Genomic DNA, 70,946 nt, shown 5'->3' with positions numbered 1-70,946 from the left:
TAAGGATTAGAATGCACAAGGAACTTCAATGCACTGGATGATGCTGTATCTCAAGAGCCACCTGGAAAATGGAAATCACTACTGACTTTAGCTGCTGGAGGCAGAGAAGAGCAAACAGGAAAATAGAATCACTTCAACTTTGAAATAGACCAGAACTTCCTGTAAATAAAATTCTTCATGATTAGCTCAGACTTCCTCCCACCCAGGATAGCCCAAATTCAGTTAAGAGACATGAGACCTTTATAACATTAGGAAATAGGAACCATTATTATAATAGAATTGGAACACTGAAACTCAGTGATGTCCACACCCTCAATCTACAAAAGTCCCTGAAGGTTTGTTGAGAGATGCCCATTCCTGTGATGAATCATTTGGAAAAGGGAAGGATCTATCAACAGGAAAACAAGGAGAGGAACAAAAATGGGAGGCCTATACACCCCTAGCACAGCTAAGAACCTGTACTTTCTGAATTATACAGCAGAATCGTTTAAATTATTGGCTTCATTTGTAAACTTGGTTTAGTGGTATCCAAAATAATTTAGGATCTGTCTTGTTTTTCACTGCTTCCTCACTTTTTTTTCCTCAGTGTAAAATTTAGCAATTTTTAAAAAAGTTTATTGCTAACTTGACATGATCTACATACACAAGCTATGCTTCTCTCTCATGGCTGCTGATCTCAACTAGTTGTTTGTAAAATGCCACATCAGATGCCAGTGTTGATTTATAATTGAGGTTCAAGGTCCTTTTAATGGAAAACCCAGTGTATGGTTGACAAAGTAATAAGGCATACCATGTTAAGACATGTGTATGCTCTTTTATACATAATGAAAAAAGCCTCTTAAAATGCTTTGAATGTGCATCATAAGATCAAAGGCATATAAGCAATAAAAACAATTAAAGTAAAAGCAGTTCCAACAATTGTCTGGACTCTATGGGTAATTTATCTGAATTTTCTACTGAAGATACAGTATATTAGGTAAATGCCACATCACACAGGATACATTTCATTAATGTTCATGGATGACTTGTATGATCAATGCACCATTTTGTAAATATTTGTTTTCATTTAGCTTTTTACCATTCTCATGATATTAGACTTGCCAGATTAGATTAGACAAGAATCAGAAGAGGTCCCTGACCTGGACTGGAATGCTCTGAGCTATGGCTAGGGAGCAAGAGATGCAAATAAAATTCAGTTTACAGAACTATCTAGTTTTCCTATGAAAGTTTTCTATTTGGATGGGAGAACATTAGGAAGCAAGCTAAAGCTTTTAACAAAAGAGACACAGTAATGGTACTTCTTTCTTGATAGGTTATATAGGAGATAAATATTCTTCAATGCTATTGAAGATAGAGTACCAAAGTGGGCCTCAAATCGGGCCTCAAATCTGTTTCCTGCTTGATGGGAGCAACAGAAAGAAAGCCCTTCTGACCACATTTCTGGAGGAAATGGAGCAATTCTAATCAGTGAAATTTCATCTTGACGTCCCCATTGCTTGTAGCAGAGAAGCCATCTTCTCAGGCCAATGTTGCACCAGCCCCGGTGAAATTTTGAGAAGCATGAAGGTTGCTCTCAACTCCACCTGCTCAAAGGATTGTCCGCCAGGTGATTATAGCCAGAGTGTGCTGTGCTCTGGCTATACTACTAATATACCTCTATTTGCCCCTTACATGGCTCCACAGGTAGGAAGGGAAGGAGGTGCAGATGTCAGCTATAGTGGAGCTACATCTACTGAGGACTCCCTTTTGCACTGCTTGAGTGGCGCACAGGGTGTGGGGCTGGGGGTTCAGAGAGCATCTGGACCATAAACTGACCAGTGTCTAGAAACAAAATATTTCTCACTCCATTTCTGAAAATGTTATTGAAGTGAGTAACTAGTTTCTGGAAGTCTGCATGGCCTAAGAGAAGAACATCACAGACTTCCAGAAGGTTTTAAAATAAAAGTTTTTGGGGGTAGCACAAGAAAGCGTAAGACACAATGACATTTTATTTGAGGGGGAGGAATGTCACCCACATTTGCCCAATGCTTAAGAACATAAGAATGGCCATACGGGGTCAGACCAAACGTCCATCCACCCAGTATCCTGTCTTCTGACAGTGGCCAATGCCAGGTGCCCCAGAGGGAATGAACCTAACAGGTAACGATCAAGGGATCTCTCTCCTGCCATCCATCTCCACCCTCTGACAAACAGAGGCTAGGAACACCATTCCTTACCCTTCCTGGCTAATAGCCGTTAATGGACTTAACTAGATAAATTCATGGAGGTTCTCTTTTAAACCCTGTTATAGGCCTAGCCTTCACAACCTCCTCAGGCAAGGAGTTCCACAGGTTGACTGTGATTTGTTTTAAACCTGCTGCCCATTAATTTCATTTGGTGGCCCCTAGTTCTTATATTATGGGAACAAGTAAATAACTTTTCTTTATTCACTTTCTCCACACCACTCCATGATTTTATATAGCAGGATCATATCCCCCCTTAGTCTCATCTTTTCCAAGATGAAAAGAGCTAGTCTCTTTAATCTCTCCTCATACGAGACCCATTCCAAACCCCTAATCATTTTAGTTGCCCTTCTCTTAACCTTTTCTAATGCCAGTATATCTTTTTTTGAGATGAGACCACAACTGTACACAGTATTCAAGATGTGGGCATACCATGGATTTGTATCAGGGCAATAAGATATTCTCCATCTTATTCTCTATCCTTTTTTTAAATGATTCCTAACATCCTGGTCACTTTTTTGACTGCCGCTGCATACTGCGTGGATGTCTTCAGAGAACTATCCACGATGATTAGTTGTAGCTAATGTCTATATAGTCAGTGTCCAGACCTTATTTCTCCATTTCACAGTAAGCAGAAATATTTAGAACAATCTCAGAGATGCATGATCTTTAGTCCCACAAGCTGCACAGTGCAATACTGGGGTGAGTCTGCTGCTCTGTTGGAGGTGCCCTTAAATAAGGTATTAACAAGGTCTCTTCTTTTGATCTGTAGAGGTTTTGCTATCTGGGAGTTAAAGGCTATGATGGCACTTATCACAAAGAGTAAGAAATGACTAATCCAGTGGTAAACATTCACTTTCTCAGAAATTCATCTTCTAATGTGCACAGTGATACGTAAGCAATTGCAGACTACATAATAGCTGTTCCTGCTGCTTATAAAATCATTGCAATATATTTGTACTTTAACTCAACACTTTTTATGTAATGTTTGAGATTATGAAGGTAAATCCTCACAGCACTTTAAACATTTAGATGCAAGAGTCCTTAATCCTTTTGTCTACTGGATAGTGTGAACAGATGTTTTAAGGTGTAAAAAATAGGAGATATATAAGACTACTGTGACAAAGTACATTTGCTTCAACTGGAAGCAGCTGCTTTGTTAGCCATTCTCAAGTCCCAGCATGGGTTTCTTCCTGTAAAATAACATCCTAATTACACTACAAGTGGCTGATTTTAAGAAGGCATGTGGAGGCCTCTAGTGATGAATGTGTATATATATATATATATATATATATATATATATATATATATAAAAAAATGTGGGTTAGTGATTTGGACAAGTCCCCAAAGGGTTTTGATACCCATACCTCATGTGGCATGCAGAAACCAATAGATGTTAAAAGAAACAACAAAACTAATTAAAATGTTTGTGAACCTCCTTCATTCCAAGGGTCCTTTCCCTTTAGCTTCATAGTCTTTTACAGAGAAAAAACACTGCTTGACAATCTTTTAGATGGTATTAAAAATGGTATTTACTGTCCTTTTTTGGAAGACAAAGAGAAAAGGTTAATTAAGATGGCCTAAGCTGTTACTGTTGTCACTGAAGTCCGATCCTGTCTCAAAAGAGCAGCAAAGGTAGAAGAGGCAGCCTCTTCTGTCTGTGGTGCAGACTTTCACTTGCAGCACTGCATTTGGTGATTTCAACCACAAATATTTCCTCCCATTTCTAGAATCTTTCAGCTCATTATTATGCCATCCCATGACTTTGCCAGAGGCTCTGAAGACCTCTCTCACAGTTCTTTTAACTTAAATGTTCAATTTATACAGATCTTTGTCTCTAACTTCTGCTTAGTTTTACAAACAAGCAATTTTATGCAACTGATTTGGACTTTTATCCTGGATAATTCAGAGTACAGAACTCTGAACACATCTAGTCTATATGTTCAGAAGAACAGCTGCCCCTATAAACTACATCGATTATTGCTTCCTGCAGTTGTCACAGAGCAGGGGACTTGCTTTGTTTTTAATTTACTTCAGTATACTGTACTTCTTGGTCACACCTGGCATGAGTAGTAATCATTCTGAGCATTAGATAGAGACGGGCATTTTGAGGATGCAGTATTTAGAGTAATGTAGGATGTGGGAAATAATTTGCTTACAGGGTGGAGAAGTGTCCAAAGTTCTCCTTCTCACAGTGAAAATATTTAATTTAAAGCAGATGAAAACTATATTACTTGGTGAAGATTAGAACTGATCATTATCTTTGTATTACATCCTAGCTTGCTATAAAATGTATAGGAAATTGCTACAGAGCTGGTATTGTTACATATCTCAACTGCCCCACTCCATGCCACATCAGTGTATGAAGTGTCATTGTTATTGTAAGAATAATTTTTTAGGGTTTCAGGTGACTGGGCACCATGGTATGTCAGATATAGTGTTACAGCAAAGAGCAGATAAAGAAGGATAAAACATAGCACAATAAAATAGCCATTTTCTTGTTGCATGTCAGCTACACTCCATATGTGACATTAATCGATATGAAACACATAGTGCTGGATTCTCAATTCAGAGGAAAAACAAATAATCACCATGTTTGCTGTTTCTGCTCAAAGGGTTCCCTATCCATATTTGTGATTTGGTCTTAACTACACTATAAATAGCTTCTTATTTCCCCTGAAGCTCTGTCCTGCACCATTTCTCATTGTGCAAGAACCACCTTAGCATATATTTAGAGAGGAAAAAAACCTGAGATTTAGAAAGGTGGAAGGGGAACTGCCAAGAGATATGTTGCAATATTGAACAAGGAACCCCTTCTCCCCTGAATGCATATTTACATAGGGAGTCTATTCAAGACTGCATCAGTGAAGTTCTGCAGTATACAAAAGTCCAACCTAAGAACTGGACTGAGATCAGCAACTCATTTCACACAGGCCACTACAGGCAGCAGAGAGCCATGACTTTTGTACACTATCAACCTGGGCAACTATCAACGGCTGAGATGAAAGGTTCTATACCCCATTATCAATTCCGGAAGTCAGCCAGTTTTTGTTTTCTCTCTTTACAATAAAAGAAAAGCCTACTTTACACACACAGATTTGCAAGAATACAGGACTGAGGAGAGGTGTGGCCCCTTTCTTGAACTTCAGCGGGTCGGTTAGTAAATAGATGAGTAATACTAATGACATGCACATATTAGCACGCTCCTGCATGAGTCATCCTCATTGCCTCCTAAAATATATTTAACTTCAGTCACACAGGTAAAACTTCAGGAAATTAAATAATCTCTGAATGTTTCTGTGAACACCTTATTTCACTAGACACAAACCACTCAGCCCGTGCAGCTCCTTTCTTTGAAAGTAGTTGTTGTATATGACTCTGTAGCCTGTTTTAACAGAATATTCAGCAATGAAACTTACTGGGAGGGAAGGAAGGTAACAGCCAGTGGGTGGGAAAGAAAGAGAGGGAAGACATGTAGCATATTAACACCCACAAAAGGTTTAATTGTAACCTTTCAGAAGTTGCTAGGAAACAATGTTCCACCTTCAGGATCACCAATCACCCAAGGAGAGTTATTCTGATGAAGTAATACATTGGTTGATTTATCCTCAATCCCTTTTGGTGGTTGAACTGTAGTTCGCCTGCTTCTGCAGTTAAATTTCTCCTAATAAACACTATTGTTAATGTTTCCATTTGCCTTTAGACTCAGAAATAACTTACTACAAATGCACCAGGATGAGAGAGAAGTACTGTTAGGCTGTAAGGTGTTAATGACTGCCGTCAGTCACAACCTGGTTCGAGCTGATGGGTGTACTAAGTCCCCTTCATTCAGGCTAAATGGAAGGAGCAATTAAATGCCCCTTTGTATAGTGTAGTGGTTTCCACTTGGGGGCCAGCAGGCCTACTGCACAGACCCTGCCTAGGTAGCCCTTCCACCATTTGTAGCAGGGTCCATTTAGAGGCCTGCAGGCAGGCCATGGCTTGACAGTCTTCCCACCCCCCCAGAGTCCTGGGATAGGCTTCCCTGATGGTCAGTGGGCTAGCAGCAGGAGTGAAAGTAAAATGCAGATCTTACCGGTACGGGGCCGCTCTGCCTGCCCCCCCGGCCCCCCCCAGCCAGTCCACCTATGCTCCCTAGCCCGCGCCACCTGGGGCTCCAATGGTGATTTAAAGGGCCCAGGGTTCTGGCTGGCGCTGCCGTGGTAGCAGTGGCTGGAACCCCAGGCCCTTTAAATCGTGGCCCCAGGGCAGCTACTTCTTTTGGCCCCCCCACTGTCAGCGGCTTGGGAGTCCAAAAGGGGCAGTGATATTAGAGCGCTGCCATGCTTTAACATCGCTGCCCCTTTTGCGCCCCCCCATTGGTGGCCCTGCTGGTAGGGGCCTGGCAGGGCCGCCAACTGGGGGTGCAAAAGGGGCAGCAACGTTAAAGCTCTGCCCTGGCAGCCCTTTAAAGTCAGCAGCACAGGCCAGTATTGGTACTGCTGACTTTAAAGGGCTGCTGGGGCAGCGCTTTAAGCATTGGTACTTTTACCGGTACGCCATACCGGCCCATACCCCCTTACTTTCACCCCTGGCTAGCAGTCAAGCTGTGGTCCATCACTCCCCTGACAGGAAGGCCAGGAGGGAAGAAAGTAGGGGGATCCAGGCTCTTCATCTCTACTGGGTCCCAGCCCAGGGCCCAAGGGAGAGAGGCGCAGAAACCTCTTCCTCGTGCACCTGATCAGCCTTCCCTGGGCTGCTTCCTACCTCCCCGCTCTCTTTTCAGTTTGGGGCATAGTGACAGCCCCCACCTCCACCCTAGCAGGGAATTCCTAATCAATTTCAGCAGCTCAGTTGGTCAAATAAGTATTCCCCAGTTCTCTTCCCAAAGTTCAGCAGGAAGTGACAGGGGAAGGGTCAAGGCCTACCCTCTGAGCTGGGCTGTTACCAACAGTGAGAGACCCCTCTCCTGTGAATCACTGTCCCCAGAAGCAGCAAACTGGCTTTCCCCCTTCAGGCAGGTTTTCCTTCACTCTCCTCATTGCTAGACTGTCAGAATCCCCTTTTGACTTTGAGTAGATCCTCCAACTGGAGCATGCTCTGCAGCTGCTGATGGGCAGGGCCTTCTTGGTCTAGTGCTGCTCTTTCACTTCCTTAGCCCTGGTCTACAATGGGGCGGGCGGGGGGAATCGACCTAAGATACACAACTTCAGCTATGAGAATAGCGTAGCTGAAGTCAACGTATCTTAGGTTGACTTCCCGCGCTGTGAGGACACGAGGTGTCGACTGCCACCGCTCCCCCATCAACTCCGCTTCTGCCTCTCGCCACGGTGGAATACAGGAGTCAACGGCAGAACGATCAGGGATCGGTTTTATTGCATCTACACTAGACGCAATAAATCGATCCCCAATAGATCGATCACTACCTGCTGATCTGGTGGGTAGTGTAGACGTACCCTTAGTCTCTACGTGGGGTCTGTAAATCCTATCACATGTAGTAAGAGATGAAACAATAGAAGCCAAAGCCCAAGGCCTTGGAAACACAGCAAGGCCTGAGCAGAAGCTAAGCCATGTGGGCCAAGGGTTTCCCTGGGGTCAGACTGTAAATGCGGGGGCTGGAAGACTGATTGGTTGCAGCTGTGTGTGTGAGTGTGAGGGCTTGTTTACATGAACATTTAGTTTGAAGCAAGCAGAGGTGTAAATCTACCCTGTAGTAGCCTGCCATGAACTAAGTGTCTGTGTGGACCCTGCTGCTGGGGACTAACAGTTCCCTAGTGTGCTTTGAACTACTCTCGTTTCAAAGCAAGAGAAGCAGTGGAGAACACGGTCTTGAAAGGAAGCAGAGAAAGAGTTCTTTAGGGCACAGGACTCGCTGGAAAGGCAGGCTGGGAAATTGTGAACAAGGAAACTATCTCCTGTTGATTATAACTGTGTTCATGGAAACAGGACTTTATGAACATTCTCTGCAAATAAATAAAATTGCAACCAAAAAAATTCCAGACTCATAATCAGTTTCTCCTCCTAATGGAAACAACATGGCAAGGTCCCACATATTGGCTAACCACTCTGGCCAAAAAGAAGCTACAGTATCTTTTCAGAATTTGTCATTTAGTGGTAAAATTGGCTGAGGTTGGCTTTTAGAAAGAAAACAGCAACAATCTTGGGGAGGGTTGGGGTTAATCACGCCATTTAGTTTAAAGCCTGTTGTGCTGATGAAAGATCTTCAACAAAATGTGGAATAGGGAAATACACAATCTTAAGTAATTTTCAATCAATAGATGATTATGATACTTTGCTTTTATCATCACCATCTAAGAGAAACTTCATTCACAGCAATGCAAACAGGAAAATGGTATAAGAACTTTCCAGGCTTCTGCAACTAACTAATTAATTTCTCTCTCCGAGACAATCAACATCTGCTGAGTTTCTGACTAGAGAAATTTAGTTCCAGTGTTGTATCACAGGGAGCTCTGTAAACTGGTTTTGCAAAGGCCCAGTCAGTGCTGCCAAATCAATAACATCTTGGATAAATAGTTTGGCCAATCCACTTCACCGCCTTTTGTGGGTCATCAGGAAAATAGCTCACACAGCTACTTAAGCCCATTACTTCTTATCCTGTCCTCAGTGGATAAGGGGAACAATTTATCACCATTATTGAAAATTTGCATAATCAATTGTTTGACCACATTTTGGTTATTAACTATACTTAAGAGACCAATTAACCAATGTCCAGTTTAGTGCTATAAGCCAATAATATACAGGGAAAAGGTTCTATACAATACCAGCTTCCAGGAAACTGTCTTGTCCAGCTTTATTACGTTCACCGTAGAAGGTGTGCTCCCAAACATATCCATTGCAGCTGGTAGTATTTATAGGATGATTTTACAAGTTACACATCTCTTTACAGGTCACTAAAATTCAAACCATCAGTTTGTCACAGTTCCTTAACTTATTGTTCTGTTACTTTCCTTATCTTTATTTCGGATACGACCATTCCAGGTACTGGTCTGTGAAGGCAACTTCCAGGTTTGTACGAGGGTAGAACAATCATATATCTTGTCATCTTCTTTTGCAATATTCCAGTATTGGCTTGTGATAATAGCTTCTTGCTGTGGTAAAATACTCATATGTCCTGATCCTGACAGCTTTCCTATCTACTGAAATCAAAGCTTATTTCTGCTAATGCAAGGTGCTGTGGAATATTTAGCGTAAGTGAACAGGATGATAGTAAAGGTATAGGCCAATTTAGGCTATATAACTGCTACAATGTGCTTAATGCTATTTGTGCTTCATGCCTGCTAATATGCATACGGTACAGATAATACATATTATTGACTATATAAATATATGCTAGCCAGCATATACTGCTGAACTCTTCTTTATAACAACCTTTTATGTACTTGAAGACTGTCATCATATCCCATTCAGTCTTCTGTTCTCTAAACTGAACAAACCCAATTTTTTCAGCCTTTCCTCAGGGATCATGTTTTCTAGACTTTTAATCATTTTAGTTGCTCTCCTCTGGATTTTCTCAAAGCTTGGTGCCCAGAACTAGACACAGTACTCTAGTTGAGGCCTCATTAGTATTGAGTAGAATGGAAGAATTACTTCTAGTATCTTGCTTTCAACACTCCCACTAATAAAACCTGCTGCAGGAGTTCAACCTGGGTTGTAATGTAAGAAGCAAAATAAGGTTACTATGTTGTGCTCTATGACCTTGCAGGACTGGAATAAGAGTTGATGCCCTAAGAAAGATTTTATGTTGGGATCTGTAGAAAAGTTATCTTTCTTGAACACACTGAGAACATTATACTACAGAGACTTGACTTTTTTGGTTGGACACTCCCACTCAAATAAAATCCTCCTGAAGGAACTCAGTTCTGTGTTTCACTTGTTTAACATGGTACTTAAACTCTGGACTTTGCACCAGCTATTAGAACAAGTGTTTGTTGACTTATTTTGGGGGGAGGAGTGGTGGGAAGTGTCTATTAAAGCAATAATCATTTCATCCAGCTATTTATTTTAAACCTGTCTGGTCTGAGATGAAGGATTGATCTTGCAGTAGCAGACTTCTTCTGTGAAACAGAGACATCCAAAGATCCTACACTAGGTTAATCCTCAGAGCCATAGCCTCTTCAGCCCGCAAAGATGAAAAGTATCTCTGCCACTCTCTCCTTCTCATCTTTTGCACTGTCCTGAGGAGAAGTGGAAAAGATGGAAAGACATATACTAGAGACTTTGCCCAGCTTGGCAAAAGGCCCTTCACAATCTCACATCCCAGGTCCCAACACACAGAAGGGCTGCAGGTCACTTGTTTTTTTGTTTGTTTGGGTTTTTTTTTTTTTACTCTTTCCAGATGCAAAGAGGTCAATCATTAGACCACCAAATAAATTCTCAATGAGTAAAGGTATTTCTGGATGTAGGAGCTACTCTGCTTATCCAACTTTTGCAATACAAACATAAGAATGGCCCTACTGGGTCAGACCAAAGGTCCATCTAGCCCAGTATCCTGTCTTCCAACAGTGGCCAGTGCCAGGTGCCCCAGAAGGAAAGAACAGAACAGGTAATCATCATGTGATTCATCCCCTGTCACTCATTCCCAGCTTCTGGCAAACAAGAGGCTTGGGACACCATTCCTGCCCATCCTGGCTAATAGCCATTGATGGACCTATCCTCCATGAATTTATCTAGTTCTTTTTTGAACCCTGTTATGGTCTTGGCCTTCACAACATCCTCTGGCAAGGAGTTCCACAGGTTGACTGTGCGTTGTGTGAAGAAATATTTCCTTTTATTTGTTTTAAACCTGCTGCATATTAATTTCATTTGGTGACCCCTAGTTCTTCTGTTATAAGTAGTAAACAACACTTCCTTATCTACTTTCTCTACACCAGTCATGATTTTATAGACTTCAATCACATCTTCCCTTAACCATCTCTTTTCCAAGCTGAAAAGTCCCAGTCTTATTAATCTCTCCTCATATGCAAGCCGTTCCATAACCCTAATAATTTTTGTTGCCCTTTTCTGAACCTTTTCCGATTCCAATATATCTTTTCTGAGATGGGGCGACCACATCTGCACACAGTATTCAAGATGTGGGCATACCATGGATTTATATAGAGGCAACATGATATTTTCTGTCCTATTATCTATCCCTTTCTTAATTTTTCCCAGCTTTCTGTTCGTGTTTTTGACTGCCACTGCACGTTGAGTGGATGTTTTCAGAGAAGTATCCACAATGACTCCAAGATCTCTTTCTTGAGTAGTAACAGCTAATTTAGACCCCATCATTTTACATGTATAGTTGGGATTATGCTTTCCGACGTGTATTACTTTGCATTTATAACATTAAATTTCATCTGCCATTTTGTTGCCCAGTCACCCAGTTTGAGAGATTCTTTTGTAGCTCTTTGCAGTCTGCCTGGGTCTTAACTATCTTTAGTAATTTTATATCATCTGCAAATTTTGCCACCTCACTGTTTATCCTTGGTGTTCATTTCCTCCTTGGTAAGGAGAGCACAGAGACAGAAAATTTTGCTCTGACCAGGACAGGAAAATTTCTCACTGGGGTAGGTCTGATTGTGTTCTTCCTAAAACCCCTAACAACTCTGTTATCCATGGAAGGAGCAGTGCTCTGGCACCTCAATGAATCATTGTGTCCAGACGGTGGATGCTGTACTCTGTTAGTGGAACAACTGCATGAGGAGAGACTCTGAAAGACCCACATCAGAATATCTTATAGCCCAGTGGTTAGGGCTCTCTCCTGAGAGGTGTGGGAGACCTCTCTTCAAATCTGTTCTTCTCTCAGGAAGAGGGGGAAATTAATCCTGGGTCTCCCATAACACAGGTAAATGTTTAGGGCACATCTCTTCCCTCGGCATCTCCAATTGGCTAGCTTTTGTGACTCCCTGCTTAGTGTGCAGGCTTTTGTGGATAACATTCTGCGATACCAATCTCTCCCTATTCATTGTACAGGGAGCCTTGGCACCATGGACCATAGTATCGTTCCAGTGATTTTCTAGGTGCCTAAGTCCCTTTGTGGATCTGGGCCTGTGTAACTTGCAAAGTTAGTTATTGCTATAAATATGCAGGAACACTTGATGCATTCTGTTTCACTAACCAAGCAAACCTAAGAACCAGCCTTCATTTTTAAGACCTTTTTTACAGTTTTATTCTTGCTTCTCGATACAGGATCATAGTCCTATAATTTGCAGATTCACCACACTGCTACCTAGTTTTATAGTCTATGCATGGTATTTGCTCTTTGAATACAGGGAACATCTAGCCATAGACTGATCTGGATAGAGGATGTTTATGGATTTCCAGGCTGAGAATTTGGCCTATGAAAGCTGGTCTTAAAAATATGCTGACATCATCAGTGATGTTTTTAGTTTAACACAGAAGTTACAAACTTGAATGCTGGCTTTTGCTCAATGTTGAATAGAGAGGGAAAATGCAGTGTTTGACAAATGAGTAATTACAAAAAAATAAAATTAAAGAGCAAGAAAGATACCTTTAATTTGGATATTACAAGCCACTGCCAGACAATCAGGTAGTGGAATAATTAGCCAAGTTAAGTTATTATGACTCAAACACCTACTGCACTCAAAATAAGGTCTCGTAAGTATGAACTCTATTCTAGTAGCTTCTCCACTCCTCTCAGATTTAATGTTTTTAATAAACAGATAAAGACCTATTGCAGGTTTCCATAGTTACTGCCTAAGAGATTTGGTTAGTGTACCTTGACTTCAACTCATAAATATTCTTCAGTCATTTACAGATACCAGTCACACGCACAGAGGGCTGAAGTCCAAAGACAATTCACATTGACGAGGGCAGGGCATCCTTGTATAAAAAGTTAACATGAGATATTTTAAAGGTTGTTCATATTGGTCTGGAAAACTTTCATACTTTGAAAATTGCACTTTATATAATGATCAAAAAGTATGAGGGAAGTGCAGATTCTCAAAATTTACTTAAAATGTTTAAATTTAGGGACAATCTGCATTGCACGAAACTGGAAAGAGGCCATCAGAGAGCTACCTATTACTTCCTGATTCTCTGCCTGGTCCCAGGTGCAGGTTAGAGTAACCTAGGAGCTGCCAGAGCACAACAGTCCATTAAGGACAGTCTGCCAGCTAAACATAGCTAGAACACAGGGCACTCTGGCCACACCACCTCCCTCTTGTTCTCTATCTAATATTTGTCCTCTACTATGAAATTGACTTATTATTACTTGGGCTTTAGACGTCCCCAGGTCACCTCCTCCCCACCCAGGGGAATAAAGAGTGGAGCAGGTGCATCCATCCCTCATTTCCTTCACCAATTGTGATAAAGTCCCGAGCCTGTATTGGTGGGTCATAGAATCATAGAATATCAGAGTTGGAAGGGACCACTGGAGGTCATCTAGTCCAACCCCCTGCCCAGAGCAGGACCAATCCCAACTAAATCATCCCAGCCAGGGCTTTGTCAAGCCTGACCTTAAAAACTTCCAAGGAAGGGGATTCCACCACCTCCCTAGGTAACGCATTCCAGTGTTTCACCACCCTCCTAGTGAAAAAGTTTTTCCTAACATCCAACCTAAATCTCCCCCACTGCAACTTGAGACCATTACTCCTTGTCCTGTCATCTGCTATCACTGAGAATAGTCTAGATCCATCCTCTTTGGATCCACCTTTCAGGTAGTTAAAAGCAGCTATCAAATCCCCCCTCACTCTTCTTTTCCGTAGACTAAGCAATCCCAGTTCCCTCAGCCTCTCCTCATAAGTCATGTGTTCCAGACCCCTAATCATTTTTGTTGCCCTTCGCTGGACTCTCTCCAATTTATCCACATCCTTCTTGTAGTGTGGGGCCAAAACTGCACACAGTACTCCAGATGAGGCCTCACCAATGTCGAATAGAGGGGAATGATCACGTCCCTCGATCTGCTGGCAATACCCCTACTTATACATCCCAAAATGCCATTGGCCTTCTTGGCAACAAGGGCACACTGTTGACTCATATCCAGCTTCTCGTCCACTGTCACCCTTAGGTCCTTTTCCGCAGAACTGCTGCCTAGCCATTCGGTCCATAGTCTGTAGCGGTGCATTGGATTCTTCCGTCCTAAGTGCAGGACTCTGCACTTGTCCTTGTTGAACCTAATCAGATTTCTTTTGGCCCAATCCTCCAATTTGTCTAGGTCCCTCTGTATCCTATCCCTACCCTCCAGCGTATCTACCACTCTTCCCAGTTTAGTGTCATCTGCAAACTTGCTGAGAGTGCAATCCACACCATCCTCCAGATCATTTATGAAGATATTGAACAAAACCGGCCCCAGGACCGACCCTTGGGGCACTCCGCTAGATACCGGCTCCCAACTAGACATGGAGCCATTGATCACTACCCGTTGGGCCCGACAATCTAGCCAACTTTCTACCCACCTTGTAGTGCATCCATCCAGCCCATACTTCTTTGACTTGCTGACAAGAATACTGTGGCAGACCGTGTCAAAAGCTTTGCTAAAGTCGAGGAATAACATGTCCACTGCTTTCCCTTCATCCACAGAACCAGTTATCTCATCATAGAAGGCAATTAGATTAGTCAGGCATGACTTGCCCTTGGTGAATCCATGCTAACTGTTCCTGATCACTTTCCTCTCGTATAAGTGCTTCAGAATTGATTCCTTGAGGACATGCTCCATGATTTTTCCGGGGACTGAGGTGAGGCTGACCGTCCTGTAGTTCCCAGGATCCTCCTTCTTCCCTTTTTTAAAGATTGGCACTGCATTAGCCTTTTTCCAGTCTTCCGGGACTTCCCCCGATCACCATGAGTTTTCAAAGATAATGGCCAATGGCTCTGCAATCACATCCGCCAATTCCTTTAGCACTCTCGGATGCAGCACATCTGGCCCCATGGACTTGTGCACGTCCAGTTTTTCTAAATAGTCCCGAACCACTTCTTCCTTCACAGAGGGCTGGCCACCTCCTCCCCATGCTGTGCTGCCCAGTGCAGTAGTCTGGGAGCTGACCTTGTTCGTGAAGACAGAGGCAAAAAAAGCATTGAGTACATTAGCTTTTTCCACATCCTCTGTCACTAGGTTGCCTCCCTCATTCAGTAAGGGGCCCACACTTTCCTTGGCCTTCTTGTTGCCAACATACCTGAAGAAACCCTTCTTGTTACTCGTAACATCCCTCGCTAGTTGCAACTCCAGGTGTGATTTAGCCTTCCTGATTTCATTCCTACATGCCCGAGCAATATTTATATACTTATCCCTGATCATTTGTCCAATCTTCCACTTCTTGTAAGCCTCTTTTTTTGTGTTGAAGATCAGCAAGGATTTCACAGTTAAGCCAAGCTGGTCGCCTGCCATATTTACTATTCTTTTTTACACATCAGGATGGTTTGTCCCTGTAACCACAATAAGGATTCTTTAAAATACAGCCAACTCTCCTGGACTCCTTTCCCCCTCATGTTATTCTCCCAGGGGATCCTGCCCATCAGTTCCCGGAGGGAGTCAAAGTCTGCTTTTCTGAAGTCCAGGGTCTGTATTCTGCTGCTTTCCTTTCTCCCTTGTGTCAGCTGAGCAGCGGGGAACAGCAGAGCAGCAAACAGCAGGAGTTTGCCTGGGAGTTCGCCTGGGGTGAGCCCACTGAGGCTTACATCTTGCCGGCTTCTCTGAGTAATTACTGCATACTGCGCTTCTGGGAAGTTTCAGTGGCCTCAGAAACTTGATAAGGCCCCAGTGTGACCTCCCTTTCTCAGTGTAGCGGCAAGAGTCACAGCCTATTGAGTAGGGGTAGCTGTGTTAGTCTGGATCTGTAAAAGCAGCAAGGAGTCCAGTGGCACCTTATAGACTAACAGACATATTGGAGCACAAGCTTTCGTGGCTTACTTTCATCACCGACCAGTATGGGAAATGGGAAGGGGGATTACCCCCCAGTCTCTGTAGCTCCATCGTGCTCAGTAAGCACAGTTCGGCATCCTGCCTGGACCAAGTCCTGCTTTCCTTCTCCAGGGGATCTCTGTAGAGTATGGGAGGGATGGGGACTCAGAACCGCCCTCTACTCCAGGTTCCAGCCCAGGGACCCTAATTGTAGCAGCTATTGGTGGCTTTCCCTTCACCACTGATACCGCTTTGATTCCCTGGGCCACTTCCCCCATGGTCCCCTTTTCCTAGCTTCACCCTCACCTCAGGATTCAGCAATGCTTCCTCTCCTCCAGCTTCTTTCACCTCAGCCCCCTGGAGGGTACTGGAAGGAGAGCTTTTAAACAGTATAAGTGGGACCTTGATTGGTTTCAGCTGTCTCCATTAGCCTAAAGGCCTTAACTGGTTAATTGGCATCAGGTGTCTTAATTGGCCTAGAGTAGCCTTTGTTTGGCTATCCAGGCTGATATACCTGCCTTCCAGCACTCCCTTATATTCTTCTGTTCTGAATCGTCACACAATACAGAATCCCAGAGGAGTAGGTCTCTGTAGTAGAAGGGAAGGAGGGCAGGTTGTGGAATCCATGTGGACAACACATCTCAAAGAACTACAGTTACTGTACTGTAAGTAACTGTTCTTTCCTCTTCTAGTGATTGTCCACATGGATTCCATTCTTTGTGACTAACAACCAGTTATCTGTTTGCTTGGAGGTGGACAGTAGGAGACCTACTTAAACAATGATTGCCAGGTAGTCCTACAAAAGCAGGCATCTGATCTGAGAATCTCTGCAAAACAGAAGTGTCCTGTAACGGTGTGGACTGAGCTTCCCATAGCTAACTTACAGTTTCATAAAGAGCAATATTCTTCAAACAGGCAGCAGCAAAGGGTGCCTGAGCTCTAGAGGAATGAACCCTAATACGGCTAGGTGGATCTAACCTGGCTAATTTATAACATGTTCTTAAAAATGAGGAGACCCATTCTGAAATTGTCTGTGAAGATATGGCCTGACCCTCAACCCTTTCAACAAAGGCCACAAACTGGGGGTAGATGTGTTCCTGAATGATTGATTTTTTTTTCCTGTTGGTGGTATAATAATTCCCTTACTGTATCAAGTGTCTGAAATTTAGCTTCTGCCAAGGCTGATTGAGGTTTGGGGAAGAAAACTGTCAGATGAATGAACTGGTTCATATGGAACTCTGAAACAACCCTGGCCAGAAACTTAAGATAAGGCCTAACAGTAACACTGTCCTTATGAAGCACTGTAGAAGAGGGACCTCCCTTGAAGACCTGAATCTCCCCTACCCTTCCAGCTTATGTAATAGCTATAAAAAGCTATTTCTTCACTGACAGAAACCTGCTCCCTATGCCACCTAAGGGCTCAAATTAGGGACCCATCAACCCAGTTATTACAATGTTGAGGTCCCAAGGGGAAGGGAACTCCCGAACTGGGGGAAAACATGAATAAAGAGGGTGAGAAAATACAGTATGGCCCTGGATAGCAGAGCAATGTGCAGATATTGCTGCTAAATGGCCCCTTATAGAACTGATAAGAAAGTCCCAATTGTTTCTGGGCTAGCACATGGTCCAATATTGGTGAAATGGGTCATCTCAAAGGAGAGAGATGCTGCTGAGATAGACAAATAGAAAACCTCTTCCACCTAGGTTTATAAGTCTGGTTGAGGCTTTCCTGCTTTGGAGTAGAATGTTTCAAACTTCATCTGAACTTCTTCTTTCAGTGGATGTCATCCAGCCAGCATCCTGGCTGCCAGATGTAATAATATTGGGTCTGGATGTATGATGTGACCATGGTTTTGTGAGACTATGTCAGACAGAGCAGGCAAAGTAATCGGGGATTGCACTGAGAGAGTCACCAAATCCAAACACCAGAACTGCTTTGCCTATGCAGGGACAGTCATAATAATCAATCCTAGATCTTGCCTCAGTTTCCTCAGGACTGTCAGTATCACAGGGACCAAGGGGAAGGCCTACAGCAGTCCCAGTGCCCAAAGGATAAGAAAGACATCTGACAGGTAACCCTGACTGGACCCCCGTCTGAGGCAGAACACTTCACACTTCTTGTTGTGGTCTACAGCAAATAGGTTTTTGGTTGTAGTTATTGTTTTACTTTCCAACTAGTTTATCAAAGTTAATTTAAAAAGACAGAAAATGGTGAATCCTTTGCTTTTTTCTTTTTTGATGCTAAATTTGCCATTTGACAGAAGAAAAGTTTCTCTTCCTTCCTCAAACAAATTAATGATGACTTCATCCATCTTAGGCTTCACTCTTGTGGTTTATGTTGTCACCAGAACAAATTGATAGAATAATGTCCTTGTAACTCACTAAAACCTATATAGCATTCTCTAGGTATTAGCTAATTTTTCACATGCCACTTTCTTGATATATGCACAACTGCACAAAGGTGTGGTGTTAACCCTTGTCATCCTGAACTGTTAGTCACGATTAATGCATGACCATGTAATTATTGCAAAATTAATTCCACCACAATTTATTGCATGATTATTTCAATTTCCTAAACCTTTCTACAAACTCCAAGAAGCTGCCATACCCATTTTCCTCCACAGCAGGGAACCAAAGGAAAACAAGGAGACTGCTTTTGAATAACAAGCTCCAACAATTTCTCTGATCCAAGCTTTGAACACCAGCATCTGGTATAGCTACTTTAAACTATGAAAGCCCTGTGTGCTTTTTTGACTGTTCTGCTGTTCTACTTAATAAGGTAAATTAACTGCAATGCCCTGAGGTTCTAGAGCTATTGTCTGTTCTGTGAACACCTATGCCATTCATGTTCTGAAAAATTCATTCAATAACCCATTTCTTCCCTAGCTTTATCTCCCTGTATTTGGCACATAAACACCTGTGCCCAATGTTCAGCTTACAGAATAGTTTACCTAGTAAGATCATTGAGCCCCACTGATTTTGGTAATTGGTTAATCATGGGATGTAAAAGACAGTCAGTCTCCTGCTACAGAAACCTGATAGTTCTGTGTGTACATTGCAGAGAAAGTAGAAAACAGACCTGTGATAAAGTTCCTGCTCTACCTTGGTGGGTCTTGCGCTTATTGGCGGATTTGCTCGCCTTGGAGCTTCACGGCAGCCCTCAGATTGGCCGTTTTTCTGAACCCAGAGTCCAGGTTGATTCCTCCTGTGTCTGACCAGGAGTTGGGAGGATCTGGGGGGAACCCGGCCCGCCCTCTACTCTGGGTGCCAGCCCAGGGCCCTGGGGAATGCAGCTGTCTAGAGTGCCTCCTGGAACAGCTGTGCGACAGCTACAACTCCCTGGGCTACTTCCCCATGGCCTCCTCCCAACACCTTCTTTATCCTCACCACAGGACCTTCCTCCTGGTGTCTGATAATGCTTGTACACCTCAGTCCTCCAACAGTCCGCGTTTTCACTCTCAGCTCCTCACACGCACACCACAAACTGAAGTGAGCTCCTTTTTAAAACCCAGGTGCCCTGATTAGCCTTCCTTAATTGATTCTAGCAGCTTCTTGATTGGCTGCAGGTGTTCTAATCAGCCTGCCTTAATTGTGTCCAGAAGCTTTCTGATTTTTCTGGAACCTTACCTGTTACCTTACCCAGGGAAAAGGGACCTACTTAGCCTGGGGTTAATATATCTGCCTTCTATTACTCTCCTCTAGCCATCTGGCCCGACCCTGTCACAGACCCTATAACCTCATTGCTGAATCACTCACCTATGAGTGTAAGTGGGACACTTAAGCAGAAATCCTGGTGTGAAATCCTGGCCTCACTGAAGTCCATGAGAGTTTTGCCATTAACTTCAATGAGCCAGCATTTCATCCCTGTTCCTAGCACAGCACCAGAGAAAACAAAGGGGAACTCCATCAGGACTGGGGCAAAAGAATCTTTCTTCCCTCCTAAGCTATGACCACAGCAGCAACTTCTACACAGCTTCTACTACAGCATTGCTACTGTCTCCATACTTGCCCTAAATGAGGTTGTCAGTGGATCCGAATAATCCTGAACCTACTAGCCACATTCCTTTCTTCCCCGCCTTCCTTTATCAACAGCAACAGCATTAGTAGGTCTTCTAGTTCAAATAAACGAAAATGGAACTGTGCAAGTAAAAATACATTTTTCAAATTAGCAAATATTTGTCACTGGCACACAACCCTTTTGTTTCTATCATATATCTATAACAAAGAAAGTAAAAGTGTGCATATGATGCCAGATACCTAAGTAATTTGCGAACTCTAACCTACCTTTTTATTGGTCCTGAATGATACAAAGATATATTATCTTTCTTTAAGGGTTAATTGTTTCTTTGAGATATAACAATTCTGTGTAGAGGAGAACTGTAGTATCACCAACATTTGGAAACTAAACCATTCTGTCAGATGACAGGGAACAGTCTAAAATCTTCAAATTTCTTTAGAAAATAGCCAAGTGGACACAGTGTGTGTGTACGTGTGTATGGGTGGGTTGGGGGAAAGAAATGTTGTGTTTTTTAAGCAAAATATTTTTTTTTAATAAAGGAAACAAGTGTACTGGAAAAGTAGAATGGTTTTTTACTAACATGCCAACATAATCAGTTAATGTTAATCATTAATACACAGAGTGCAACCTATTGTAGTTGCCAAAATACAGCTCAAATTAATACATATACTTTTACCTGTTGAGCATATAAAACAAGAAAAGAATATATAATGAAAGCTTATTCGTTTCACTTTAACTTCAGCCACACGAGAGTGCAAAAAGTGTTTGAGACCAGCTACACTGGGCAGGTAAGTATGTCTACGATAAATTAATTTGGCTAAACTTAATCCCTGGTATAGCTCCATTGATGCAGTTGCTGCTATGGAAATGAAGGTGAGCAATGAGATTTCAAATGCTCTTGTCCTGTTGTTTAAGTTGCATTTACTTACATCATATGACAAAGTAATATTCTTTTTATTTTCAAGTGTATTGAAAGTCTGTTCATTTTAAATTATAGTAAGGATTTCTTGTTTAAAACCCATATTATATTTATATGTAACATACCTTACCTTTGCTAAATCACAAATGCTTAATGTCTGTTTTAAATGTTAATGCTGTTTTCCATTTACTATAAAATAAATGACCATGGTAAATACAAAAGTAATCTTTCTAATCATCTGCCTAATTAGATTATACAAACATACTACTATTATTCTAAATCGTTTCTCGGGCAGTGACTATTGTCTTGTCAGTAGAAATATATTATTGACTCTAACCAAGTTTTATGCCCCTCGTTACCTACACACACCTCTGCTTTTTTTATACCATAATCTACAAATAGGGAGTAAAATATTTCCTTTGTTTTTTTCAAAAGGGATATCGAGACTGTGGCCTCAGGTAAAATGCAATACATTTTTCAATAGTGTTTTACCTTTTCTCTAAAAAAATCACAAAGATGCCCCCACTACCTGGGGACTTTTCCTGGCGCACACATGAACAAATTAAAGTTCTGTTACATTACTCTGAGCAAGATGCTAAGAGTTGGTGGTGTTGACCCCAATTAAACTATGTGTCAGCAGAGGTGGAGTTTACAACTGTCATGCCTCTTTTTCAGATAAAGTATAAAAGATCAAGAAGCATACAGTGCTCTCCACTCTAGCTGCTCTCAATCTTGTGGTGCTTTAGCTATTTTTTAAAAACAAAAACACCACCAATGTCACTCTCCAGCCGAAGCTACCTTACTGGTACAAGCTCCACTTTCCAGCCTATTGCACCCAGTCTAAGTGGTTCAACCTACAGGAAAACAGCTATCCGAAAGTATCAGGCACCGAGTGTCTATGGGGGAGCTGGTGGCTATGGCACCCGCATTTCCACCAGCACTAACTATGGAGGAGGCTTTGGTAGTGGCTTTGGCAGTGGATTTCAACTCAACACCAGCAGTAGTGACATCCTGCTTGGTGGAAATGAGAAACTGACCATGCAAAATCTGAATGACCGTTTGGCTTCCTATCTGGAGAAAGTGCATTTTCTAGAAAAAGCCAACTCCCAGCTTGAAAAGCAGATCAGGGAGTACTATGGGAATAGATCCTCAACTACAACGCATGACCACAGTCAATATTTTAAAACCATTGAAGACCTCCAAAACAAGGTAAGAAATCATAAAAGTATCCATTATTTTGTAACTTTATATGCTTCTGTACTCCAATTATTAGAGAATGAAGAGAGTCAGCTAGCTGTGAATATTTTTTTTTCAATTCACTGTGGCCTCACTGTATGTACACTAACCATTTAACTTTGGCAAGATGCAGGTTAAATTGTGCAAAGTCAGTTTATCACATCTCATTTTATATTGCTATAAAAATGTCTATGGATATGTGTAACCTAACAGTTCAAAATCTATCATAAAGGCTGAATTAATTCTTCTATAATTACATAATATAGGGTTTTTCAACTGTAGATTTCAAAGTGGGGCTTTCTAGAGAAGATATAATTATCCCTATTTTACAGCTGAGGAAACTGAGGCACAAAGAAGTGAAGTCACTTGCCCAAGATAATACACCAAATCAAGAGCAGGGGTGAGGACAGAACTAATGTTTCCTGCCTCTCATTACATTGCACTATCCAATTAACCACACTCACAACTGGAGTGTGAGAATATAAAACTTTAATTCTTTCCTCAATGTTGTAGAAGGTCACACACTCTAAGTTTAGACACTTACCTTCATATTAATGTAAATTATTTCAGACGTTCTAAGTTCATAGAAGGCTTTAAAGGCTTTGAAAGTGCTGTTACAGTTTGTCATAATCAACGTATGAATGGATCACCAAACACTCAATGACAAGTAACATATTTCTTAATATCACGGAATAAAAAAAACCCAAGATAAAGCGACGTTAAGGATCAGATTTATACCTACAAAAGACAGGAAATTTAGAGTAAATGGTAAAATTCCTTTCTTAGCTCATCTTAAATTGTTTATTAAAAAGGTCTCCCAGCATCCATTAATTTTATTTATCTATGTATAATAGTGAGTATTTTTTTAAAGACAGCATTTTGGTTATCTCTGTGGATTGCTATGTATTTGTGGGCTTCACATCAGACTTTTAGACTTTGTTTTTCTTCTTGTGTGTGTGTGTGTGTGTGTGTGTTTAATCTCTTACACCTGGACAACAGTAAATAAACAGATTGTTATGTGGGAGGTGCTGTTTATTGAGGAAATCTAAAAATCCAAAGTTCTCTTTGCAGTTTCATAATTAACTGATTTCCCCAAGTAATTTCAGTTGTCATTTTTTATTATTTATTTAAACATTCTGTTGACTATTTACACAAAAACATTAATACTTAATCTTTTTTCAACTGTTCAAGTAGCAGTGAAGGAAAATGTCTCATCATTTTACATATCGGACCCCATGTTGCCAGTGTCACAAATATTACATTCCAAAGAGAAGGTCTCTAACAGCAAGATATTCAGCAATGTGGATTAAGGTTTTAAACTTTATTTTAAAATCCAGTTCATTGTAGATCTAGAGGGAAGTCACTTTCTGACTACTATGCTGAGCAAACTAGGTGCAGCTTTCATTTACAGGAAACCAGTGTCTTTCCAATGTCTGACCTATAGGCATTATTCATGAGCGTCTATCTTTATACCTGCAAAAAAATCTCCCTTGTCAAAATATCACGACTGACAGAATGCGTGGCTCCTAAGATTATGACATGATGAGGGAGGAAACTGTGGAAAGAATCAATTCACACATATGACACCATACTTAATGTAACATTTACATCATGGTTTTTGATGTTCCTGAAGGTTTTTTCAAAAGCTTCTTCAAAAAGTGGTCTCCCCTGTTAAACACTCTTCTTAATTTTAATAAAAATGGTCTCCCCAGCCCATTTCATTTTTTTTTTCCTGCTGGAGATGTGAGCCTTGAGATTTTGATAGGCCTCTCTTCAACGTTGCCCATAGTTTGTGTTTTAATTTTTCTATGGTCTTGAGATTTTTTCTTGTTTACAGCATCAAGTGGTCTGGACCATACCTTTTGGCCAGCCTACAAGATATATTTTACAAATTACCCTAAATTCTTTGTGACAGTCCAAGCATATTCTGCTCCAGGAATTTTTACAAAAAACACCCTCTCTGTGGTGCAATCTGGTGCATTCCAAAGGCAAAAAAAATTAATTGGTCTTCAGACATAGCTAAGATCTAGCATAATAATAAACCATGGCAGGAACACTGTAGTGGTATCTAGAGATGGGAATGAAATCCACCAGAAGCAGGGAAATATGCATGCATGCGCGTGCACACACACACAAACTGAAACATAATGTATGTGTGGGTACATGCACTAACATTATTGACATTTTTCCTTCTATTTTATGTCTCATATCTCTTCCCTAGTTTTTCAAAGTCTGTAGTTTTCTTTCCTTCTTCCTCCAGTTCTGGAAATGAGAAGCTTGAAACAATGGCAAAATGTCAACAATATCACTTACCATTCTTTGTAGAGACAGGGTTATAGTTTGTAATAACACAAATCAATCTTTAAGTTAAGATGGGGTCACAAATCACAAACAACTAGAAGTTCAATGTATAAGACATCTCTTTTTCCATAACTTAATCTGTGCTTCAATGTTTTATTTAATCTTCATTTGCTTTGTCCCTAAGGGACTATGCTGACAGCATATAGTGTAGTCTCTGAAGAGTACAGGTAACCTTAGATTTGCCTTCCCTTAACACTATAAATTAGAGAGGAATGTATCTGCCTATATATCAAGATTTTCTGAAAACAGAACAATCTGATTGCTGGCACAGATTCCATATTTCAAAATGTCATCCAAAGTTATTTTTATAACATTTAAATATTGGTTTGGTTTGCTAACTCTAGATTACTTTACCATCTATCATCTTCTTTTCCAGATTGGTGCTGCACATCTGGAAAATGCCCGGCTCGTTCTGCAGATCGACAATGCCAAGCTGGCTTCTGATGACTTTAGAATGAAGTAAGTTTCTATGATGAATTAATGTGATGTCCTCCCCAAATGTCAGTCAAGTGATCTCTTTAAAAGTCAGCGGGGTCTTCTGGCAAATGTGTGTTTTTTAGGAGAGAACTGAATGCCTTCAGATCACTGAAATTGAATAGTAATACAAAATGGATACATTACATAAATCCCACCTGCCCTATTCCCACAGAGAAACCCTACATATACACGTGTATATCTTGTCTTGGTAATAAAGTTATTGGAGTTAAAATTGAGAATTAAACTGTTTGTCCCTAAAGAGTCAGTAAAAAGGCAATTTGCAGAGTGAGATAGTAATAGTTCGTGATTCTCTGAGACAGAACTACAGTCCTAGCTTATCACGGTAAAGCATATCAGTAATTAATTACATATTAATTGCACATTAGTAATTATATATTAATGATGCTGGAATGAACATTTATTTTCCAGGTATGAGAATGAGCTAGCAATCAAACAGAATGTGGAAAATGATCTTGCTGGACTACTCAGAGTCCTTGATGACTTGACCTTGTCAAAGGCAGACTTAGAGCTACAGATTGAAGGTCTGAATGAAGAGCTGACTTTCCTCAAGAAAAACCATGAAGAGGTGAGAGCAGCAGAGAAACTCATTCAGAATTCACATATTTTCTCAATGACACACAGAAAACATTTGACACATGCAAATCTTGTTAAGAATACTGAAAATTCCATGGTTAATCTGAAAAAACATAAACTTTATAATTTGAGACATAAAGTGAAAAGATAAAACTAAGAATGTTAACCAATCTTGGTTTCTTCCGTTCTTTTCAAGAAGTAGGGTCACATAACTGAAATCTGGAATTAACCTGCTACTCTATTAGTTACTAACAGAAAGCCTGAATTGTGTCATACGTTAGGCTTCCTTTGTTACAATCCATAACACAAAATGATTCCTCTTAGCAATCATAAGTCATAGTATTAACTTTTTCATACCTACTTTCTTTCTAACTGTGTAGAAAAATATGACATTTTAGAGGCTCTGAAAATTAAGGTGTGATGGTCTTCCTTTAGTTTAAAGAATATCCTTTGGTTCTATGGGCCACCACTAAATGCAAAACCAGATAACTGGGAGCCAAGACTCCTGCACTCTAGTCACAGTTCTGACACTGCTCACTATGACCTTGGGGAAATCAGAACACTTCAGTCTCTTTGGTCACTCGATTACAGACCTAAAAGTTGCAATTCTTCAACAAAAAAACTTCAAAACAGACTCCAACAATGCTGAATTGGAATTAATTTGCAAACTGGATACAATTAATTTAGGCTTGAATAGAGACTGGGAGTGGATGTGTCATTACACAAAGTAAAACTATTTCCCCATGTTTATTCCCCCCACGCCACCCCGCACTGTTCCTCAGACGTTCTTGGCAACTGCTGGAAATGGCCCACCTTGATTATCACTACAAAAGTCCCCCCCCACCCACCCGCCCTCTCCTGCTGGTAATAGCTCACCTTAAGTGATCACTCTTGTTACAGTGTGTATGGTAACACCCATTGTTTCATGTTCTCTATGTATATAAATCTTCCTCACTGTATTTTCCACTGCATGCAGCTGATGAAGAGAGCTGTAGCTCACAAAAGCTTATGCTTAAATAAATTGGTTAGTCTCTACGGTGCCACAAGTACTCCTTTTCTTTTTGCGAATACAGACTAACACAGCTGCTACTCTGAAACATTTCACCTCAGTATCTTAGTTTTCTCTGCCATAAAATGGGGAAAACAGTACATCAGAGGGGGTGGGTTGTAAGGTTTTAATTAATATTTGTAAAGTGACTGAGAGTCTCTGAAGAAAGGTGCTAACGCAGGCCTAGGAATTACTTTTTATAGCCCTATTTCTATGCATTTTGAATTTGTTTCTGTCTTAAGATGACTGCACGTTTCTCTTCCTATTTAAAAGGTTAACTGATGTTCATAAATATAGAATTATCTATAATCATTATTGTTTGTAGGAAGTTGGTGAACTGCGTAAACAGCTAGGGGGCACAGTTAATGTAGAGGTGGATGCTGCTCCGAGCACTGATCTTGCCAAGATTATGGAAAACATGAGACAGCAATATGATAGCATGGCAGAAAAGAATCGTCAAGAAGCCAAAGACCACTTTGATAAACAGGTAAAGTCTCACTGATCATATAGCAGCAGCACCTCACAAGGAGTTCAGTCAAGATTTAAAATTGAACTTCACTGCCTTTACACCTTCTTTTCCATTCTTTGTATTTCAGACAGAAGAAGTGAACCAGGAAGTCGCTATTAACATTGAACAACTGCAAACCAAAAAAACTGAGATCACAGATCTGAGACGCACTTTCCAGGGTCTGGAGATAGAGCTGCAGTCCCAGCTTATTACGGTAAAGCATATCTAAAATTTAACATAGGGAATATCTTTAACAGATAGTTGTTTGGATAAACAAGGAACTACAAGGTTTTTCAATGTAAACATAATTTAAAAATACAAATAAGTAAGTCCTCTATTTCACCTTCTGTAGAAAAAGGCTTTAGAAGACACACTGGCTGAGACTGAAGCACTTTATGGTTCACGACTTGCCCAAATACAGGCTGCAATTGGCAATGTAGAGGCACAGCTGATGCAGCTTCGAGCTGACATGGAGAGCCAGAGTTCTGAGTACAGTTCTCTGCTGAACATAAAGACACGGTTGGAAATGGAGATTGCCACTTACCGACGCCTACTGGAGGGAGAGGATAGTAGGTAAGGAACTGAGTATCAGTGAAGTCTGCTGTTTAGTTCAGTTTTCTATCATAGAATATCAGGGTTGGAAGGGACCTCAGGAGGTCATCTAATCCAACCCCCTGCTCAAAGCAGGACCAATCCCCAGTTTTTGCCCCAGATCCCGAAATGGCCCCCTCAAGGATTGAACTCACAACCCCGGGTTTAGCATGCCAATGCTCAAACCACTGAGCTATCCCCCCCCCCCCCCCAGTCAGCAATTATTCTAAATACTCTTTATAAAGGCTGCCTAGGGGTAAAAAGAGGACAGATGTTGAATTACACTTGCATTCAATAAAATGAATGGATAAAGGATACTTCTGCATATTAAAATTTGTTCCTGCCAACACTGGTTACTCTACTGGTGGTGTCCAGTCTGGCTGAAACTAAAGAGAATGAAAGTCAAAGACAAACAAGCAAAGTGAGAAGGTAATTATGCTCTAAAATAGAAAAATATTTGTATTTTAAAAAATGAGTACAAATGCTTCCCCCACAAAAAGTAACAGTGAAATGACCAATTACAAGTACCCTTGTTGTATATGGTAACGTCTTTTCTAAACTATGGCACTGAACTGTTCAGCTTCTGGGGCAACCTGATTGGTAGCACAAGGGCGCTCTTCATTATCCTTTGCACCATGGATATCTCTGCAAAGCAGCATGGGGAGAGAAGATGTGGACAATCTGGGACTTGGCCAGTGGGTCTGAAAACAATGTGGCACTCTTTAGTAAAGCAGGCTACAGGCATTACTGCATTGTCACACCTCCTTGCAGAAACTATTGCTGATCAGTGATTGAAAGACAGAGAGAGTGTGTGTTCCGGAATGTACAGGTTAAAAATACGCTCCCCTTCCCCCTGGTGCACATGGTGGGTCAGTGCCCCCAACTGGTCTTGTTACTTCCTGTTGACTCGTTGGCTACTCTCAGGTAAGTCTGTCCTCCTTTCCCATTCCATATAACCCAAATGTGGTAGCGACTTTTCAAGGAGCTCCGCTCTCCTTTTCCTGCTGACAGTCAGTCAGTTAGTCACCACATTCAGCTGCAGAGAGGACATTCTAGAGGCTGCTAAAGAAGTTGGTTGGTTCAGTATCCACCAAGCCTCCTCACAGTACCTGACACAAAGTTCATTTACTTAGGCTTTGTTCCATTCCCCCCAGAGATAACTGTTTGTTTTTCTTGTTAAATTCCTTGGATTAATCTCACTCAGTTCTACAATGTTTAGCACATGTTTAAGTACCTTGCTGTATTGGGGTTTAAGTGAACAAATTAAATGTACAAAGATCAGTGATCTCAACATTTCTTAAATTTAATAAGCACCTTTATTTACAAAGTATGTTTTATTCATATATTTAACAGACCTTTACAGTCAGAAATATCTACTATTGAAGAGTCTGAGAGAGGTATGTCACTTAAATTTTTGTTTTCATATTTTTATATTTGGTTGCTACTAATTTGGCTGCATTAAAATTAATTAAGCTGATATAAAACAAATTGAGGTACTATAAGTCTTTCATATGCAAATATTAAATCAGTGAAATCTTATGGCAAAATTGCCAATTCAATTGCCTGACTATATAACTCTCAATGTAATGTTTCCGTTAAAAGCACCTTAGAACTATTCAGTTTGTACAAAACCTAACCACCAAAATATGCTCAGGAGGAATAAAAGATTCACTCAAAACAATGTTCTGTAAAAAGTTCAGGGTGATGTACAGGATGTTCAGTAATTGGAGAAACCATATTCTGTACACCAAGAAAGTAAGTTTACTTACTATCACAAAACAGCTACTAGTGTCACCTTTGCATATTCACACTTACGGGACTGGCGCCTCCTTGTGTTCAGCTGTATATTCTTCAAGAGATGACATGCATTGTCCTTGATGCTTCCCTTTTACATAGGTATTCCCCCACCTCCACCCTAGAACTGGCCTCAGCCCACACATGAATTGGACAGTACTATTTTGTTTATTCTTTTCCATAATGAGGGATTTTTTCCAAACAAGTGAAAGTGAACACTTCCATTTGCCCCAGCTATGACCAGCAGGCACTCTACTAATATGACAGCTGAAAACCCAGAATTTTGACTTCAGACTGAAATAAGCATATCATTTACACTTAAGAAGAAGCTCAATATCTATTTTACAATAAATGGCACTTTCATTCTTAAACCCACTGTTAAACTGAAGAGCAAAATTATACATGATCAGTAATTTAACTTTTCTTTTTCATGTGTGTTTCAAATTTTCTGATGTTCCACTCGATTATGCCAATGTGGGATTAAGGCAGTGCTTCCAAATATGACAGGTTTCAGGAAAGCTTATGTTCAAATAAACTGGTTAGTCTCTAAGGTGCCACAAGTACTCCTTTTCTTCCAAATATGTTTGCTCAACAGGCTGGAAAACTAAAAGTATAGAGCTAGTTACTGAAGTAAACATTAAAATATATTAATATAAATGTTTTAATTAACACTCTGTGCAATTTTATTTCCAGAAATAAATAAAATTAGGAAGATCAAGACAGTTGTTGAGGAGCTGATTGATGGCAAAGTTGTCTCCTCCCAGACCAAAGAGATTGAAGAGACAATATAAGCAGCATCAGCAGGGAGATGCCTCTGAACTTCTTAGAGTTAATGGCAAAAATTACTTGATTAAACTTCAATGGGAGTTGGATTGGACTGTTTTGTCGCCAAAAGTTTTATGCTGCTTTAATTAAAGTGCTTTGATTAAACTGCTGTTGCATTTCCACAGTATGCTCCTTGTGTCTGCAGAGTGAATCCACATTAGCAGCTCTTGCATCGACACAGAGAGCAGTGCACTGTGCAACTGGCCATAGGGTGCTTTGGGAAGGGTTTGCAATGCCTCATGGGGCAGATACAGCGTCATATGTTGCAGGTTTCTCAATCCCATCGTTCCGTGGGCCCGTGGACATCCTACTAGACTGCCAGCTGCTTTTCAACTAAAGTGTGTGAGGGGAGGGGGGAGTATGTGTGACAGGGAGCGTGTTGGGGGGGGGAGACAGAGACAATGTGTGTTGCGGGAGTGTGTGCATTGGGGAGAGTGAACAAAACTCCCCCAACTTCTAAATTCAGACAGCCACCAGAAGGAACCAGTCCTGAGGCAGGGGGAGGGGGACATCCCTGACATCAGCCCCCCACCCTGGCGCTGCACAGCACAGCAGTCTCTCTCTCACACAGACATACACACACATGCCTCTGCCTGCCTGCCTCTGTATTCGTGAAAAGAAAAGGAGTACTTGTGGCACCTTAGAGACTAACCAATTTATTTGAGCATGAGCTTTCGTGAGCTACAGCTCACTTCATCGGATGCAGTATGCATCTCTAAGTATGTTAGTCTCTAAGGTGCCACAAGTACTCCTTTTCTTTTTGCAAATACAGCTGTTTTACACAGCTGTTACTCTGAAATCTGTATTCGTGGTGCTGTCAGAACTTCCCAGAGCTTTGAAAGGGGAGAGGGTGCATGCCTGCAGGGCAGCTGAGTTCAAAACGGTGAGCAGAGTGGTCACAGCGGGCATTGTGGGATACTGGGAGAGGCCAGTAAGGCAATATAACAAATGGCAGCAGCTGCACTGACGCTTTGTCGCTTTAAGTTTGCCACAAAAAGCTTTATGCCTCTCGTTGAAGTGGTTTCATTTTGTTGTCGAAACTGAAGAGTTTTGCTGAAAAAAGTGGCACTGCAGTGCGTACACCTCCACTGTTTCGTCACCAAAAGCTGCTTTTTGGCAATAAAATTCTGCAGTGTAGACACAGCCACATAAGTACGGTGGGAGGCTATTTACTTCAATGGTACTTGGATCAAGCTGAAAGAAAACTGCCATGTTATCTACTGAGAAACAACATGCTATATCCTCATTTTTTGTCCATTAACCAAAAATTGCTTTGCATCACTAAGTTACAAGGCACAAATATCCTTTAAAAGCTCTTTACTTACATGATGACTGGCAAGTTGATTACAAAATGAGGGCCATTCAGTGCGAGAATATTGTGTATAGACACAGTGAATGCCGTGCTGTTATAAATCCATTATTATTTCAGTTTATCTTAACCATGGTACATATGATTATAGCAATTACTATGGATCTTCTCAGAGTAATTAACAACCAATTTTCAGCAATATGCAATTACTATGTAGCTATATATTTATGAAAAAGCTTAATAAAACTGTAGTGATCATACAAGTACAAAAGCCTGAGCATGATGCATGCGCCATGTAGTTTAATGTTATTGAATCTTTCTTAAACTATCAAAATTGTTTCCTCTGTACTTCTGGTAATAAACTTTACATGTAACGTATGGTATCTGTGTATCTGGTGTTACACTACACAGCACATCAGTGCCTGCTTTTGTTGAGTGTGAAGATTAATGTGGTTCTTGTACTTCCAACAATTCACCATACTCTAGTCAAAATATGTTAAGCCAAGTTTAAAAGAACATCTCTTTTCACCTCTAATTAACCTTCCCTGCATCAAATTTATGCTACTTATGTTTATCCCTCAAATATACTCAACAATACTCAAATGTATATGTAAACAAATAGATGTATAGACAGTTCAAACATTCTGTCAAAATCTGGACTGGTCAGGACAGGATTTTCTTTATCTCACTGAAATCTTTCTGACAGGCTGCCATCTATATTACTTTGTTGAGTCTTGTCTTTTTGCACAACTCTGTGATAAGCAGACACAATGTCACTGAAACCATTTTCAAATCAGCAGTAGTAGTTAGCCAAGCCTATGAAAGATTGGTCTTGTTTTTTAGTCTTGGCTATAGGCCAGTTAACTATGGATTCTGCTTTCAAAGGATCTGGGGAAACTTAGCCACCTCCTTCCCAGTGTCCTAAATAAGGGTCTTTGATTGCTCCTATTTTGCATTTTGACACTTTCAAAGTGGGACGTACATCTCTGAATTTTGTCAGCACAATTCCCAAGATATTTTTATAATCTGACAAAGAATTGCTAAATATTGCAATGTCATCCATATAAACTTATGCAAATTTTAAGCAGGTCTAGAGTGCTTAGTGTCATTGACCAGGACATAGGCGGTCTGACCTAGTGGTCAAAGCAGCAGTTGGGGGCCAGGAGGCAGGCCAGCTCTGGATACCTGTGGACCAGAATCTGCGATAGGCCCAAGGACAGACCGAGAGTCAAGTTGACAGGAGATCAGAGTCCAAGACAAGCCAGAGGGCAGACGAAGCCATGTGTCAGGAAGCAGGCAGACTCAGGTTATCAGAGTCTGAGACAGGTCATGGGGCAGATCAGGGGCAAGATGAGGGGCAAAGTCAGGATACCAGGAAGTCAGAGTCAGGCAGCAGGCGCAGGGTCACAAATCACTCTAGTATTTGAATGCAGGAGTAATGAAATGTTATCCTTATTGTACAAGTAAAGGGCAGCAGAACTATGCTTAACATGCCCTGATTGAGGGGGTCACCCTAAACTGAACCTTGCTTGCTAAGTAGGGGGTAGAGATGCCAAATCCCAGTGAAGATGAGACTGAGTGGGAACAGTTGTTCCTAGTGGTGGTGTGGCTGCTGCCTAGAAAGTCCTAGATACCATTTGGCCTATCCTTCTGTAGCATTTAATGACAGAGCTGATTAGACTCAATTAAGAGCCCTTGTTTCCAGCTGGTGATTCCTAGAGTTGCCCTGATTGCTGAGCAAGTCTAAGCCTTAGACTTCGTGTAGGGACAGAGAAAGGCAACCCAGAAACTGCACTGGCATTGAGATTCCCCACTATCTGCTGAAATCACTGAGAGCTGGGTTAGTGGTAGAACCTCAGAATATGATGTCACAGCAGAAAGAGGCAGCGGGATGGCAGCCAGTGGCAGCAGAGGGACAGCAGCAGCAGAGGCATTCTCCAAGGCCCCTCCCCCTGCCCACGAACAGACCTCTGAACTCTGGGTCTTCACTAACCAAGGACTACCAACTGTGAGTGTGGTGCCATGGCGGGAAAGGGGAGTGGTGTGTTAAGGGACACTCGTTTGTTGGACTTTCATGCTGCAAGATGAAAAACTGAGGCAAAGGACACTGCCCAACCTACTGTGGGGGGTGGGTGTTTGCCTATGGTCATGTGCTTTTGATTATGGTTGTAGTGTTTTTCCAAATTAATGTTCTGTCCTCTTTTCCCTTTTAATGAAAGTTTGATTTTGTTTTACACACACTCGGTGCTTGAGAGAGGGGAAGCATTGCCTCTTAGAGGCACTCACGGGTAGTGTTTCGTTTTCCCAGATTACTATGGGGGGGCTCAGGCCAGTTCTGTTTTCTGTTGTTAAGAGAAACCCCTAAACATTGAACCAAGCCCTTGCTGTTGCCGACTCAACCTGGCAGAAGGGTTACACATGAATTCTGCATTTTGTGCCTTTTTACAAGAGTACGCCATCACCAAGTCCCCCTGCATCAAACGATTGCTCACAGGCATTGCGGTCATGCCACAGTTTCCATGCAGATGGCTTTTACTGAGGTTTTGCTAAACAATTTCCATCATAGTTTATAAATCTTTCCTAAATTTCTGTACATATTCAGCCAGTGGTTCCCCTTCTGCCTCAGTGCCATCGTCCCAGGAGTTCCTCATGAGGTCCAATGGCCCATCGCATGGGGTGTACTCTGTGAGGTACATCCTTGTAAGTGAATAATTTATCTTCTTCTTCTGCATGGCTAGTGTAGAGCAGCAATTATAATTTCACCTGAAGTTGATCAAGCCAAATGGCTACGACAGGAGTAGCAGAGTTTATTGCAGTAATGCCTCCTTCATATTTATCAATTGGGCAGTAGGTACTGATATGTTCAATGGCCTGTTGTGAGGAACCAGACCGGGGAGTCCTTGATTTTCCATTTGTGCATTAGATGTCCACATCTACCATGGTTGGTTTGGATTCGGTTCAAAGTTGACCAAGATGACGGTGGAAGGTCAAACCCAAGAACCTTCTGCATGGGATCTGGCACAAGGTGCTTATTTTTTAAGCCTTGTTTAGCCCAATCTGCTTTCCAAGCCTCCTCCTGATCGTAGCCTGATTGCATGAGGCTAAATGAATGTGCACAGAAAGGCTTCCGGGTTTAAGACATTGCAGTGTGGGGGCGCTGTCAAGGTCTTGGTGGATAGGAAGACATCTGTTTTCCTGGATTTGCTTAGCTTTGTGGAATGTCGCAGCAGTTTGGCTTATCGGCAGAGGAGCGATGTTAGACAGAACAGGTATCCATGGGGTTGGAGTCGACTTAAGGGTTACCGTGATGCAACGCATCACTGTATTCAGCTGGGTATCCACAAGTGGCATGTGGCTGCATCTGCTCCATACCAGTGCACAGTATTCAGCTACTGAATATACAAGTGCTACTGCAGATGTTTGCAACAATGATGCACCCCAGGTTGTACCAGCTAGTTTCTGGATTATGTTGGCTCTCATTTTTATCTTTGCAAATAAAAACGAGCGAATAACTTATAGGGTAACATTACATACCTGTCATTTGACCTCTTGGTTGCATACATTCTCAGCATAAATTTTAGAGTCCTATTGACCCTTTCAACTAAATCGTTTGTCTCCCCACACGTTTTACACCACACATCTGCCATAATTCACCACATAACTGTGACATGAAATTTGACTCACAATCTGAGCTCTCCTCTGGAAAATCTAATCATCTGAACACAGTGAACAGAGCCCTACCCACTGTTTCAGCCTCTATATTAGAATAGGCAACTGTCTCTGAGTATCTAGTGGCAAAGTACACTACTACTAATATACATTTCTTTCCTATTTGAGTTGGCCAGGTCATTGGCCCAACTACATCCATGAGAGAGCATAAGCATGAGAATGACTCTATAGCCTGGTGATTAGAATACTCACCCAGGATGTGAGAGACCCACAAGCCAGTCCCCCTGCTTGAATGGCTTTTTAATTATTTGTATTATCCACAGTGCCACAGCTTCCATAGGAGAGATTGAAGGATTTCCCCCATCGGAATATCCTATATACCAATGGTTACAGCACTCTCCTGAGAGATAGCAGATTACTGTTCAAATCCCTTTTACCATCATGTCGAGAGGGGACTTGAACTGGGGGTCACTAACATCCTAGGTGAGTACCTGAAGCACTGGGGTAAAAGTTATTAAGAAATGTTTTACTAATACCTTTTTCCAGCAGTAAATGCATACTATCTTTCCACAGAGTACCAGTTTAGTAAGTACATATTGTCCTCTTGACAAAACAAACACAAAAATCTTCCTTTCGAAAAGTCACCTGCTCATTCTATTATGAACGGCATACACACAGCTGTCAAAGAAAATACTTTTTATCTTTCACAACCATGAATGAGACACCATCAGACTGATTCTATTCTAAACAAAAAATGCTTTTAATGGAACCTACCTTTTCCTTTGTTCTCTGGGACCAATACAGCTCATATCAAATTTCTGTCAAATGTATACCCATGCTCTAGGGTGTGGATAAATTAAAAAGTGATAAACTTGAGATGACATATCTAACTATATAATTAAATCATTACAAAGAAAAGTAAGTTTTCTGTTTATTGAAATAACTTTAAAAGGAAAGTGTGTTGACTTCAAGTGTTCCCATGTTTAAACCTGCAACAAGAACATATATATGATCTTTAGATACAAGTCAGAAAAAAATATTGTACTAAGAGCTTTCAGTCCCAATAACTATTTTTAAAGATTTGCACACATCTACACCTAAAAATGAGATTTTATGGCCAATAAATGTAGAATATTGTCTGCCCTCTCCCTTTTTCCTTGAGGATTATTACAGATGCAATCACTTTGTCTGTCCCACATTGTATGTACCTCCAATTATTCAAATTAGTGTTTGTGTAAAGTATCCTGCTAGTTGCATATCACAATATAGTTCTGTAGGTGTAGCATAAGGTGTTTCCAGACTGTGCTTCCTGCCCTCCCACATCTACAAAACACACTGACTGGAGGGTACTCCAACCTATTTCATGTTCCAAAGTTTAATAAGGAATAAATAGCATGATAATGAGTGCAATTATGAGAACCTATATAGAAAATTGGCATTTTCTGAGTCTCATGAACATTGGTACAATTCATACCAAAGGTGATATAGTTTTTGAAAATGGCAGAAAGAGAAAAAATATGCACTGATAGGGGATTCAGAGTAGCAGCCGTGTTAGTCTGTATTCGCAAAAAGAAAAGGAGGACTTGTGACACCTTAGAGACTAACCAATTTATTTGAGCATGAGCTTTCGTGAGCTGTAGCTTATGTACACTACTTATGTACACTACTAGCTGTAGGTCATGAAAGCTCATGCTCAAATAAATGGGTTAGCCTCTAAGGTGCCACAAGTCCTCTCCTTTTCTCTTTTCTCGATAGGGGATTGTAAATCACCTTCTAAAATGCTCTAGTGCTAGTACTTCACACACAAAGCTACATTAGAAGCACATTAGGATTGCATGGTTAAACACCCAGACATCAAAAACTGACAGCATTAAAAATGAATGTGCAAGCTACCACTTTGTGCATTTACATTATGATACAATTTTACTTAAGGTTCTCTGTGAACCTTATGAGCTGCGTAGCAGGAAAAGAGGTATTTTTCAGATAACCCACTAGGCTTTGTGATTTCTGCAGGCAATCTCACATGGAACAGGAGTGGCTAAGAAAGAGACAGTGCTACCTAATAACTGCCCCCATGACAAATGGGCTGATAATGTCATTACTAATGAAGTTTGAAAGTCCCCAAGACCCCCCAAACAGCAGTTCCTAGGGTGTCCCCTCCCCTTTTAAGTCCACTGTCATAAGTAGAGCTGGGAAAATAATGGATTTTAGTTCAGCGGCAATTAAAAATATATATTTAATAAAATAAACAATATTAAATAATAATTATTTTCAGGTCAAACAAAAAAGTAAATTTGCTGAAATTTTCAGTGAATTGTTTTGATTTTTTGAAAATTTTTAATGGGAACAATTAGGCAAAATTAACATTAATTCACAAAATGTTTTGGTGTCACTGAATCTGCATTTTCTGTCAAAAAGTTTCTGCCTAAAATTTTCACCAAGCTCTAGTCACAACAGAAGACGACCATCAGCTACCCCAGAGATTAGAGCCCCGACTTTGGGATATTAACAAATTATATAAAAGAAACAAAGGTGATTTCAGTTTGACAATAGAAAGTCTTTGTGTATGTCATCTGTAATACCTCTTATTGAACTTTCTGTATGATTTTTTTTATATATCCTTTTTTCCTAATTTGAAATGCTGGTTGGAGAAGGCTGCAATTTTTTATTCCAGATTTAAAAACACATGCATGACAGAAATTTTCAAGAACTATATTCCTTTTAAAACATAAAATTGATGTAGTAATGTATTATATTTCCAATTACAGATACAGTAACTCCTCACTTAACGTTGTAGTTATGTTCCTGAAAAATGCGACTACGCAAAACCATGTTAAGCGAATCCAATTTCCCCATAAGAATTAATGGGGGAGGGGGGGAGTTAGGTTCCAGGGAATTTTTTTTTGCCAGACAAAAGACATTATATACATATACAGTATAAGTTTTAAACAATTTAAAACAAACAGCTTAATATTGTACACAGCAATGAATGATTGTAAAGCTTGGCTGAGGTGGTGGAGTAGGAGGGTGGAATATTTCCCAGAGAATGCCCCGCTGCTAAATGATGGAACTAGCATTCGGCTGACCCCTCAAGGGTTAATATGCTGTTGCTAATGTAGCCTCACACTCTACAAGGCAGCATGGACTGAGGCAGGAGTGAGGAAACACAACAGATGCAGGGCAGTAGCTGCAAACACTTCCCTGCAAAAACTGAACACGATGATGAGCCCATGCTATCCAGCTGGAGCGCATCACTCCCTCCTCCTGACAGCACATGCACGACTGCACAGGTGCTGACTTTCCAAAGTGCTGTGGGGTGTGCGCATCAGTGAGAAAGAGAGACATGCATTACTCCTTTAAGTACACTTAACACCACTTCTCGTATGTTGCCCTTTCAAGCAGATCAGCCAATTCAGACAGGAAGCAACAGCTTCCAGCAAGCTCCCTCCTTTCTGTTCCCAGCCCTGTCCCCCTCCTCCACTTTGTGGCACCCCTCTCCCCACCTCCCCCAGCGAGCAGGAAGCTCCTGGGAGCAGCTCCAAGGCAGAGAGGGCAGGGCAGGGGCAGCACAGCAGTTGGGGGAGGGACAGCTGAACTGCTGATGGGCAGCCGTCCAGCCACATACCTTACAGGGAATTTAGGGGAGCTGATGGGGTGGGGTTTGCCCCCCCCCACAGTTCTAATCCCCACAAGGAGGAGCTGCTCTTCCAGAGAATCCTGCAAGCAATGGACAAAGCAGGCAGCTGCCAAATGGCCTTATGAGGGAGCATCATGCAACTTTAAACGGGCTTGTTCCCTAATAATTAGCAATGTAACAACGTTAACTGAGACAGCATTAAGTGAGGAGTTATTGCATATTAAAAAGGCTCAGGTATACCAACTCAACCCCTCTCCCTCTCATCACTACAGAGATTTACTACATAAGATGTCTGTTTATTGTGAAGGAAACACGGTTTAAAGAAAAACAAAACAAAAAGGACATACCAGTCTATGCGCAGTCTATTTATGAATTCATTAGGAAAGATAGTACTAATGTAGGTGAATAATACAATTAGTGCTCCTAAAAAGTGACTCTTGGACCTAACAAAATATTTATTTCTTTATTCATAAATACATAACTTTGGAATGGTAGTACAAGGGAGACTCAAATACAAATCCTGTTAGATACCCAAGAAAACATGTATGCTGTAGATCCCCTTCTCATTGGGACAAAGTACAAACACAGTACAGTCTTGAATAATTTTCAGACAACTTAGAGAAACAAGGAAAAACCTTTAAAGAGTCCAATATAAAATTATGGTATGATACGTCACAAATATTTCTCTTCCCCATCCATATTTATTATTGGTGTCTAAGTGCTGGTATTGCTTTCTGCTCAATCTTTACTGATCTATAGAAAATAATGTTCTTTTCTTTCTTTCTCTTTCATGACAAGTGACAGAAAGAGAAATATAATGAGATTAACGGAATTTTTCTACTGGTTCTCTCAGGTGTATTCCTACAAGAACAGCCACAAATAATAAAGGAGATTAATATTAGAATGAGAAAAAAATTATGTATGAGTGATTAAAAGGAAAGATGACTTTTCTGTGCTCAGTTGCACATGAGGAAACATTATAATGAAAGCTTAGCTCTACTCCACCCATATCTCCTATTAGTAGAACAAATATCTGGAGGGTGATATATTTTCACATGAATGGACAATATGGATTTCCACATATCATTTAGTCTGGTCAGGAGATGTTAAGCTGGGAAAAAAAGAAAAGCATTGAAGTGCTTTGCTTGAGGAGGTGTGGACTGTACAACTGAAACACCCATTCCTTTCTGTATATAAAGGCTAAAAGTGCTCTCTGAGCTACCCTGCTCTGTTTCATCTACTTGTTACACTACATCAGGGCACCTTGAACACCATGGCTCTTTCTGTGCGTACAGGGGGAGGATCTCGGCAATTTTCGTCCCGGAGTGCTCTTAGTGGGGGATCTGTAAGAATATCTAGTTCCAGTGGTGGAGGAGGCTTTGGTGGGGGATCTGGTGGAGGCTTTGGTGTTGCTTCTCTGCTTAGCTCTAGTTCTGGCTTTGGTGGAGGTTTTGGTAGTAGCTTTGGGGGAGGCTTGGGTGGTGGCTTTGGAGGTAGCTTTGGTGGAGGTTTAGGAGGTGGCTTTGGTAGTGGCTCAGGCGCTGGTCTTGGAGGTGGCTTTGGTGCTGGCAGTGGTGGTGATGGTGGCCTTCTCTCTGGCACGGAAAAGGAAACTATGCAGAACCTGAATGACCGTCTGGCTGCCTACTTAAACAAAGTACATTCTCTGGAGGAGAGTAATACTGACCTGGAGCATAAAATCCGTGAGTGGTATGAGAAAAATGGTCCTGGTGCTGGTGGCCCTGGAGCTGGCCATGATTATAGTAAATATTACCCAGTAATTGAAGACCTTAGGAATAAGGTAAAAAAAATCACCTGTTACATCTTTTTACAATCTAAATTCACTTAATATTTTCCAAGGTGAAAATTATAATAATTCTTTTGAGAAACTAACAGCAAATTTTCTCTATCATACTATTATTTGTAATGATCATCTATCATATTATGCTGATACTAAGAACATTTTAGTTGTAGTACAGATAAAGCAAATTTATTGAAATTGTGTGGCTAAATCCCTTTTGATGATGTGAACTAACCTGGCCTCATTTGAATTAAAGAGAAGGCAGAGATAAAATTAACTAATACTAACTCAGATTATTACTTTTCTTCTTGATAGTTGAAAAAAAGTTTTCATGTTAATACCCTTCCTACTTTTTGCACCCCAAATTCAATTTCTGCAATAAAGAGACTATCTGAAAAGCTACTTTAGAGCCCATGTGCCAGATAGTCACTGGCATAAATTGGTGTTGCTTATTTACATTAGCCGAGAATGTGGTCCTAAATATTTTAGATATACTTGTACAACAGCCTAATGAATGTCCCTTGCATTATTATATTACTAAATACACTGAACAGTAAGTCTATCAGGTTATAGAATCACTCTCTGGGCATCCTGCTTGTCTTTCCAGATAATTAATGCCACTATTGATAATGCCAGGATCGTTTTGCAGATTGATAATGCCAGACTGGCTGCTGATGACTTCAGACTGAAGTAAGCAGAGAGTAGTATCATGAAATGTGTTTTGAAACCCATTATAAATATTTTATTTAAAAATTCCAAATCGATTCAGCAATTTTCAGATATTTCTCTTAGAAAATTTAAATGAAACATTATTGTATAATTTAATAACAATCATAATCATAATACATTGGTTTTGAAGTGGTAGTAAAAGATGTAACCATTTAGTAAAAAACAGTTATGGTATTTTTATTTGTATGGGTTACACTGATCCCATTTATGGTACAAAAACCTGGTTTATGATTTTTTTAAAGATATGAGAATGAAGCAGCTCTTCACCAGAGTGTGGAGGCTGATATCAATGGTCTGCGTAGAGTTCTGGATGAGCTGACTTTGACCAGAGCTGATCTAGAGATGCAGATAGAAAGCCTGAATGAGGAGCTGGCTTACCTCAAGAAGAACCATGAGGAGGTAAACAGATTTTTTGCTTCAGTATTGCAGTTTTCTCATAAATTGATTAATAGTAAAACTCAAAACGTACTAGAAAAAAGGAGATGAGATGTGCAATGTCAGTCTTTTCTCTGATTTTTTTATCCTGAGAAAGAGCTCTTTCTGTTGTTGGGTTTTTTGTTTTTGTTTTTTTGTCTTCAGTTCAATCAAGGAATTGGGGGAGAGAGACACAGAAAGAGGCAGACCAAGAGGCAAACTGTGAGCGCTAATGGTTCTAGTATTACTGGTTTTCTCAGATTCACTTCACGTAATATAATAAGCAATTTTGCCAAGAATATATGCTTTGTGTAAGGCCTCTCTATGTAAATACAACGGATAGGCCAAGATGGGTGTGGCAAAGATCCAGCTAACTACTTTATTGAAAAAGGATTAAATAGGCTTAGATCTGCCATGTAAGAATAGAAAAAGCTTCAGATTGCACCTTTTGATTACTTTTCTGGGCTTTAAAAAACAACAGGTACAAAAGCCCTTTAAAATGCACCAGCATGTTACATTCTCTTTATTTTGGTTTTGCAAAGTTCAGTTATTTACCTTTAGCCTTTGGGTAGGCAGCAACATGTTTTCTTTTCAGCTGCTCCTGAGTTTCTGGGTTCATTCTGGAAATGTACAGGACACTGAACTGTAGGCATATTTGCTTCCACTAGTATGCAACACATTTTTAACTCTTGCTATCACTTCATCCTAACAACTCTTCTCAGTTTTTTGTAAGTCGATTCAGCGATGAATGAAATGAAAGTGGTTTGCAAGATCTTTTCATATTCTTTTTCGAAGTATCATGAAAATCAGTCAGATGTATTATTTTGATACAATGGATGGTTACATATGTTTTCAACAGACATGGCAAAACTGTATCAAATATAAAATAATGTATGAAAAAATATTTTTCCCACCAAGGATAAGTTTTCTCTCAAGTAATACCGAAATGAATACCGAAATGAACCAGAGGAATCTGTGAAGTCAATTAAACTAGTACCCTATCTTTCCCTTCAGTGATTTTTTTACTAATAGCCTAGGGCACTGTGTGGGGAAGAGATGACTTCTCTGTAATTTAGAAATGTCCAAAAAGGTGTAAAAATTGAAATGGCAAGATTGTAGATATGAATTGCTGAGGTTGCTGTGATACAGTGAAAAGAAATTCATATTAAAAATGGGGTAAATTTTACAGTACAGGTACTGGTAGATTAGATTTGACTAGGAAGGTTTAATATTGACTTAAAGGGATCTTGAATCATACACTTTTCTTTATACATAATTTAGAGCTGATAATTTTGTTCATTATTATACTGAAACACCTTTACTTCCTTTTACCCTTCTAGGAACTTCAAGGTTTCCAAGGTAATGCCACTGGCCAAGTCAGTGTTGAAATGGATGCTGCTCCAGGAATTGATCTGACCAAGCTTCTGAATGATATGAGAGGACAGTATGAAGTCATTGCTGAACAGAACCGTAAAGAGGCTGAAGCATGGTTCAATGAAAAAGTAAACATCTTAGAGATAACAAATTCAGCCAAACACAGTTAAATATAGGAAAAACATTTGTAGTAGCTGAATTACATTCTATTTTTCCATGACATTTCAGAGCCTGGAACTGAAAAGGGAAATCTCCACCAACACTGAACAGCTTCAATCAGGAAAAAGTGAAATCACAGATCTAAGACGCATTCTTCAGGGCTTGGAAATTGAACTACAGTCTCAACTTGCCATGGTATGCTGAGAGACAGCTGCTACTCAGAGTAGCTTTTCCGATTTCAGATATACTGCTGTTTAAGATTAACATTTAATTATCCCAGGGAACTCTGTATTCTTTTTAGTTCATAAACTCCAGTAATATCTGGAATACCTGAATTGCAAGTAATGCATTATAAAACAAATACATTGTTATGACTGGGTACAGCAAAAAACAGGATTACAGATTTAATAAGAAGCCAAAGTAGGAATTCTACAAATTAATATTTCATTCTAAGAGGAAAATTTGTAAATGTTTCACTATACACAAAGAGAAAGAATACCACTTCTCTCCATCATTTTAGCCTACTTTTCTTCCTAATTATTACATTGTTTTCTTCTCCCCATTCACAGACTACATTTAATCAATAACATATCTTTTTATGCAGAAAAAATCCCTTGAAGACACATTGGCAGAAACAGAAGCAAGTTACTGTGCTCAACTCTCACAAATGCAGCTTCAGATTGGGAATCTGGAGTCCCAGCTTTTCCAGGTCAGGGCTGATATGGAGCGCCAGAATGCAGAGTATCAACAACTCCTGGACATCAAGACCCGGCTGGAAATGGAGATCGAGACCTACCGTCGCCTGCTAGATGGGGAATTTGGGTAAGTACAGAACTGAAATTGAAAACTCCCTTTTTACTCATTCCCATGGTGAATTCAACGTGAATTCCAAGGAAGTAGAAATGGTGCAGACTGGTGGTCCTCAAACCAATAGAAAGTAAGGCCTATGACACACACAGATTTCAACTGTACATTCGTTGGTTCTAAAAGATCCTGTAATGATTAAAGTTATAGCTCTTTTTATATATAGAAACCACTTAAGGAGAATCAGCAATTCTATCCTATATTTAAGTCATTCCTTAAATGTGACTCTTTATGTCTGAACTAGAGTTAGTGTGTGTTAGCCATGGAGATTCCAGAGATACATGGAATTTCAGGGTTTAACTAAGATATGACAGAATTAAACCTGTGTAAAAGTAATGAGACTGTTTACACAAAATTTCATTCAAAAATTGTTATTTTATTTTGGGCTATTTCATGCCAGAAATTTTGTTTTTCATGGAGTTCCCGCAAATTTACCAGACCAATGACTTAAGAAAATGTTGAAGTAGATGTAGTCATATATGTTTTTGAGGTAAATAAATTGTCCTTTTCAATGAATACGTTTGGTGGCCTGGTAAGAACTGACCTGGCAGGGTTGCAATCATACTGACTGATCGAAGCAGGATAATATAATGATTTTTTTTAAAGTAAAGTTCTCAACCATGATGCTGATGATTTCAGTATTTTAAAAAAGAAGAAGAAATCAGAGAGAACTTATTTCTGACTCATCCAGGATTAAAAAATTATCAACAAGAAACTTGCTGCTCTATACTCCTGATCCTGACAACTATTGTGTGGCATTGTATATCTGTGATTTCTTTGCAGAAGTGAATTTGCTGGGGGACAAGGAGGTTCATTTGAAAGTTCATCCTTGACAGGTTCTAAATCACAAACACAATCACTGGATTCTTCTAATGGTGAGTAGAGTCTCCTGGGATAACATTTATTTTTGCAAGTGTCCATTGACCTTGAGCATTGAACTTCAACTGATGATTAGATTTGTGTGTATATACTCCTAAGTACTGTGAACTGTAGATGTAAAATTGCCGTTAATGTTTGTGTGCGGGAGGAAATACCCAGTTAAAATGATTTTATAAAACAATTGCTGTACTAAATTAGTAAATGCCATTCTGTTCCTCTACACTGTAAAGTTCATCATGGCAAGAAACTTTAATCTTTAATTTTAAAAGGATTAAGGACATAACTAGTATCTGTGTATATAATTCTGCTTTATAACTTTAATTGATGAAGTCTGATGTCAATGTTGATGTACGAAGATTCAGCAAACACACACACACACACACGAGGTCAGACCAATGTGAGATTCACAAACACAGTTATATGTGTGACAGAAAAGATTGTTCTTAACTATTGCAGGCTGTCATATCCTTGCTTTGTGATGACCACCTTTTTCATATCTGCTGTTAATGCTTCAAAGCGGTGAATGGCGACATGATAAATCTGACTCCATCTTGCTCTGGCATGGGCTGTTGCTTCCTAGTTGCTAGGGTCAAGCCAACATGATTTCAAGTTTGACTTCAGTATGTCCTTATATTGTTTGTACTGGCCACCATGAGAACGGGTGCCTTGCTTTAGCGGACTATAAAATATGGCTTTGGTTTTTCTCGAGTTGGCCACATGAATGAAATGCCTAGTCCAAAGCAGCTGAACTGTGTATGCTTTGAATGACAGACATCCAACAATGATTAAGGAATTTGATACTGGGAATCCTGTCACACCATTTGACCCTGCAAACAGACCAAAGATAGAGCACATGTAACTGATCAAGTTTCTTAATGTGACGACAATATGTTGTCCATGTCTCCCAAGCATATGGAAGCATTGTAAGCACAGCGGCTCAAAAGACATTTAGCTTATTTTGACATCCCTGTCATTCCTTAGGCAGCATTCCAAATTCCATTCTGCATTTGGAGGGTTTTTTTAATAACCTTAATCCTACATAAACAAACTCTTTTTTATTAATGTTTAGATCCAACCAAAACCAGAAAGATCAAAACAATTATTGAGGAGGTGGTGGATGGTAAAGTTGTCTCATCCCATGTAAAGGAAGTTGAAGAGAAGATGTAAGCAACAGCATGAAACTGCAGAGGATCCAGTCATTAGATTGTTTCTTTGACAAGCATCTCAATGAAGAGACAACTTTGGATCTCTGTTCTTTTGTCTGAAGTGATGAGTCCATGTTGCCTTCTTTTTCTTTTGATTTTACCAGGATTCTTTTATACAAAATTAAAATACATTTCTGAATCTCTGAAGTTTGGTAATGCAATAAACATTCTGTTTCAAATTATACTTGTCTTTATTACTTTCAAAATGTATTCACCATTCAAAACCAGCTACTGTTATGTCATTAGTAAATATCTGAAAAAACAAAACAAAACAGATTTCTAGTGTACATGTTAAATTTTCAGTTTATTATACAGTAGGCTTATCTGTAATTTTGATAAGTGAATAATAAATATAATTACTCTGCTATTCTAAACCCCATACACAGTTTTTGACCAATAAAAAGGGAATAAGCAAGCTTTTAAAATGAGTGCTCTTTGAGAGGTGTAATCATAACTTTAGAACTGTAGTTACTGAACATATACTTTTTTTGTACATATGCCTTGCTTTAGCATACAATTTGTGTGTGTATATTTGTAATTTTAATCCTCATTTAAGAAAGAGTGTTTGTAACAAGAACATTACATTCAAGCACCGTTTAAGTTTGTGATCAAAGCAGTATTTGATGGTGCACAATTTAAATCCCATACTCTGTAACAAATCATAACATTCATAAACCAGTCGGAGAACACTTCAATCTCTCTGGTCACGCAATCACAGACATGAAGGTCGCTATCTTACAACAAAAAACTTCAAATCCAGACTCTAGCGAGAAACTGCTGAATTGGAATTCATTTGCAAATTGGATACTATTAATTTAGGCTTAAATAGAGACTGGCAGTGGCTAAATCATTATGCAAGGTAGCCTATTTCCCCTTGTTTTTTCCTAACACCCTCCCCTCCCCCAGACGTTCTGGTTAAACTTGGATTTAAACTTAGAGAGTGGTCAGTTTGGATGAGCTATTGCCAGCAGGAGAGTGAGTGTGTGTGTGTGTGTGTGTTTCCGGGGGCGGGGGGGGTGAGAAAGCCTGGATTTGTGCTGGAAATGGCCCACCTTGATTACCATGCACATTGTAGGGAGAGTTGTCACTTTGGATGAGCTATTACCAGCAGGAGAGTGAGTTTGTGTGTGTATGGGGTTGGGGGGATGAGAAAACCTGGATTTGTGCTGGAAATGGCCCACCTCAATTATCATGCACAATGTAGGGAGAGTGGTCACTTTGGATAAGCTATTACCAGCAGGAGAGTGAGTTTGTGTGTGTGGTTTTTGGAGGGGGGTGAGGGAGTGAGAGAACCTTGATTTGTGCAGGAAATGGTCCACCTTGATTATCATACACATTGTGAAGAGAGTGGTCACTTTGGATGGGCTATTACCAGCAGGAGAGTGAGTTGGGGGGGGGGGGGGGCGGAGGGTGAGAAAACCTGGATTTGTGCTGGAAATGGCCCAACTAGATGATCACTTTAGATAAGCTATTACCAGCAGGACAGTGGGGTGGGAGAAGGTATTGTTTCATGGTCTCTGTGTGTATATGATGTCTTCTGCAGTTTCCACGGTATGCATCCGATGAAGTGAGCTGTAGCTCACGAAAGCTCATGCTCAAATAAATTGGTTAGTCTCTAAGGTGCCACAAGTACTCCTTTTCTTTTTGCGAATACAGACTAACACGGCTGTTACTCTGAAACCTGTAACAAATCAGAGTATCAAAATGATTTGTTATGAAATGTACGTACATTCTCTTGTTGCCTAATTTTTTTCCAATTGGAACCACCCAACATACTCTAGAGCACAAATGTTGTAGATGAGACTTTATTTTAAAACCTTAACCTAAATGTAATAAAGGAAGCCTCATACTAATGATTTTACTACTGGGGCACTAGGGACATTTAGGAAAATAAATTCCATTAATCAGTCACAATTATTTCAACATAATGCTTCCAAACGAAGAACACATATGACTTAGACTATAAGTTTGCTGGAGTGGAACTGTTTTATTCTGTATTTTGTAAAGCATCGTGAACATTTATTGTGGTGATATGAGTAATAATAATTATTTTATAATTATTATTAATATCACTCAGCTGCTCCAATACCCCAGAATACAGAGCACATTACACTAGGGGACTCCATAACAGCAGTCAGACTTCATGAACAACTGTAAACTTTACTGAATAGCCTGCATAGCACAACAGAAAACTAAGAAGCAGTGGCAAAAGTGCCTTCATTAATGAATACACAAGCAACTATAATAGAGCATTTACATATAGTGTCAGCCTAAAAGTATGATCCCGAGTTAGAAATGAATGAAATGATAATGACCGAGATACTATCACAGGGAACATTCTCTAAAAGCAGTGACTTGTCATGGTGTGGTGTGTTAAAGGAGGCTGAGCATGATATAAATAGCTTGCCCCAGCGCTGGGGCGTGAGATGGGGACAGCCAGCGTATATGACATGGCATTCCTCATTTGCCAGCAATGGAGTTTCATGTTGGTAGAACCCACTCCCTCCCTGAAATCAGAAAATGAATGACTCATGAAGAGCAAAATTAGCCAAACTGTTATTGCCACAATGTAGAAAGACATTTAAAATAAATATGCTTTCTGCAGAATCAAGAATGCCCAAGCTTGTACACTTACTGAAAATGAAGAGTGTTTGAGAGTAGCTAGACAGACAGTCTTTCTATCAGTGTTTCAAAGTATAATATCATAACCAATTATCAGCCAGATTTTATCCTGGGGTGCCATCTATTGGGGGCTCACAAAACAAACTTTTCAAATATCTTTGACTTTTTAACCACAACACTTAAGTAACTATTAGAAAGTATGAAGAAAAGGAGTACTAGTGGCACCTTAGAGACTAACCAATTTATTTGAGCATAAGCTTTCGTGAGCTACAGCTCACTTCATCGGATGCATTCAGTGGAAAATACAGTGAGGAGATTTATATACACACAGAACATGAAAAAATGGGTGTTACCATACACACTGTAAGGAGAGTGATCACTTAAGATGAGCTATTACCAACAGGAGAGCAGGGAGAGAGAAAACCTTTTGTAGTGATAATCAAGGTGGGCCATTTCCAGCAGTTAACAGGAACGTCCGAGGAGCAGTGGGGGAGTGGGGGAAATAAACACGGGGAAATAGTTTTACTTTGTGTAATGACACATCCACTCCCAGTCTCTATTCAAGCCCAAGTTAATTGTATCCAGTTTCCAAATTAATTTCAATTCAGCAGTCTCTGGTTGGAGCCTGTTTTTGAAGTCTTTTTGTTCTAATATTGCAACCTTTAGGTCTGAAATCGAGTGATCAGAGAGATTGAAGTGTTCTCCAACTGGTTTATGAATGTTATAATTCTGGACGTCTGATTTGTGTCCATTTATTCTTTTACATAGAGACTGTCCAGTTTGACCAATGTACATGGCATTGCTGGCACATGATGGCATATATCACATTGGTAGATGTGCAGGTGAACGAGCCTCTGATAGTGTGGCTGATATGATTAGGCCCTATGATGGTGTCCCCTGAATAGATATGTGGACACAGTTGGCAATGGGCTTTGTTGCAAGGATAAGTTCCTGGGTTAGTGGTTCTGTTGTGTGGTGTGTGGTTGCTGGTGAGTATTTGCTTCAGGTTGGGGGGCTGTCTGTAGGCAAGGACTGGCCTGTCTCCCAAGATTTGTGAGAGTGATGGGTCGTCCTTCAGGATAGTTGTAGATCCTTGATGATGCGTTGGAGAGGTTTTAGTTGGGGGCTGAAGGTGATGGCTAGTGGCGTTCTGTTATTATCTTTGTTGGGCCTGTCCTGTAGTAGGTGACTTCTGGGTACTCTTCTGGCTCTGTCACTATCAGAGGCTCGTTCACCTGCACATTTACCAATGTGATATATGGATCATGTGCCAGCAATGCCCCTCTGCCATGTACATTGGTCAAACTGGACAGTCTCTATGTAAAAGAATAAATGGACACAAATCAGACGTCAAGAATTATTCATAAACCAGTTGGAGAACACTTCAATCTCTCTGATCACTCGATTTCAGACCTAAAGGTTGCAATATTAGAACAAAAAGACTTCAAAAACAGACTCCAACGAGAGACTGCTGAATTGGAATTAATTTGCAAACTGGATACAATTAACTTAGGCTTGAATAAAGACTGGGAGTGGATGTGTCATTACACAAAGTAAAACTATTTCCCCATGTTTATTTCCCCCACCCCCCACTGCTCCTCGGACGTTCCTGTTAACTGCTGGAAATGGCCCACCTTGATTATCACTACAAAAGGTTTTCTCCCCCCAGCTCTCCTGCTAGTAATAGCTCATCCTAAGTGATCACTCTCCTTACAGTGTGTATGATAACACTCATTTTTTCATGTTCTGTGTGTATATAAATCTCCTCGTATTTTCCACTGAATACATCCGATGAAGTGAGCTGTAGCTCACGAAAGCTTATGCTCAAATAAATTGGTTAGTCTCTAAGGTGCCACTAGTTCTGCTTTTCTTTCTGCGAATAGACTAACACGGCTGCTACTCTGAAACCTATTAGAAAGTATCTAACCTGAAACAAAGGTATGAGACAGATTGTGAGCCAGGGAACAGAAACTTACTTCTCAAATAGTCCCATTGATTTCAATGAGGCTATCTGAAAAGCATAAGTCTATCCAGATAAGGGTTCACAATCTGGTCTTAAAATGAACAAAAATCTTAAACTTGCATGCAAGGGGAGAGGAATCGGCCATGACTTCAATGATTTTACATGTGTTCTATTGGGTACCTTCACAGAACTATTATCCTTGCTACCTTTCTTCTTGATAAAGCAATTAAAACTGACAGTGTTCATTTACTAGAATATACTTCTTGGTGTCTGACTTCTCAGTGAGCTGACAGATATTTAATGACAACTGCAGGGAAATGTTTTTTCATGATTCTTAGTATATAACAGAGCTGATGTTAATTTATTGTGAAATTCAACCCTGTGCACAAGGTCATCACAAGGTACTATAAGCCTTCAAAACAGCTCAAGTGAGATTTCAGTGTTTAATATGCCTTGTGCTGGCACTCTGCACAGGGGTGAATTTCACCCTTAAGCCTTTTTTACTAGAACAACATAACTTAGCATTCAGCTTAAAATACATTCAGTACTAATTTTATTTATTTAATTAAAAATGGGTAGGTTTTTTATATTAAGTTTATGATGTATTTCACAAATGTGCTGCGAGGCATCTGAGAAAACTTGCACTGATGGCAGATGAAGTCTTGTACAAATTGCAGTACTAGGCTATGCAATGTTGCAAGGAAAAGAGCATTTCTTAAGATATGTCTGTGACATTGCATTCCAAAATGTTTTTTTTTAAATATGCTTTGAGTGTAAATATGACGTAATTGGAATATGCTTTATGCAAAAGCTCTCTTGTAAGATATCATTAAAAAGTTTATGATCTACGGAATGTGTTCATCCCATTTGTTTTCATGTATAATTTCTGTCTAGAGTTAGGAGAATAAGATATAAACTTGTCTTACTGATATAAACATGCTAAGTGGAAGCCATGAAGGGTGCTTCGGAATCAATGACCTGTGAATGGGTTTGTTCACCTGCAAGCCTGCCTATGTACATGTCGGCCAGCTCCTGGGTAATGAAGAATGAAGTCTTACAGTGATGTGTGATCATGTCACCTGAACTGGAATCCATCTTAAACCTGGTGCTTTTCCCTTTAGAAGGAGGGGTGGGAACCCAGAGAGACAAAAGAGTCCCGCCTTGTGCCAAAGATATAAAGGCGGTGGAACAGAACAAAAGGCGTCCCAGTCATGAGAAAGCCCCTGCTTTTCACCTAAGATGCCGGCTGGAAGTAACAAGGACTGTAGCAGGGGAAAGAATCATAGAATCATAGAATATCAGGGTTGGAAGGGACCCCTGAAGGTCATCTAGTCCAACCCCCTGCTCGAAGCAGGACCAATGCCCAGTTAAATCATCCCAGCCAGGGCTTTGTCAAGCCTGACCTTAAAAACCTCTAAGGAAGGAGATTCTACCACCTCCCTAGGTAACTCATTCCAGTGTTTCACCACCCTCTTAGTGAAAAAGTTTTTCCTAATATCCAATCTAAACCTCCCCCACTGCAACTTGAGACCATTACTCCTCGTTCTGTCATCTGCTACCATTGAGAACAGTCTAGAGCCATCCTCTTTGGAAGCCCCTTTCAGGTAGTTGAAAGCAGCTATCAAATCCCCCCTCATTCTTCTCTTCTGCAGGCTAAACAATCCCAGCTCCCTCAGCCTCTCCTCATAAGTCATGTGTTCCAGACCCCTAATCATTTTTGTTGCCCTTCGCTGGACTCTCTCCAATTTATCCACATCCTTCTTGTAGTGTGGGGCCCAAAACTGAACACAGTACTCCAGATGAGGCCGCACCAATGTCGAATAGAGGGGAACGATCACGTCCCTCGATCTGCTCGCTATGCCCCTACTTATACATCCCAAAATGTCATTGGCCTTCTTGGCAACAAGGACACACTGCTGACTCATATCCAGCTTCTCGTCCACTGTCACCCTAGGTCCTTTTCCGCAGAACTGCTGCCTAGCCATTCGGTCCCTAGTCTGTAGCAGTGCATTGGATTCTTCCATCCTAAGTGCAGGACCCTGCACTTATCCTTATTGAACCTCATCAGATTTCTTTTGGCCCAATCCTCCAATTTGTCTAGGTCCTTCTGTATCCTATCCCTCCCCTCCAGCGTATCTACCACTCCTCCCAGTTTAGTATCATCCGCAAATTTGCTGAGAGTGCAATCCACACCATCCTCCAGATCATTTATGAAGATATTGAACAAAACCGGCCCCAGGACCGACCCCTGGGGCACTCCACTTGATACCGGCTGCCAACTAGACATGGAGCCATTGATCACTACCCGTTGAGCCCGACAATCTAGCCAGCTTTCTACCCACCTTATAGTGCATTCATCCAGCCCATACTTCCTTAACTTGCTGACAAGAATACTGTGGGAGACAGTACCAAAAGCTTTGCTAAAGTCAAGAAACAATACATCCACTGCTTTCCCTTCATCCACAGAACCAGTAATCTCATCATAAAAGGCGATTAGATTAGTCAGGCATGACCTTCCCTTGGTGAATCCATGCTGGCTGTTCCTGATCACTTTCCTCTCATGCAAGTGCATCAGGATTGATTCTTTGAGGACCTGCTCCATGATTTTTCCAGGGACTGAGGTGAGACTGACTGGCCTGTAGTTCCCAGGATCCTCCTTCTTCCCTTTTTTAAAGATTGGCACTACATTAGCCTTTTTCCAGTCATCCGGGACTTCCCCGGTTCGCCACGAGTTTTCAAAGATAATGGCCAATGGCTCTGCAATCACAGCCGCCAATTCCTTCAGCACTCTCGGATGCAACTCGTCCGGCCCCATGGACTTGTGCACGTCCAGCTTTTCTAAATAGTCCCTAACCACCTCTATCTCCACAGAGGGCTGGCCATCTCTTCCCCATTTTGTGATGCCCAGCGCAGCAGTCTGGGAGCTGACCTTGTTAGTGAAGACAGAGGCAAAAAAAGCATTGAGTACATTAGCTTTTTCCACATCCTCTGTCACTAGGTGCCTCCCTCATTCATTAAGGGGCCCACACTTTCCTTGGCTTTCTTCTTGTTGCCAACATACCTGAAGAAACCCTTCTTGTTACTCTTGACATCTCTTGCTAGCTGCAGCTCCAGGTGCGATTTGGCCCTCCTAGGGATTGGCCCTCCTAGGGAAAGGATTGGGCCTAGACTAGGAAGAAGTCTAGTCTGTGAAAGAAGCTTATTGGAACATCTCTGAGGGTGAGATTTACCTGTAAACAGTTTCTTAATGTATTAGGCTTAGACTTGCGTGTTTTGTCTTATTTTGCTTGGTAACTTACTTTGTTGTGTCTATTACTTGAAACCACTTAAATCCTACTTTTTATTCTTAATAAAATCACTTTTGTTTATTATTAAACCCAGAGTAAGTGATTAATACCTGGGGAGCAAACAGCTGTGCATATCTCTCTATCAGTGTTAGAGAGGGCGGACAATTTATAAGTTTACCCTGTATAAGATTTATACAGAGTAAAACGGATTTATTTGGGGTTTGGATCCCATTGGGAGCTGGGTGATAGGAAACCTGCTGAGAAGTTTTTGGTTAAAGTCTGCAGCTTTGGGGGCATGGACCAGACCTGGGTCTGTGTTGCAGAAGGCTAGTGTGTCTGGCTCAACAAGGCAGGGTTCTGGAGTCCCAAGCTGGCAGGGAAAATGGGCTCAGAGGTAATTCTAGCACATCAGGTAACAGTTCCAAGGGGGTCTCTGTGACCAAACCCATCACAGTCTCAAACTCAGAAATAAACACTGGTCTTTTTAAAAACATTTCTCTGTATTTAGGAACACATTGACCAAGAAGTCAGAGATATCAGTCCAGATTTTCTGCTAAGTTGATTTTCCACTGGGAACTGCTTCAACTTGCACCTCCCTGGCAACAGTCTGTAACGGCCAGATTTTCAAATATATTTTGGTGCCCAGTGAGATTTTTCAAAAGCACCTACTCAGGTTAGGTACCTAATTCTATTGATTTCAATGTCCCATAGGTGCTTAACCTCCTTAGGTCCTTTTGACAAATCTCACCAGGCATCTAGCTGCATCTTTGGGCACCTAAATACCTTCGAAAAGCTGGTCCTAATGTGCTGTCAACCAGCTGTGCAGAGCCAGTGTGCTAGGCAGTAAGGCGACTGTCCTTCTCCAATCTGAATATATCCCCTGCAGGAACTTTGGGGAAGATGATGTAAGATTGGGGTATCCCCATCAGGGGAGTTCGGAGCAGATGTAATTCCATTTGCACCTTAGGAATGGCACAAAAGAGATGGAGTGGGACTTACCATTTCCACGTTGCTGAGTCACTAGGAAAAAGACTCTGAGACATGTCACAGGGGATGATAATTTGTAATTGGTTAACCATTGTTCTAGGATCATTTAAAAGACAGATTTGACTAACAGCATCACAACTTACCCTTGTGAACCTTTATTAGTCAAGCATGGTGAAGAACTAGCCAAACCTTCATTGAATGGAGAAGGGCAAAATCACAGAAGTATTCACTCCTTAATAGGGTAAGAATAGTTGATGTGAATGACTAATCATTTAACAAAGCTTGTTTTTATGGCCCAAAAACCTGTTTTGTGTTTCAAGGTTTAGGAATGAGTATGTGTTGCAACATACAGAAAATGATTTCAACAAAACAGGAGATTTAACAAGTCAGTAGCTTTTACCAGGCTTGAATGGGGTAACTGGTTAAAATAACTTCACATTTTATTGCAAAGATCATTAGCAAATGCACAGTAAATGTAAAGTTCTGTACAAATTTATTTTTTATTTAGCTAGGGCCAGACACAGTTGAGATGAATTTCTTTTTAATGATTTTTCAAATAAAAAAAATGAAGTCCAGAGGATAGACATCAGGACCTAAAAAAAATGAGGTTAATTCACTTTTACCCTTATGTGAACCTAGAAATTACAATACCAAAATAGACCAATGGTCTACCTAGTCCGGTATCCTTTTCTGCTATGGCATATGCTCCCAAGAAAGATGTAAGCCCTCTCCCTCTCCTCCACCCCCACTTCAACAACATTGCAGGATATTTTCTTTAAGACCACAACATAGGATCATATGATGCTCTGAAGAAAAGAATAGCCATTAAAATTTTTATCTTAATCTAGTGTAAGTGCAGATGCTATATGTCTTATTTGTTTTTAATTTTACTAAGCTATTAAATCTTATGGCTGTGATATATATATATATATATATATATATATATATATATATATATATATATACACACACTTCTTTAAAGTAGTACTTCCTTTTACCCATTTAAGCTAAATCCTACTCACCTTACTTATGTAAGCAAGCAATCTAATTTAAATTCCTAGTCAGTTCTAGTTAATAATCTGGGAGTTCATAAACAACTTTACAGCCAAGTTATTGGAACTACTCATGTTCCAATATTGGAACTACTCATGTTTAAAGTTAAGCATGTGCTTATGTGCTTTGCTGAAATGTGGTCTCTAACAAAAGTAGCAGAAAAAGTTGAACTATGTGGAGAGACATTATTTAAAGTAAAATATTATCAATAACAGAAAACAGGACACAAAGCAGTTGTGGTTCAGTAATGTTCTTTTTCCATAAATGGCCTCTTTTCATGTTTTTATTCAGGTGAAAGTGGCCTCTAAGCGGTTATAAAAATATATAGCGTCAGGATGAGTGTATTATTGTTCAACTAATGTCACAACTAGGGCTTTATTAATATATTTCTACTGCAAAGGTCACAGTGCAGCAGAAGAAGCAGACTCCACAGAAATGAAGGTTACTTACTTGTAAACTGAGTTCTTCGAGGTGGCTCTGCATATATAAACTTATGGGTATTGTGCCACCTACTGATGCCTAACAGCCAAACCTTCTCCAAGCAGTTTGTCAGAGCACTCATTTACCCCTTCCTCCCTCGCTGCCCAGTGTCTCAGAACATTCTGAGGGCAAGGCTGTATAAGGGGCACAGAGCCCTCCACCATCTCAGTTCCTTCCACCACCAACCCACAGACACAGAATAAAAGGACTCTGAGAAAGAGGGGATGGCGGGTGCTATATTGAAGAATTCCGGTTACAAGTAAGTAACCTTAATTTCTTCTTTGAGTTGCTTTGCATATTCCCACTTACGGATTGTTTGATAAGCAGTGCTGAAAATAACTTGGAGGAAACTGAACAGAACAGAGACTGAAGCACCACTGTACCAAATCTAGCATCACCCCTTAAAGCCAAATAGAAAGCATAATGTGATAGTAAATGTGTATACAGAATTGCAGATAGCAGCCCTGCAAATCTCAGGGGCTTGCTTAAGACAAGCAAAAGACATTGCCCCAACTCTAGTGCAATGAGACTGTACCATCGCAAGTGTTGGGATGGTGCCGAATTGGTGTGGCCATACTAAATGAATGGTGAGAACATGGCTTGACGTGACTGAACTGCGAAAGAGGATTCTGGGAGCAGAATCCTTCTCTTAGCATCAGGCAGATGGCAGAGGTGAAACTGACTGGCTCCATTCTGTGTGTATGATCAATACTGATCTTTGGATCAGCAAAAATGTCCACTTGAAAGCAAACAACATATGCAGAACATCCTGAATGGAGCATGGGCTCACCGGGGCATCTCAACCCTGCTGAAGGACAGGAGGCTGAAGTGAATGATTGAAAAGGGAGTGAATGTGGGATAATGTTCAGTTGGCACCACTCTGCAGTCTCCTCCTAAAGTATTAATTAGGAAATTTTTAATTAGTAAAAATTAGTAGCCACACGCCCACTGGGCATGCTTTTAGGACATGTGACTCCTCTGAGGAAAAAGAGTATAAAAATCAAGCAAATTACGTTACGGTTGGGGGAATTCCTTAATTGACGCTTCACGGCGCGCTAGACAGAGTAGCCAAAACTCTGCTCTGTGGGCTCGAGTAGGACTGTGACCAGAGGGGTTTCCAGGCAGCCAAAGCCTTGCCTTGAGGGAATCTGAGACAGACCAGAGGGCTGAGGAGACCAGACCTGGAGAGAAGTCGTTGTCCATAGAATTGTTAACTACCTTCTCCGTTTGCCAAGCAGGAACTGTGTGAGGCTAGCACAGGGCCTGTTTGTGTATGTTTGTGAAAGAGAGGCTCACTAAGAGGAATGTATAGCTCTGTCAAGGTTCCTTCCCCACTCTGAACTCTAGGGTACAGATGTGGGGACCTGCATGAAAACCTCCTAAGCTTACTTTTACCAGCTTAGGTTAAAACTTCCCCAAGGTACATATTATTTTACCCTTTGCCCTTGGATTTCCACTGCCACCACCAAACTTTATCTGGGTTCCTGAAAAAACAGAGTTTGGACACGTCTTTCCCCCCAAAATCCTCCCACCCCTTGCACCCCACTTCCTGGGGAAGGTTTGGTAAAAATCCTCACCAATTTGCATAGGTGACCACAGACACAAACCCTTGGATCTTAGAACAATGAAAAAGCATTCAGTTTCCTTACAAGAAGACTTTTAATAGAAGTAAAAAAAAGAATCACCTCTGTAAAATCAGGATGGTGAATACCTTACAGGGTAATTAGATTCAAAACATAGAGAATCCCTCTAGGCAAAACCTTAAGTTACAAAAAAGACACACAGACAGGAATATTCATTCTATTCAGCACAGCTATTTTCTCAGCCATTTCGAGAAATCATAATCTAACACATACCTAGCTAGATTACTTACTAAGTTCTAAGACTCCATTCCTGTTCTGTCTCCGGCAAAAACATCACACAGACAGACCCAGACCCTTTGTTTTTCTCCCTCCTCCCAGCTTTTGACAATATCTTGTCTCCTCATTGGTCATTTTGGTCAGGTGCCAGCGAGGTTTAAGCTTTAGCTTCTTAACCCTTTACAGGTGAGAGGATTTTTCCTCTGGCCAGGAGGGATTTTAAAGGGGTTTACCCTTCAAGCTCTTACTGTATAGTTCTTTAATGTCTAACACAGGAGTTATGTGCTTAATGTAACCCTTTACCACTTGTGTAATTCCTTCTTGAACAAACTGCAGTGTATGCAAGCTAATTACTGTGGATCTTTTTCACTGGTATGACAGTAATCTGCTCCGCTGGGAGCCATTCAAGATCCATTCAGGGGTTGTAGTCCCCTGGTACCAACAGCAGGTACAGGAACTCTTGATGAAACATGTGTTATAATAATATCGTCTTTATTTCTCTGTAAAGTTTGTAGTAAACTACCTACTGGGAACATTTGAATGGTTAACTGCCATATGCTAGTCAATGCAACTAACTGCCTGTGTATACATAGGAAATAGGAATTGACTTCAAAGCAACAATATACATTATCTATTCTTCATCAAGGAATGCTTGCTGTGACAAGAGGTTTATCAGCTGCGCTTCAACTATAAAAGAACTTTGGGACCTGATCCTGTTCATCTCAAATCTCTTGAACTTTGTCAGGGGAAGTTTAAGTCACAAGACAGAGGCCTCCAGCTCAATTCTGTATTACTCTGCTGTTTCTTATGGAAGAATTTAAACAAACGCTGCACAATGACTGCCTATTGGACTATAACCTATGGAACTGATTCTGGACAAACTTTTTACAAATTAGCAGCTCACCATCTCTGCTATGAAACTGACCTAAGAACTTTATCCATATATGTATGTGTAATGATCTTTAACCACAGTACTCTCTTTTCTTTTTTAATAAATCTTAGATTAGTTCATAAGAATTGGCTATAGGCGTGCATTTGGGTAAAATCTGAATTATTCATTGACCTGGTGGGTAATGTGTCCAATCTCTTGGTGGAACTTTATATATAGATAAGATCTGAAATAATCACCACCATATTTGACTGGGCTGTCTGGGTGGGAGACCACAGGTGGACTGCTTTAGGGGAGCTGTATTTTAGCTTCTTGATAACCAGTAAGGTATTGCAGAAGCTGTTTTGTTGCTGGCTTGATTAACCTAATTATTAGATGGGTTTCAGAGTAACAGCCGTGTTAGTCTGTATTCGCAAAAAGAAAAGGAGGACTCGTGGCACCTTAGAGACTAACCAATTTATTTGAGCATAAGCTTTCGTGAGCTACAGCATCCGATGAAGTGAGCTGTAGCTCACGAAAGCTTATGCTCAAATAAATTGGTTAGTCTCTAAGGTGCCACAAGTCCTCCTTTTCTTTTTGCTAATTATTAGAATAATCAGTTTGGAGGATCGTCTCGCCCATTCTTTGCAGTTTGCCCTGATTGAGCAATCTCAGTGAGGCCCCTCCAGCGACCAGGGTCACGATACTAAACAATTAACAGAACACTAAGAACAGAGGAAAAATACCCAGATCCAAATGGACCAGAGCAGTTGCCTTCCATCTTTGGCATGCAATTGGAAGGAACTGAGGTGGTGGAGGGCTCTGCACCCCTTTATATAGCCTTTATATAGCCTCACAATCAGAACGTTCAGAGATGCTGAGCAGAGGGGCAGAAGAGGACGCATAAGCACTCTGACACTGGTTGGAAAAGGTTCTGCTCTTATGCACCACTAGGTGGCACAATACCCATAAGTGGGAATATGCAGATCCACTCGAAAAAGAACCACTATTTCCTCCCCACACCTCCACATTTTGCAGGTGAGCAGGATGGGGCAGGGACTAGACAGAGCCTTGGCTCCGACCCTCTGTGTGATGTGCCAGATTATATATGCTGAGCCAGGCATAAACCCAGTATAGAACATTACCTACCCACTGCAGTGAAGAGACCAGAAAGCTCTGAGTCAAAACTGGCTTGCCAGGCTGCTTCTGGGGAAACACAACTACATGCATCCCCTTGCTCAGGGAAAATTGTAAAGTGACAATTTAGCCCATAGTTATTCAGCACTATCCTGATTGAAGAAACAAAATAAGATGAAATCAACCCAGAAGTATTTGCACAGCCTTCCGGCAAAAGGAACTTCAAAAATTGCAAACACATGTAACTCATTACAGAAAGTGTGAAGTTGCACTCTATATGATTTTATAAAAATACGCTAATGAGTGTGAATATAATGTAACTGGAATACGCTTCATGCAAAAGGTCTCTTGTAAAGTATCATTACAAAGCTTATAATCTACTGAGTGTGGTCATCCTATTTGTATAAATGCATCACTCTTATATCTGAAACTAGAAATATGAAATATAACTCTGAGGTCCTATTGTAGTTATGCAAAGTGTGGGCCATTAAGGGTGGTTTGGAATCTTAATGGCTCCCATTACCAAGGACAATTACCTGTATATGTCTCTGTTTTACTTGTAAGTCTTCCTGTATACCTGTGGGCTTGCAAGTGGGTAATGAAGTCTTACAGTGACATGTGATCATGTCACCTGAACTGGAATTCATCTTTAACATGGTACTTTTCCATTGAGAAGAATGGGTGGGATCCCAGAGGGACAAAGGATTCCTGCTTTATACAAAAGATATATAAGTGGGTGGAGCAGAACAAAGGGGGTGGTAATCATGAGGAATCCCCTAGCTACCACCTGAGCTGGAACAAGGGCTGTACCAGGGAAAAGGATTGTGCCCAGACTAGGAAGGAGTCCAGTCTGTGAAAGAAACTTATTGAAACATCTCTGAGGGTGAGATTTTATCTGTATTCAGTTTTACTACTTTACTAGACAGACTTGCATGTTTTATTTTATTTTACTTGGTAATTCACTTTGTTCTGTCTGTTACTACTTGGAACCATTTAAATCCTACTTTTTGAATTTAACAAAATCACTTTTTACTGGGGGGGGGACAGCTATGCATATCTCTCTATCAGTATTATAGAGGGCGAACATTTTATGAGTTTACCGGTAAAATGGATTTATTTGGGGTTTGGACCCCAATGGGAGTTGGGTATCTGAGTGTTAAAGACAGGAACTCTTCTTAAGTTATTTTCAGTTAAGTCTGCAGTTTTGGGGCACCTGGTTCAGACCCTGGGTCTGTGCTGGAGCAGACTGGCATGTCTGACTCAACAAGACAGGGTGCTGGAGTGGCGGTGCATCTATAAAAATACCTAGTGGTGGAGCATGTAGCTTGGGTGGAGGTTCTGGAGTGGGAAAGTATGGGTCTGGCGGAGGCTGGGGTGCTGGTTCTGGATGGTGTGGCATTGGAAGTGGAGCAGGTGGATCCTTTTATAACTTCTGTTATGGTGCTGTTGGTGCTACAGGCGGAGATGGTGGACTTCTCTCAGGTAGCGAAAAGGAAACCTTGCAGAACCTTAATGACCGTTTGGCCTCCTACCTGGGCAAAGTAAATGCTCTGGAAGAGGCAAATACAGAGCTTGAACACAAAATCAAGGACTGGTAAGAGAAATTTGGACCACATACTGATGGAAGACCTCACAACTACAGTAAATACTGTGCTATTATTGAAAACCTTGTAAATCAGGTAAGAAGTTATATTTTTAAACAATTTGTTATTGGGATTAAATAATGTATTTAATTATTGTCTTATTCTGAAAAGTAAATTGTTAACTATGTCTCTGGCTAATATTAATGTCAAATATCAAGCCTACATTATAAATAAGTTGACAATTTCATTTGCAGCAGGATTGGGCTCCAGGGACCTGAGTGTACTCAATAGGTTCATAATGAAGATCAAGTTTAAGAAAATCAGCGGAAGTTCACTGACATAACCCAGGAGATATTCACAAATCTCCAAAAGTAGAGAGCTATAAAGACTGCCAGAATTAAAGGAAACTACAAGAAAGAGATCATTGTGTCAAACATTGTCCTAATGTGGCTTTATTTTAGAGGGGGTATGAAGTTGATGCACACCTGGTGTTAGGTTAACTATTGGAAAAGGATATGGAAAAAGAAAAATGAGAATAAGCATGAACGGAGTAACAAAAAGGAGAATGTGGACAAATGATTAAATATTTCTAAAATACTGAACTAACCAAGATAAGCAAATATTTTATCATTTTAGTTATTCATGTAAGTATCAGATATCATGTAAGTAAGATATTCATGTAAGTATCAGATATCGTTTTTTTAACTACTTAAATTTTTTCTCCATTGACTTTGATTAAGTTCATCCAATCCATGAGACACAAGTAAACCTGTCAAACTTACAAGAGTCCAAGAAATAACTTATTTTTCAGTACCTCCTGCTGTTTTTTAGATCATTGCTGCAACTGTTGACAATGCCAGGATCATTCTGCAAATTGACAATGCCAAGCTGGCTGCTGCTGACTTCAGACCGAAGTAAGTTGAATTAATTATATTAGACATGTATTGCCAAAATCATGCAAAAGTTAATACTATTAGACCACTGTACTAGAATCTTTCAATATTCTCTCTTTTGCATTTGAAGGAGACACTGTTCCAAGCATAATTCTTAAATCTTTTTACAGATTCCAGCACTGATTAACATCTCTGTAAAAAATTCATATTGTGAAAATATTTTACAACTACTCTTTGTGTAATACAATGTATAACTCAGATTTTAGCACACATTTGGTGGTTTATAAAAATAATAGAATTGTAGAGGGATTTAGATTGTAAAACTAATGTCCAATGGCCATCAACCCAATCTTTCAGTCAATGGAAATTTTGATTGCATGCATTTTCCAGAACTTACAAATTAGCAAAAGAGATGAAAACAAATAATTTTTACTCAAATGATCTAAATTGATTTCTAGACTTAAGGGCCAGATTCTGCCAACCTTATTCACACTGAGAAGTACCTTATTCAGTGAGTAAGCCCACTGATTTAAATGTACTGTTTGTGGAATAAGATACCATGCAGCAATGGCTATGGTATTACAATTTGACCCTACTTCTTTTAACAATTCTTTTTAGATATGAGAATGAGATACACCTCCACCAAAGTGTTGAAGCCGACATCAATGGTCTACGTAAAGTCCTGGATGAAATAACTCTTGCCAAGAGTGACCTGGAGATGCAGACTAAAAACCTGAATGAAGAGCAGGCTTACCTCAAGAAGAACCATGAGGAGGTAAGGCAGGATCTATAACTAGCTTCCTGAAGTCAAGGGACCAAATTTCTCAGTTTTTATAAACGGGTGTAGCTCCACTGAAGTCAATGAAGGTACGCTGATTTAAGCAGCTGAGAATCAGGCCCAAGATGTTTGTTTATTAATAATTCATTGCATACTATCTTTGTAAATTATTGTTTTGAAGGATTAGATAATATTTTTATTCTTTGGGGGTATACATTATAAAAGAGACTGCTTTTCAGAAAAATTTAAGGACAAAATAAATTGTAAATTTTGATAATTTGATATTGAGCAAGATTCTCACTCACGCTGCACACCATGCAGAGGAGAAAGATTGTGTCTGGTGCCCCCCTGCTCTTCTGTGCAGTGTATCAATATTGCAGGTAGCAGTGCTGAAAAGAGCAGTCTCTGCAGTGTCACTACTCCCCATTCCAAGTACGTGGCTAGTGGGAAGTGGGCTGGCAAGAGTTGGGAGTGGAGAGAGATTTGGCTCCACACTCAGCACAGCTGAGCCTGCATGGAGGAGGAAGTAATCTGCACCGGGTAGGGGGCTGGCACAGATTACTTCCCCACAGAATAAGCAGGGAACCAGGAACCTTACTGAGTCTCTGGTGCCACAATATGGTCCCTGGTCTTCTCATGGTGCAGTAGAACAACAACACTGATCCTCATTCATGACTTCTGGCAAAGACGCAATCTAGCCAATTATTTAGTGAGTTGTAGCATTTATACTAGTCAGACATTGTTAGAATTCATAACTGGCAATAAGGGAGGGATTTGTTGCAATTTTGCAAAGATTTACATTTGAAAGAAAAGGATTAATTTTCATATGTCTTTACAAATCAAGAGGATTGCCTTATGATTTCTTTAGGTAAAAGAACATGAAATAAAGTTGTACTTTTTTGCCCCTCTATGGATGTACAGAGCAATACACTTGATAAATAAAGAGATGTGGAAGCAAATTCCTTCACATATTAATTCATGTGGCAAAATTTTAATGACACTCAATCTTAGTTTTAAACTATTTTATATTTTAATACTATATGATTTAGAGAATTCTTGGCCAAAACAGAGTGCTCACATACATTTAATGGCTCTGATTCATCTTTCCAAACAGATTTATTAATTAAACTATATATTGAAAACAAAATTCTGAATTTACATCCTGAGACTTTGGGGAAAAAATTCCTCGTGTGTATTATAATTAACTCAGTACTTTAAAACAAAATTTAAAAGCATAATACTGGATTTTTAAATTTAAGTGCTTAATCTTTTAAATCTGGATGTTAATCATAAATTGGCAGGTATTTTTATAAAGGGCTATGCAGCTAGTCTTTTTAAAATGGTTTTTACACTTTGTTATTACTTACTGTTAGATGGAATACTTTGTTAGTAGGCAAATCTTATCCCCATGTACTTGAAACAAGTATACATGTGTAACCCTTCTGCTAGGCCGAGTTGATAGCAGCAAGGGCCGGGTTCAGTACACAGGGGTTCCCTCTCATCAAAGCAAATGCAAAACTGGCTCGAGCCCCCACCCAGTGACCTGGGAAAATCTTACACACACCCCTGGGTGCCTCAAAGAGGCAATACTTCCCCTCTCGCAAGCACAGAGTCTCGGTGTAACAGAGAATCTTTAATAACATGAGGTAAACGACATCAGCATTAAATTGGGAAAACACCACAACTAGGGTTCATCAACCAAACCATGAGCAAAGACCCACCCCAGCAAATTGGGCCATGTCCTTTCCCTCAGGTTCTTGAGTCCCAAAACCCAAACGTCTCGAGTCCAGCAATCCAGAAATCACCCAAAGTCCAACAACCCAAAAGTCCAGCCCCAGAGTTCATCTGCAGAGTGTTTTTTGTATGTGTGTGTGTGCGCGCGCACTTCACTCCGAGCCGCTCCGCTCCACCAACTGTCCCACGAACTGCTCCGCTCCGCATCCCACAAGCAGCTCCCGCCATCCCATGAACTGCTCCACCAGCCGGTCCATGAACTGCTCTGCTCCACTCCAGATCTTCAGGCTCCCCACTACTGGACACAGTGCTCAGTGATTTTAGCTCTTTAGTGATTTCAGCTTGTAGTAGTGGGAGCCTCAGTGCTGGTGCACCATAAGGCCAAAGTGAATTCAGCTCAGCAAGTGTAGCTAGACTCCTAATAGACCCAAAATTAGCTCTGATGTTCCACAGTGGAGAGAGACAGAGGTGCAATTGATGTTTCAGGCCCTCACAAAGGGGCCCACACCACCAGGTACTAATACCCGTCTCCAGCCTCTCTCAATTCACAGAGTTTTGGAACCCATGTCCCTTGCCTAGCGAACGCTACTTAGTTAATGGCGAGTCCCTCCATCATAACAAAAGGCCAAGTACAGTTCCACTGTCCTTGATTCCCATAATCAGGGTAATAACAATGTATTCTTCCTGCCCCAATAACAGAGACACTGGGGATCCCAGAGCAGCCAAAGTGACCATTTGGGCAGCTATGGCCTCATTCTAGGCGGGGGGGGGTGTGCCTATGCAAATGAGATCAGCCCCTGAAAACTCGCCACACCTCACCACCAGATGTCAGGGTGGAGCTCATCCTGACTCTACTTACACATGGCATAAAAAGCAATAGAACTAGGCAGACCACGAACAAGCCACTTAGGGTATGTCTACACTCATTTGTAACTCCAGGTTAGGAATTGTTGAACCCTGGGTCCCAACGTGGTGCTCAAGTGCCTACACTGTATTATACAGGGCCAAATCTAACCATCCACATCTCAGACTTCCTACTGCCCTCTCAAAATGTGGCCATGCTAGCTCTTTGTTTATGGTGCAAGCATGGGAAAACTGTCTGTCCACCAAACTTGACTGTTCAAAGGACAAAGCAAGTCGGCTCACGGGATTGTGGAATACTTTTGCTTGACTCCCAGAAGTCTAGTGGGGCTGCATCTACACTACAAAGCAGTAGGGCTTGAACCTAAGTCCCAGACTGATTCAGGCTCAGACCCTCCACATCTGTGGGGTCCTCGGACCCTGGGTTAACATGATTTGTAGGGAAGTGAGATTCAGTTTGAGCCTGAATTTGAACCCTGGGCTTACACTGCAGCATAGACATTTCCTTAAGGTACTCTGAACACTGAGCATGAAGGCTAGAGAACTTAGTTCCTTGCAGGATCAAGGCACAAGTCTTCTTTTCTCTACATTTAGGAAATGAAAAGTTTGCAAAGCACGATCTCTGGTGATGCTAATGTAGAAATTAATGCTACTCCAGGAATTGGTATCACTACTCATCTGAATAAAATGAGAGCAGAGTATGAGGCCCTCACTGAGAAAAATCGGAAAGACGCTGAAGCCTGGTTCAGTGAAAAGGTAACTATATGCTAACAAGTGTTCTGAAAGCAGACTCAATTCCATGAAACTTGGACATTTTGCTTCACTAAATAACTTTTTTTTTGTTATTGCAATACCTCAGAGTAAAGAATTCAATGTACAGATCAACTTTAGAGCTGAGGAGACCAGTACCAACAAAAAGCAGATTACTGAACTGAAACGCACTCTTCAAGCCTTGGAGATAGAGCTGAAATCCCAACTTGTTCTGGTATGAGAATAGATACCTCTTAAATTAATTTCTAAAGATCTAAGGTCAAATTTTTAATGGGACTTTGGCTCCTAAGTGCCTACATTGCTTTTGAAGATGGGGCTTAAGCTCCTAAATCTTATATGCGTTTTTTAAATCTGCACCCCTAAAATAGCATTTGGGTGAAATCCTGCCCTCATAGAAGTGAATGGGAGCTTTGCCATTGGCTTTGATGAAGTCAGGGTGTCGCACTTTACATGCAAGAGATATATGATACATTATAAATTTCTTCTTTTACTTTGTCTTTCAAACAACTTCTACACTAAAGCATAAAAAATGATAGATGGGGTAGCATTGCAAAAGAACTGCAGTGCTTCAAAATAAAATGGAATGATATACATGCACATTGACACAATAAGGGTCTACTAACAAAGGAAACAAATATTCTATAGCAATCAAAGGGATAAAATCATGTTCTGTTAATGGTCATGTAGTTTGTTATACTAAAAATGAAAGCGGCTTTCTTCACCTTTTGGCTCCATTTTTCTGTAATGCTATTAGAAGCACAAATAGTATATCAACAAAGAAAACTAATATGTGACCATTTTAAAGAGTTAAAATTGTGCATTACTAATTGTTGAGTGGTTTGTTATACTAAATAATAAAACCTGCTTTCTTTATCTTTATATTCCATGTTATTAAACCAAAGATCTAAGGTAAAATGTTAATGAGACTTTGGCTCCAAGTGGCTACATTCCTTTTGAAGATGGGGCTTAGGCTCCTAAATTTCATGTGCTCATATCTCATTGTTATTAAGGTTTTTCTTCCACCCCCTCATAATAGTACTGTGCATTCTTATTCTATGTCAGAAACAATCTCTTGAAGCCACCTTGACAGAGACAGAAGGTTGTTATTGTGCACAACTTTCAGAAATACAAGTGGCGATTAGCAGCATGAAGACACAAGTGCAACAGATAAGGGATGATATGGAATGCCAGAATTCAGAGTATGAATTACTCCTGGACATCAAGATTCATCTGGAAAATGAGACTGAGGTTTACCACCGCCTGCTAGATGGAGAGGGAAGTTAAGAAAAGGGAAGAGTACTGAAGGAAACAAAGTATTTACAGCTAAACAAATAACTGATTTTTTTAGGAAAGTGAAAATTTTTTTTACATCTTTTGGGGTCGACTAGAAAGGCAATTTTTTCAGTTTTCCTTGCCAAAACAAAAAACAAAAAAAATTCTGTTTCAGATCAAACAAAATGTTTTATTTGACCCAGAACAAAAATTTGGGGGGGAGGGGTTCACTTTGGTTTTAGGTGCTTTTAACCTCTTTTTGGTTTTGTTTTTTAAATATATCTAACTACATTTCTAAGCAAAACACCAAAATGCATCAACTTTTGAAATTTTTTTTTGTCCAAAACAATTCAGCGAATTCGACTCAATTTCACAAATAGTTTCGATCAAGCCAGAAACAGCAGTTTCAGCAAGTAAACTATGTGTCATAAAAAATTCACCCAGCTCTGGATGTATTATCCACTCTCTAGTCTAGGTACTACATGTATCACTGTTCTCTGACTACTGCCACTTCATGTTAGTGCGGTTTAGCGGGATCTAATTTGATATTGCATTAAAATTACTAAGAAAAAAAATCTTATGTTAAACATTTATGTTTTCTACAACCCTTTAAAATATTGACAGACTCATAAAATTCTGATTCCCTTTTGAAATCTCTCTGTATTCCTTGAAATTTTAATATTACTATATGGTAAATATCTCCCTCCTTTGTGTAAAAGAGTCACCATTTCTTCATTCAAATCCATTCTTAAAACAAACCTTTTTCCACAAAACCTTTCATTGAAACTGGCCATCAGTACTACTCTGATATCAGACTTTCATATAATCTGATATACAATGTGTCTGAAATGGATTGTTTCGTTTGAAATGCATGCTCCTTGGGCAGGGACTGCAGATTAAATCGTCACTCATACTCCAGCCTCTTTAAATGAGATAAAAGGGCAGGACCAGTGTAAAGGGACTCTACAAGCCTCAGTTCCAGTTGATAGAAAATTCTCCCAGTGCTGGAACTGTGAAAGACAGCCCTAAAGTTGTTGTCCAGGGATTCTCTGGCAAGCACAGGAATATGGGCATGCCAGGGAGGGGGATGGAGGCAGGAACAGCATGTCAAGCCCAAGGCTGGAACATGCAACAATGTGGAGATTCCAGGTGGCACTGCAGCCCATAGGGCTCTGGTCGCAGAGCCTAGTCCAGCTCAGGACTAGGAGGATATGAAGGTTGCTTAAAGTGATGTTTCCGAAACAGTGGACCCCAACCCACCAGTGGGTTGCCAGAAGGTTCTCCATGGGTCGCAGGCCTCGTGCAGAGGGGTTGGAGAATAAACCTGCCATTCACTCACCCTGCAGCGATAGCTCCTGTCCCGCAGGGCCAGGCTTCCCACTCAAGGCATTCCAATCTAAGGGGTGGTTGCGCCACTCAGATTTGGCCTGGCTACCCCTCCATCATGACGGAGGGGTGGCTGAGCCAAACCTGATGGGGCTGTGACACCATGCACCAGGATGGACTGCCTAGAGCGGGGAGGCAGGCCCAATCCTGTGGGAATGGACCTACTGCTGCAGAGTGAACACAGCACAGTCTTGTTCTCCAACCCCATTTTCTTGGGGTCTCCCCTCCACACCAGGCCAGGATTAGGGCTGCAGTGCCAGGACAGAGGGTACTGCTGTGGGTGATCAGTTCCCCCTCAGTGGGACGAGAAGAAGGGGATGCTGGCCTATGATTTTGCCTCCCCACCCTCCACCCCACGAATTTGGTCCCTGGCTAGGGCACAAAAATAAAGACAAAATGCAGTTGGTGGGTTTCCTTAGTAAAAAGTTTGGGAACCCCTGGTTTAAAGCCACCTTAATCCCTCATCTCCCTGTGCTTCAAGTTCTGCGCTGCAAATTTTAGAGGCGAAGCACAAAATCTCATTCTCTACTTTTGTTCCACACTGCGTATAATGGGAGAGCTGAAAATATAGTTAAATAATAATTAAAATAAAATATTACTTATTACAGTGATTCCGGATATGGAGGTCCTGGATTTAGAAGTTCTATATCTGGGGATTCAGGATCTAGAAATCTAGGATCTGGCACAGGTTTGGAATTGAGAGGTACAGGATCTGCTACGGTTTCAGAATCTACTGGTTCTGGTGCAGAGTTGGGATCTAGACGTTCTGGATCTGCAAGCTCTGATTCTAAGTCAGGTGATATCAGCAAAGGAAATCAGTTTCTGTGTTTGTTTTCCTATGATTTTTGTTATTAGGCTGTAGAGATCTTGGCAATTCAGGTGTAGAAGAAGAATGTTGGGGTTTTTGGCTATTATTTATGAGTAAAAAATATGCTCTCAGTA

At 40.6% G+C, this 70,946-nt stretch overlaps 2 protein-coding genes across 2 annotated transcripts; both read left to right on the top strand.

Moving 5' to 3' along the window:
* Positions 1-21,770: 21,770 nt before the first annotated feature.
* On the top strand, positions 21,771-46,456 carry LOC311513577 (uncharacterized protein; the record flags this gene model as incomplete). Its single annotated transcript, XM_084615498.1, has 14 exons — positions 21,771-22,205; positions 24,970-25,052; positions 25,500-25,656; positions 27,038-27,199; positions 27,309-27,434; positions 27,573-27,793; positions 40,264-40,846; positions 41,454-41,536; positions 41,818-41,974; positions 43,330-43,491; positions 43,592-43,717; positions 44,127-44,344; positions 45,170-45,261; positions 46,335-46,456. 14 exons carry the CDS (start codon positions 21,771-21,773, stop codon positions 46,430-46,432), a joined length of 2,703 nt encoding a protein of 900 aa, XP_084471624.1. The 3' UTR covers positions 46,433-46,456.
* Positions 46,457-62,079: 15,623 nt separating this feature from the next.
* On the top strand, positions 62,080-68,630 carry LOC311513576 (keratin, type I cytoskeletal 10-like; the record flags this gene model as incomplete). Its single annotated transcript, XM_084615497.1, has 6 exons — positions 62,080-62,208; positions 63,141-63,223; positions 63,821-63,977; positions 67,170-67,331; positions 67,435-67,560; positions 68,409-68,630. The coding sequence occupies 6 exons, from the start codon at positions 62,080-62,082 to the stop codon at positions 68,628-68,630; spliced, it is 879 nt and encodes a 292-aa protein (XP_084471623.1).
* Positions 68,631-70,946: the final 2,316 nt, after the last annotated feature.

This window comes from Lepidochelys olivacea, assembly GCF_965140295.1.
Source record: "Lepidochelys olivacea isolate rLepOli2 genome assembly, chromosome: 27".
In the NCBI taxonomy this organism is placed as follows: Eukaryota; Metazoa; Chordata; order Testudines; family Cheloniidae; genus Lepidochelys; species Lepidochelys olivacea.
This window is presented reverse-complemented; position numbering and strand designations above follow the sequence as displayed.